General features: G+C 32.0%; 2 protein-coding genes across 2 annotated transcripts; one reads left to right on the top strand and one right to left on the bottom strand.

The window, feature by feature from the left end:
- The first annotated feature begins 638 nt into the window (after positions 1–638).
- Positions 639–5463, top strand: LOC129907223 (transmembrane protein 177). Its single transcript, XM_055983324.1, has 3 exons — positions 639–890; positions 954–1410; positions 5074–5463. Exons 1-3 carry the CDS (start codon positions 721–723, stop codon positions 5407–5409), a joined length of 963 nt encoding a protein of 320 aa, XP_055839299.1. The 5' UTR covers positions 639–720; the 3' UTR covers positions 5410–5463.
- Positions 5464–5475: 12 nt separating this feature from the next.
- Positions 5476–6027, bottom strand: LOC129907227 (gamma-secretase subunit pen-2). The gene is made up of 3 exons (XM_055983328.1): positions 5861–6027; positions 5698–5802; positions 5476–5641 (listed from the first exon to the last, which is right to left on the bottom strand). The coding sequence occupies exons 1-3, from the start codon at positions 5919–5921 to the stop codon at positions 5502–5504; spliced, it is 306 nt and encodes a 101-aa protein (XP_055839303.1). The 5' UTR covers positions 5922–6027; the 3' UTR covers positions 5476–5501.
- Between the last annotated feature and the right edge of the window lie 54921 nt (positions 6028–60948).

Genomic DNA, 60948 nt, shown 5'->3' with positions numbered 1-60948 from the left:
AGAATCAAATATATTTGTGTGAGAAACGAGTAAAAAGTGCATTATCGGTTATAATTAATATTATTTATTTCTTAAAGTTAAGTGAAAATTGGTGTCTGAACCATGTAATTTGTGATATTCTTAAGTAAATTTCGAAATTTGACAATAACTTCATATCCAAACTAACTTCGTCAATTTACTCAAACTCAAATTTCCGTTCAGAAAATGACGTTGCCTATGTATATCTAGTCTCTTATATTTCCTGAACGTGTAGAATAGCCGTTTTTTACTATCCCACTTGATCCATATAGATCATTAATTAAAACGTATTATTATTCATTCAAGCATTCGTTGTACTATTTTTGTATGTAAAATTTCGATTTGCTTCAGCTGCGTAGGTATTAGGCATTGCAAATAATTTTTAAATCGTCCCTTTTATATACGTAATTTTCAGTAAAGTCTAGTTAGCCGAAGTGCTACCTATAAATTTTAATCGAACTTAAAATATTTCCGAGTTTTCAGAAATGTATTTAATGGGGACACACCTAATATGTAAAAAAAAAATTTTTGTTATCATGAACACGCCTTTCATGTGTTATACAATTCGAGTCTCGTTTTCTAAAACTGTCAAAAATTTCATCAAAAAATGTAACCTCCAGCTCAAAAACCATAACTTTCAATTGCATTTCCCGAACATTTTAAAGATTTTCTCTCTAATTTTCAATAAACATCAATAAAACAATGAATAAACAAAAGCCTCCAAAACGTACACTCGCCTACTTCACCACCCCATTTGGCCGAAAACTAGTTTTCTTTGCTGCCGGTACAACTACAGTCGGTCTGTTCCTCGGGAACTTTTTACCACACACATTCTTATTGAACAAATATCAGGAATTTGTTCAATGTTACAAGTAAATTATACTCTTTTCATAAATTAGAATTGATTAAGATGAACATTATGAATCTTTTTTTAGAGATGGCATAGTCCGTCGTGTTCCCGATGTCATCGAAGCACGACTCGAAAAAGCAATGAACATTCTTGATGTTGCACCTTACGAACGAAGAATTCTAAAGCCATTTGTTGTCTATGGATTTGATATGTTCACAGCAGGATCAACAAAATCCAAATACGGTGGCTTGATTGGCATCCCAACAAACTACTCGTACACTTCCATCGACACCATCGATCGAAGTGAGATTCGTTTCCGTAACGAACAAATCAAATGGGGCTCGGAAAGTGGCCAAATGTTGCAAGAAGCACTTGTTCTCACAGAGGACGAACAAATATTTGGAATGTGCAAGGCTATTCTGCAATTACAAACCCAAAGGGTTATGTTGAATGCGGTCTTTCCAAGTGTCTCTTTCATGGCTGTATACAGTGTGGGAAACTACCTTAATCACAAGTTGAACTTGTTGGCAAAACCACTTTCGGTAAGAAAATCGCTTTCTTTTTAGTCCGGTCAAATTAGACCTTCAACCCAGAAAAAATTCGCATAGAGATGAAAATTGGTTAAGAGCATTGAAACGTAGATTTAACATTTAAGTAAAATCGCTGGCTGGGAATTATATGGTTGCATGTCAACTCGCCTTAGTTTTGAGAAAATCGATCTCGAAGCTTTCTAAGCCTGGTTTTTGGATAATATAGTTACATAGCAGTAAAGTATTGATGGAATCTTATAAGGGACTCTAAAAAAGTCAACCATGAAAGAAACATTAATTTTATCACAAAAAAGGAGAAAATAGAACCTTTTTATGAAAAAGTTGCTTAAAAATTATGAAAAAGGTTCTATGTTCCACAAAGAACCTTATAAATGTATGTACTTACAAAGTGACTTTCATAGTGAAATAGGGTTTGGCTATATTTTTATTTAATTGAAGTTTTGCACTTAACAATGACGACTGCTTTTTTGCCAAAAAACAGTCGTCTTAAAAACAATCATCTACGATGCAAAATGTATGCTAAAAAAAAATTGAAAGTTCGTTTTATCTTTTAATTTCAATAAGAATGGACATAAAATTAATGAAAAATTATTTAAATCTTAAATTTTCTTAAGAAGAAAATTCTTGTTAGAATTAATTGAAGTTCACTTTGATTTTAATAGAGTTTAAACAGATTCTAGTGAGGCGGCTTGGCATTAAAAAAGAGTTCAATCGTGCACTTTGTGATAAAAGCATGAAATTAACATCGTTGGTAGTACTCAATGTAAGAGTTATTTTGAGATATTAGGCCACCTTGTATTCCATTCGGAAGGGTAGATACAAGACTTTTTCTGTGTTGCACTCGATTTGTTGCATATCGTAGTATAGGCAATGAAATATTGTATTAATATGATACATGATTTCGAGGTATTTTCTAACGCCCGATCGAATAAAATCAATACCAAAATGTCTCGACCATCATGTAAAAAGTTATTGCACTTTTTATAAATTGTCTTTTACTCAAACAGCAAGATTCAGAATATTACCAAGTACTCCTTGAAAAAAAGTTGTAGGTTGATAAAATTTAGTGTGGACTTTTCTAATACCATAGAAAAAAATAATAAAATATGTCCATCAAAAAATTTCAGGTCAAAGGGTGTTTTTTTTTAGCGAGAAAGAACACTTTTGAAATGGTACCATTGCAACACATGGAAAATTTATGAATTTTTTTGAACCGCATATATATTTTATACATCGTATGAGAATGAAAAATAATCAAAAAATGAATTATATTTACCATGGAACATTGAATTTTCATACAAAACTTAAATTGCTTGCTTTTATTTTTTATTGAATTTTCATACAAATTAATGTTTTGAAGGAGTGAGGTGCAAAAGTAAAAGTATGAAAAATAATTGTGCAGTTTGTAATAAAAGGATCAAATTAATAGGATTGTTAGTACAATATGTAACCCTCATTTTAAGAGGGTTAGTATGACCCGCGTAATCATCATAGTCATAGTATATCTTGCCATCGGATTTAGGTTTGTCCGAAAGTACCTTTTTAGTACTTTTGAGTTTTGACTTCTTTTGTTTTTGGTTTATTAATATGAACTTTTGGAAATTTCCAACCTCGATTATGAAAATAAAGTTTTAAAAAAATCACTTCCAATTCTTTGCACACAAGAAAACATTACTGTAATTTAATTAAGATGTAAGAATATATATGTATATATAAAATTTCATGTTAAGAAATTTTTGCAAAAAAGTTCTATGTATGTAGCCTAAATCAATGCATTTTTTTGTTTGAAAAATTCAGTAAAAGGGTTCTATGTTGCAATTGGAATAACATGGAACCTTATTATATTAATAAATTTGTGTGAAACCATGGAAGTTGTATATGTTTTTTACCAGTACCGTCGCTACAACCTTACACCGCAACCTTACAACCGCATCTTAGAGGGGCTAAAACGAAAAACTGTTATTTTTTTATTTCTGTCCAAATAAAATAAAATTGTTTTTTTTTATTATAATCATAGCTCTGAAACTATATAGAGGAGCACATAATCTATACATGCTTTGAAATATTGACAAAAATAGGCAAAAAAGAGGTATTTTTGATATATACCACTCTTTTAAGCGCACTAACTTTCAAGCCATTGACTTACCCAATCAATGTCGGTTGAAAAAATGATCTTAAAATAAAAAAGTAAATACAAACTTAAAAAAGGCATACAAAACAAACAAAATTGCCAAAATAGTCAAAAAAAAGGCATTAGCGGGTTAAAAAGGCAAAATTAAAGTTATATACATATTTGGAACCAGGGGGACATGAATCGTGTTCTTTACATACTTCCTTACGATAACGCAGAAAAAGGGGCAAAATTGGAAAAATCTGTTCCCTGGTGATAATATTTTTTTAAGAAATTACAAAACCTGGAATTCAACCATATACTTTTTACTTGCGATATAGGTACTATAGGGCAAGTTTAGGATTCGTAAAAAAAATCGAACTCGAGATAACAATTTTACATGACATTACGATGATGGAGAATGCCAAAAAAGTGGGTCCGGCAATTCTGTCTGTCTGTCTGTGTGTCTGTCTCTATCTGGAGCTGCAGCCTAAACGAGTGAAGTGATTTTCTTCAAACTTGGTAGTTAGCAGTTTTTGGTGGGAGGGGAAATTGAAATTTTTTTTTTATGACCAAAACTAACGGTACCTGCCATATAACGGAAATAGAAAAGGTAATTTTTTTCAAAAACGGCTCTAACGATTTTGATTAAAATTTTTGTGTGTAGTACTACACATAAGGGCCAACTTTTTAAATAAAAAAAATATTTTTTGTACCGTTATTAACGGTACCTGTCATAGAACGGATTTTTTCGTTTCTGAATATCTCGTACAAAATTAAGCCGATTTAAATGAAAATTTTTATACAAAAGTGTGTAAGTAAAGATAATATTAAAATTTTAGAAAATTTTCAAAAAACGCATTTTTGGTTTTTTAAAAAATATTTCAAATTTTTTTTTTGAAAAATCAATTTTTTGAAAACGGATCAATGAAAAATTTTGAAATTTAGTTTTTATGTGTAAATTAATTATTTCTTCAAAATGGCATACCAACTTTTTTTTTGAAAAATGTTAAAAAAATTTTATATATAAAAAATTATTTTTTTAAAAAACGGCTCCTACAATTTTCAAAATTTTTTTTCTAAAAATACCTTTTTATACGAGAAATAAAATGGCATATTTGTTTTTTTTTTAAGATATTTTAAAACGGAGTTTTATTAATTATAAAAACAGATTTAATTTTTTTATACTACTTATGAAATTTCTTCAAAATATCAAATTTTAAATTTCTTGAATAAAAAGCTTTAACATTATAGTTACTTTAAGCATAAGAGCAAGTACGTGCGACCCCAGTCGTGCAATTTATTTCTTATAGCTTCTTCCGTTTCGAAGTTATATATGAAAAACCTACATTTTCGACTGAATAACTTTTTATGCTAACATGGGACTTTTAGGGACTTTTGACATTTTACTTGAATCGAAGTTTCATTGCTCTGTACTAATTTTCAGCTCTATGCGAATTATTTCTCAGTTTGGACTTTTTTATGTATAATTTGTCCTGACTATTTGTCTACCCTTCTAATAAATCTGTAAACTCTTCTTTTAGCTTCGTTTAATGATGTACACGTTCTTGGGACTCTTTGGTGTCGGAAGTTGGTCATTCATGAAGGATTACAACCAAGTTCTCTACGACACATCTTCCGACAAGAAATTGAGTGCCTTGGGACCTGAATTTGTCGATGCTGGAGTTCGTTACTATGACAAACTTTTGAAGAAGAATATGGCCTTGAGGGCGCTAATTGGTGACGACACCTACACATCAAAGGGAAATGAGAATTTCTACTTGCGACAAAAGAGTCTGCCTTTGACAATTCACAAAGCATTCTTTGAGGAAGAATGGAAAAAACTGAAAGGAGAAAAACAAGAACAAGTTGCACAGTAATTTTGTTGTTGTTAGTCTTTTTTTATTAGGAATTAAATAAAATAAAAATGTTAGTTTTTTTTTTGTTGATGAAGAAGAGGAATGTGTTTATTTTATGCTTTTCCTAAAGGAATGATAAAACTTATGTAGTCGGCTGTTGCTCCCCATTCGGCACGTTTCGATTGGAATACCGAAACCCAAGCGATGATTGCAATTAGCCAGAGAATTGCTCCTAAGCCTGAGTAAATCACATCTACAAATGAAATTGATTTTATTGAGTGTGTTTTGGAACATGTTTTGAAAACTTACATCGTTTAATATCAGCTTGTTCTTTATAAGCTGGTTTACGGAATGCCTCAGAGAAGAACCAACAAAAGTTTATTGCCCAAACAAAGGGGAGTAAAGCGAAGCCAGCTGAATATAAAATGTTTTTATGAGATTGAATGCATTTTTGTTTTTTTTTAGGAATTACCTTTGAAATACCATCGGCACAAGTAGAGTTTCTTTTCGTGGGGTACTTTAGAAATATCCATGTTTTAATTTTTGTTAGAAAAATGAGTAATTTATTAAAAAACAAATAAAAATTCAACAATACGAAGTGGATGTTGAGAAGAGATAAAACAATTTTTTTTTTTTGGAACAGATGATTTTGACAGGAATTATTTTGGCTGTCAAAAATTTCGATACTCGAATAAAGTAGTAGATTGGGGTTACATTGTGTTGCATATGCTAAGGCTGAATAGTATTCGTAATAGAACACAACTCCGAAATGGTTTGAATCTTAGAAATAATGATTTTGTAACAGAACCATTTTATTTAGTGAGTTCTTAAACCAAAAAACAACAAATATTTTAGTATTGCATACTTTTTGGTATTATAAATATAAACACAGCTAATTAACAAGCAAAGGATAAGCAAAGCATACTCTTAGGATTTTTCTTGTTGATTTTCATTGCCGTTAAGTTAGAATTTTTAATTTTCATGAAGTTATTAAAATGATGTTAGGGGTAACAGTTTGATTTGCATGAGGGTACGATTTCGTAAATGAATTGTCAACATTGGTATGGAATACAATTTTGCACAAATTGGATGAAATTCCTTAGCAAATTCGCTGCGGAAACATGGTTGTGAACTTATGTCGTTTTCCATTTGCTTTGGAGATTTTCTTTTAAAATTCCTAGAGTTTTTAAGAAATTGAAATTAGGTAGTCAAATTGCAATAGAAAAACAAACAAACTTACCATGTGTAGTGCCATGTTTTATCAACGATCGCGAGAATAACGATAAAAACTACACTAACGGTTTTTGCGTTTGGTCCGAAGTGGATCGATGAGTAGTTTCAAGTTTGCGTGGCAATTGAAGTCTGAAAACAATTTTCCAGTTATTTTTTGACGTGTTAAGCAAATTTTGAGTAGCTCCCAGAACCTCAAGCTCAAGAACATGAAGCGTAAATTAATGTTGTCAGCCGATAATATTGAAGGCCTCAAAAAATTAGTATTGTGTCCAGTGGCGTATCTAGAACAAATTTTGGAGGGGGCTGGAAAATTTGTCAAACATTTGTTAGAGGGTAAATGTGCAAAAAAATGTTAATTTCTTTTTATTAATCTTTGATCGAGAGCTAAACGCTGTGCTGCGGTACTGAAAGTGGTATAGTAGCATTATACTGCTCTCGAAAGATTCGTACTACTCTGTCTCCTCCTTTCACATTCAGAGTGCCTAGTGTTTTTTCAAAGTTCTTGTGCCCCAAACATTTTACACAAACAGCAAGGAGTTGAGTCATCCTTAAAAAAAAAACTCTTTATTTTTTGGCTATACTCATCAATATTTTCATTATAATACGGCACGTGAAATGAAATATCAATATTCTTCATTTCGATCGGTTTCGAAAACTTCGAAATTGCTTCTAACTGTCAAAACTGAAGGATGTTCCATTTTTATTTTGTTTCTAAAGTGAAATTACTGCAATAATTGCAGATTCATTGAAAAAGGCCCCCAAATTCACGAACAGAAACATAGTGAATTGAATTCGATTAGAAAGTCTAAATGAGTGAAAAAATGCAGAACACCTATTTCACTCTCGGCAAGTGAAATGCAGAACGTGAAAGTCTCTAAAACTAATTTTGAATGAAATTCTTTTTGATGTTTACTCCGAAATATATATGTTTTTTTCGTAATATGTTGCTCTTTAATCCAAATCGGAAGCGCAAACTGCAATTTTCTTAAAGAAACCTGTTGACCACTTAGATTTTGAGATATCAAAAATTTCTATTTCCAATATCTTTGAAAAAAATATTATTAAAAAAAAGAAAGTAAATTAATGATCAAAAATACGGCGTTTTGAGATTGCATAAGAAGTTTTGCAAAAATTTAATGGTGATGTAATTGGACGTCAAAATACATACTATAAAAAATTATCTAAAGAATTCGGAATTGGACTAAAATCCGAAAAAAAAATTATCACAACCCTCATCGTCAGCTAAGGCTTTTACTCAAACAAACCCAAACAGCCGTTTCAGAATTTGGAGGGGGCTCTAGCATCTGTGTTGCCTCTAAATCTCTAAGATTTACGAATAAGTTTCAGTTAATCATGTACATTATGGTGAATTTAGCTAAATAAAAACATGATCTCTAAGGCTTGGGGGGGGGGGGGGGCTTGAGCCCCCTGAGCCCCCCCCCCCTCAATACGCCACTGATTGTGTCCCATCTATTGGACAACTCAATGGCGAAAAAAAATACGGTGTAACACTCAAAATATACGCGTTCGGAGTCCTATCACGTTTTGTAGAGCTAGTCGCACTGATTACTAAACGATATTTAAAAAGTCCCTAAATAATATTTATTTCCAAATCAAACGAGGTATTTTTTATGAAAATCAGTTTGAAATTGGCTTAGAAATTTTTTTTTTTTCGATTTCAACCCAGATACAGACATTTTTTTCCTTGGGAGGGGGGTCTATCTCCCCCCGTTTAGGTGGGAGGGGCAGTTTTCTAAAAAAAAAATTATTAAAAAACAAGGGCAACACTTACAGTTATAAATGATACCATTTCCGAAAGGCAAAATTGTACTTTTAATTCTAATTTTTAAATCAATATATTATAACGAATAGCTTTTGAAATAATCGATTTTAAAGTTAAAAATAGGCGAACAAAAATTTTTAAAACTCATTTTATACTATTTTTGTCCAGACTGTGAATTTTAATAAAAAAAATTACTCACACAGAAAACTGCCTCAATTGATTAATTATCGTACAGTGAAAACTATATGTTTCTATGTATTGTAGTTTGTATTGAGTACCTCTACAAAAACCCATTATCAAATCCTGGCGCCCAAGTTATCCTACTACGTGCCGAAACAACATATTTGTTCTATACCTAAAAGTTCGAATTTCTGTATCTGGGTTGAAATCGAAAAATTTTTTTTTCTTAGCCAATTTTAAACTGATTTTCATAAAAAAATACCTCGTTTGATTTGGAAATAAATATTATTTTAGAATATATTTTTAAAACAGCATGCTGTTGTGAAAATATATACTTTAATTTGATGTCGAATTTGGATAAATGACGAAAAAAATGGAATTTTTAAACTTTGACAGCTTATAAATTCTAGGTGGTTTAACCGAGTTACATGTTTTATACATTAAATATTTAATCCTATGTGGGCTTGAGGTCTTTACTTAGCTTTATCTAATTTATAAATTAGATAAAGCTAAGTAAAGACCTCAAGCCCACATAGGATTAAATATTTAATTCAACAAAGGTCACGAAGTAAGAATAATTTGTTTTATACATTGTTATAAAGGTATATTTATCTCCTATTAGAAACTGTAAAAAAATGTTTGACGAAGCTAGATTTTTTTCAATGGGTGAAGGTTAAAAAAAATCGTTTTTGCTCCTAACTCCAATATCAAGAGATAGTAAGCTCTTATTTTCCGGTTTATTCACTTTGCGAGGTGTGGCTGGCTTTGAGTAGCTTGGAATCTATATTTTCGTCAATCTTCATGCCAGAAAAACTCTGGTCGATTTCAACGTCTACCACGACGAACCATTGCATTTCATGATACCAAAGCAAGTGGACTGTGGACAAAATATTGATTATGATCATCAAAAATATATGAATTTTTGACCAGAAACAGCAAACGGTTCTAACCTTATTTCGCACTTCAACCAGTTCAAAAATGTAAAAATTAAAAAAAAAATTCAAATTGATTTTGGAAAAAAAAACCTTTTCTTATTCAAATAAAACAAAAAATAAAAACCCAATTAAATTTCATGAATTTTATTTACAGTCATTTTTTTCAATGTGGCGTAAAAGAAATATAATTTTTTCCAATACTCGCTCCGTTTGTGTACTTTTTTTTTAAGCCTTGAATGAAGCTGAAGCGAAAAGAAAATTCTTGTATAAAAATAGCACAGCGAAATTGTAAAGCAAACATTTTTTTATCATTTTCGTTTCATAGTACGCTGCTTTAAATTCTTTTTTATACTAAATTATTTGGAGAGTTTTCTCACTTTTTTCATTAATAATTTGGGAAATTTAAACAAAATAAAAATCAAATTTCTTTCAAAGTTAGTAAAACATAATTCCTTCAAATGTTTTAAATTTTTATTGAAGTAAGCTAAAGATTCATTTTTGAGTTTTTTAATTGTTTGAGCCGATCAAAAAGAAATATGAGTTATATAATACTACATGCATAATTGATAACAAAAAAATTAAAACGATATTATTTAAAGTCAAAATTATCACTTTCGTTGTGCAAAACTCATTATAAATTTGAAAGGCGTCTAATTTTAAACGAATAATATTTTAAACAAAAGAGTTGATATTCGAACTTGATTTTTTTTATAAATTCTGATTTTATGAAGAGGTGTTCAACTTTCAGTTCAAGAAATGTTAAATGTTAATAATGATCTCCCTTTTTGCACTCACATTTGTATGTCCCGATCATTTTTCTTGATCCAAAGGAGTTGACGGTTGTTTATAATTTTTATTTGTTTGTTAAAACATTTCGACAACGAGTAATTATGCAGAAATTTTTCAAAGCTCTGCAACTATGGCTAGGTATGGTAGGGTCCAAATGTTATGTGACATTTGATTGATAGTAAATCATTTGTCATAAAGTTCTTAAGCAAGCGCCTATCCACTACCTCTCGATCAATGAGCATTTGTACTTCTACAAGTTGTTTATGAATAAACACATTTTACCATTGTACAATTTTATACAACCATGAAGATCCCTCTAATTTTCGTCATCAACAAAGTTGATTGACGTTCGATTCGTTGTCTCTCTGACAACAAAAAGTTTTCTACTGATCGTGCTCACCATCTAACCTTTGGATTCGCACATTCCTATATGTTTCACATATTTTATTGTTAGCTATCAGCACGAAAATCGATTGTCAATTTAAAAATAATGCTCATTTGACTAGCGTTTGATTTGAACCGCCTCAAGAGGGCAATAAAAATAGAACCCCGGCCACCAGTGGTCATTTGCATGAAAAACAGCATAAAAACGAAGAAAAACAAAACAACTCCCTTTTGCGGCGGCAATCACGATCCTTGGGTGCAAGGCAAACAATCTCTCACATAATTTCCTCCCATCAATATTTCAATCTTAATTTGTATTCATCCTGAAGAGTCCCATCCCACCCGTTCCATCAGCTCCACCACCAACAGTCAGTCCACCACCACCGCCAAACCACCTAATTTGCCCATTCGATTCGCTCGCTATGGTCTTCTCTTCTGTGAATGGATCCCTGAATCGGAAGCACATAATGGAATATGACAAGTTGTGCGTTGTGCCAGGTTGATGGACTAGCTCCAAGCCAGTTGGATTTTTATGGCTTTTTTGTAAGTCATATAAATGAATAATGCTCGAAAGCCGTTTATTCGAATCGTACGTTTCTGGAATTCTAATTTTCGCCACCTTTATGGACTTTACAAAAAAATGAATAACAAAAAAAATAAAAATTAAAAACCAAAGAGGAGATTGATACGATCGCACGTTGACTTTTGGTGCGTGTTGTGTTTTGCCTTTATCATCCGTGTGAGTCGCTAAAAGGAGAGGTTTTTTTCATGTGCACCAAAGACAAATAAGTCGAAAAAAAAAACAAAACGAAGGACGATTTTCCTATGAAAAGTGTCAGCCGCAGAAGACTTTTGATTCCATGAATTTGGGATATGCAAAAATTGTTTATACTGAGTATTCAGTATTTTTCTAAATGCAAACATCGAGATAAGGTTTTTCCATACAGTGTATTTGTCTGTGTTTGTGTATTATGAAAGGTAGGTTCGTGCCTAAATTTTATAATTAATGTTATTATGACAGCACAGGGTGATCTAATACTATTATTTTTTTAATAAACGAGGTCAAGGGTGTTGGAAATGAACAATTCTTCAAGATTATTTGACACAGCCATGACGTGACAAAAGAGCTTGCAGCGGGTGAATACTTCAGGGATTTCGAATTTTTATTTTACGTCAAAGTGAAAAAAGTTGTTGTTAATAAATTTTCTACAACGGGAGAGTATTTCCATCGAGATATGTACTTTCCACTTCACGATACTAACCGTAGATATCCGTGATACTTACTAAGAAAGTCGTTAATACTTACCCTTATACTTTACGGAGAAATCCTCGAGGATCCGAGACATTTTCTGAAACGAAATCTGTGATACTTACCGGAGCAATCTATGATCTTTTGCGGTGATATCATTGAAAGAGTCTTTACCGGAAAAACCCGTGATATTTACAAAGAAATGTATGAAACTTTCACTGAATCAATCTTTATTATTTACTGAAAAAATTTGTGATACTTACTAAATTTAAACGGGAGTAATCTTTGTTACTTATTTAACGGAAAAATCTGTGTTATACTCCATTATACCTAGGGATAAAATCATGCATCTTACTAAAGTAACCAGTTAGACATACCACATACATCCGTGATACTTAGAAGAGAAATCCGGGCTGTTTACTTTGAGGTTGAAATACGTGACTCTTGATGATGAATTTCGTGATACAAATTCAATCAACCCATGATATTTATTCAAGAAATCTGTAATAACTACCGAAAAAAAAAAATAATGATGTTTACTGGAATAATTAATGATACTTTCTGATAAAGTCCGTAACACTTACTGATAAAATCCGTGATACTTACCGAATACATGATGTTCATCGGAGAAATCCTTGATATTTACTGATGAAACTCGTGATACTTATCAGAGCAACCCATAATTTTTATCGAACAAATCGGTGATTCTAAAAGGAATAATCTCGGAATACTTACGAGTAAAATGCGTGATAACTATCAGAAAAAATCCCTAACACATACCAAACAAATCTGTGATACTAAACGGAAAAATCTACGGTGTTTACTTGAGTGATACGTGACCTTTACAGAAGAAAATCCGTAAAACTGAATGATAAAGTTCGTGATACTAAACGTAGATGTCCGTGATACTTACTGATGAAATTCGAAACTTATCGGAACAATTCATGTTGCTCACTGAAGAAATCGGCGATACTCAGTGGATACTGTGTTACATATTGAAGAAATCCGAAAAACTAACGAGAGCAATCCATGATATTTGTGAAATCCGTAAAATGCAACCCGTGATTTTTACCGGAGTAATCTTTGATATTCACTGGAAAAATCAGTAACATTTAACGGAATAATCCATAATATTCACTGATAACATTCGTAATAAATAAACGGAGATTTTAAACATATATACCGGATCAAACCATGATATTTAATGGTGCAATCCGTTATACTTAGGTTTCCCGACCAATTTGTGATATTAAGTGGAGATACTTAAGAGAGGGATCCGTGATACTTATTGTAGCGTGTTTACACGGCAGTTTTTACCTTGCGTGTAAACACACTACATCCCTGTCTAATAATTCATTTCGAAGTGTACATAAAATGCATACACATTTTCACTTTTAACTGTACGTTAAGTTTGACATGCCGCCATGGCATTTCCTTTTTATTCATTCATTCATCGTGGATTTGGCAAGTTGGCTATCTAATTGTGCACTTAAACCTAAAAACTAAAAACTATCTTAAAACTAAATTAATATCTAATTAAAACTTAAGAACTAATTAATATGTAAATAAAGAATATTATATATATATTTAAATTAGTTCGTGTTACTTAATTATTAAAAGTATTGTGCCTATAAGAGGGCACAAATTGGTGACCCCGAAGAAAAAATTTTTTATTAAACACGCACAAGTGCACAGGAACAGCAGTCTACCTATATACATCTATATAGAAAAAACATACCAGCAGCCACAGCATTCAACTGGACGTCGTTGCTATATGCATCGGGTGTGCATTGCTTTTTTCTATTAAAAAAAAAAAAGCCACCACCTATTGCATCGCAAAAATAAGCCACCACCACCATACATACAAAGTGCCACTCCAACAACAACCACGTGTGTAGTTCACTCAGTCCATCATCGTTGTCAATCAACTCAGTGGTATACAAATTGTGGGTACTGGGTACTACATATATACATATATCAACTCATCACTCGTCCAAACAACATCATCATCATCTTCAGTTTGTGTGTCGCACAGTTCGACATTTTTGAGGGATACAAAGTTTTCATTATCCACACGCAAAACTGAACAACAACAACACAACAGCAATCGCCTCAGCAACCACCAAAAGAACGGAAGAAAAATCTAAAAAAAAGTGCATACACATATGCATACAACAGCACCAGCGCTGTCATCCACCAGTGCCGCCTACGTATTTAAATATTAAAAAAAAGTACAGTGAGTAGTATTTCATACTTTTTCATTCTTTTTATTAATTTTTCTTATTATAATATATTATATTCAAATATTTTATATAAAATTAAATAAATATATTATTACATTTAATTGTAAAAAAATCTGAAATTTTAAATTACAATTAAAAAATTTTATTTTTTTTCGACACGTGTTTGCGTAAGAAGTATTTTGTTTTTGCTGGTTGGATAAATTACGGTTATCCTTTTACGGTTATCATATATTTCATTTCATTTTACGGTTGTTTTGGAATCCCGTTTCTCTCCTCTCAAGCGTTACACATATATTTGGCAAAAATATAGTGTATTTTATAGCGGAATATTTTAACGGTTCGAGTTCAATTAATTTTCATTTTCGCTAAACGGATTTTGGATTTAAAAAAGAAAAAATGTATTCCGAACTTTTACAAAAATTAATTTTTAAAATCGAACGGCTTGAAACAAATTTTTCAAGATCCAACAACAACTTTAACAGAGCGTCCAGAAGTCTTTCTAGAGATAGGTTTGGAGGTAGACCCCGTTCGCAGAGTAGATCTAAAAGTGGAAATAGTTCGATTTGCTGGTTTCATAAAAAATTCGGGAATAACGCGAGGAATTGTTCAAAACAATCGTGCACACTTCAGTCAGAAACTAATAAATCGACAAAAAACTAATTCGCCAGATCTCAAATGCGGCTTTGAGTGAGGCAAATTTTTCACGCCGTCTATTTATTCGCGATAAAAATACAAAGTTTCAATTTCTAATCGACACTGGTGCTGAAATTTCGATAATTCCTCGCAAATTCTGCCAGCAAATCACACAGCCAAACGATTTCATTCTACTTACTGCGAACGGTGGAAAAATTCATACGTACGGTTGCAAACGATTAACAGTTGACTTGAATCTTAGACGCGCTTTTGATTTCACTTTCGTTATTGCCGACATCGATCACCCTATTATAGGAGCTGATTTTTTACACAAGTTTAATTTGATCGTCGATCTTCGAAGTCAACGAGTAGTCGATAAAAGCACTAATCTTCAAGTCAGCTGTCTTTTCAAATCCGCGAACACTAGTTCTCCAAAACTATTTTCGATTCCAAGTGAATTCGGCGCTATCCTTGATGAGTTTCCCGAGCTTAAAGCTCCACCAGACTTTACGTTACCGGTCAAACATGACGTTGTCCACCGGATACAAACAGATGGTCAACTCCCTTCAGCTAGTGCCCGAAGACTCAATCCTGAGAGGTTAGCAATCGCGAAACGTCAATTTCAGCAAATGATCGATCTTGGTATTTGTCGCGTCTCAAAATCACACGTAGCTTCACCACTTCACATGGTTCCGAAAAAGAATTCTTTGGACTTCAGACCGTGTGGTGACTACAGATGGTTAAATAAAGCGACTATACCAGACAAGCATCCGATCTCCAACGCTCAAGATTTTTCCGCTAACCTCGACGGTTGTGTAATTTTTTCAAAAATAGATTTGATTCGCGCTTACCACCAAATACCGGTCGCAGAAGAGGACGTTCATAAAACAGCGGTTATAACACCTTTCGGGCTTTTTGAATTTTTACGAATGCCTTTCGGAGTGCGCAACGGTGCGCAAACTTTCCAACGTTTTATGAATAGTGTTTTAGGTGACCTTTCGTTTGTATTCGTGTACCTAGACGACGTTCTCGTTTCAAGCAAATCAGTCGAGGAACATAAAGCGCATTTACGTGAAGTTTTTCGAAGATTGCAAGAGCACGGACTTAACGTTAATTTAGCGAAATGCGAACTAGGAGTAAGCAAACTCGATTTCTTGGGATACTGCGTTTCCGAAAACGGAATAATTCCTTCGCAAGAACGAGTAAAAGCAATCAACGAATTTCCTAGTCCCAGCTCCATAAAACAACTTCAGCGCTTCCTCGGCATGATAAACTTTTATAATCGTTTTATGCCAAATATGGCTTTCAAAGCTAAAGTTCTTTACGAACAACTAAAAAATATCAAAGTCAATAAAAAAGAAAGTAAAAAAGCAATTTTTCAGTGGTCTGACGTGTGTGAAGAAGCTTTTCAAGTTCTCAAAAGAGATTTGTCCGAGCGCACTATGCTTTTTCATCCAAAGCCTCTAGCGCACATAAGCATTATGGTAGACGCATCTAACGACGCTATCGGAGGAGTACTCCAGCAATACCATAATAGCTTTTGGGAACCTTTGGGTTTCTTTTCAACTCGTTTGAGCCCGGCCGAAAGAAAATACTCGACGTTCGATCGCGAACTTCTCGCAATTTTCAGAAGCGTTAAACATTTTCGGTATTATGTGGAAGGTAGACAATTTACCGTCTTCACCGACCACAAACCGCTCACAAACGCAATCTGTTCAAAAACTGAAAAATCACCTCGTCAAACGCGCCACTTAGAATTCATAGCAGAGTTCACTACTGACATTCGTTATATCAAAGGTATTCAAAATATCGTCGCCGATACTTTATCGAGATCGTATGTTGAATTGATCGATTTTAACAATGTCAGCATTCCAAGTCTTTTAAAAGAGCAAGAAAACGACGAAGAGCTCAAGTCAATTTTAAAACTTTCAAAAACTTCTTTTAAGCTAGAAAAAACTCACATCCCAATAAATGATGTCGAAATATGGTGTGAAACTTCGACTGGAAAAACTCGTCCGTATGTGCCTGAAATTTTTCGACGAACAATTTTTGACAATCATCACAAACTTTCACATCCAGGTTCAAAGGCAATGCGTAAAATAATTACGGCAAAATACTTTTGGCCTAAAATGAACAGTGATGTAAATAGATGGACAAAAAGTTGTATTTCTTGTCAAAAGTCAAAAATTTCAAGGCACACTACGTCAAAACACGGAAATTTTCCAGTTCCAGAAGGTCGATTTTCTCACATCCATATGGATCTCGTTGGTCCATTACCACCATCTCAAGGTTTTACTTATTTGCTTACCATCAAAGATCGATTTTCTTCTTGGCCTGAGGCCATTCCGCTAAAAAATATGAACGCTTCCACTGTTGTTTCTGCTTTTGTTCAAAACTGGGTTTCAAGATTTGGAGTACCTCAAACGATCACGACTGATCAAGGAACTCAATTCGAGTCAAGTCTTTTCAAACAAATCTCAGAAACCCTCGGAACAAAACGAATCAGAACAACAACATACCATCCTCAAGCGAACGGATCAGTAGAACGGTTTCACCGACAACTTAAAGAATCTCTTCGCGCTCATGAAGATAAACAAAATTGGTATTCCAATTTACCTTGGACTCTTCTCGGTATTCGTTCTACTATAATCGACGACATAAATGTTACTCCCGCTCAACTTTTGTACGGTCAAAATTTACGTTTGCCAGCTGAATTAATTGAACCCAAACCGTTAAATCCGATTTTGAATTCAACAACAGCTAAAGAAATTACTCAAGCCATATCGCAAACTCGGCCATATTCTAGTAGAAATCGCGAGCAAAAATACATTTTCGTTCCAAAAGATTTAAAAACTTGCAAATATGTTTTCGTTCGAGAGGAGGTGAATCGCGGAAGTCTAAACCCACCGTATAAAGGCCCATTCGAAATTATCAATCGTTTTGAAAAAACTTTTTCAGTGCTCATAGATAATAAAGAGCAAATTATATCTATTGACCGAATAAAACCAGCTTTTTACGCAAAAGACAGTGATCCTCAGCTAAAAACCAAACATGTAACTTTCAATTTGCATTAAATTTTCAAAAACAAATTATTTCAGATTTTTCAATTTTGATTAATTAATAATTTATTGTTTAATCAATTATGTAATTTTTAAACCAAAATTTAATAAATAAAGTCAAAAATATTGTAAGGCCTTCTGCCAAAAAACTCACTGTACAAACAAAATAAAAAATAAACAATGTACAAGAAATTTAAAAATACTAAAACTGTAATGAATTTAAAAAAAAAAAAAAAAAAAAAAAAAAACTTTACAATTATATAATTTAAAAAAAAAAAGTATTGTATTAGTAAAACTTTCAAATATAAATTTTACGAATATTATCAGTTATAAAACAGCCACATTTGCATTATATAAATAACTTCAATTTTAACTTAATGTAAACTTTTGTACGGCGGGGAGTGATGTAGCGTGTTTACACGGCAGTTTTTACCTTGCGTGTAAACACACTACATCCCTGTCTAATAATTCATTTCGAAGTGTACATAAAATGCATACACATTTTCACTTTTAACTGTACGTTAAGTTTGACATGCCGCCATGGCATTTCCTTTTTATTCATTCATTCATCGTGGATTTGGCAAGTTGGCTATCTAATTGTGCACTTAAACCTAAAAACTAAAAACTATCTTAAAACTAAATTAATATCTAATTAAAACTTAAGAACTAATTAATATGTAAATAAAGAATATTATATATATATTTAAATTAGTTCGTGTTACTTAATTATTAAAAGTATTGTGCCTATAAGAGGGCACACTTATCAATGCAGTGCGTGATACTTTCCCTACGTTCTACAAGGTAAAGCGACCCGTGGTACTTATTGAGGATATCCATGATATTTGCTAAAGAAATCATCAATGTTTGCCAGAATTGTACGTTGCACTTACTGAAGCAATACTTGATATTTATTGGAGAATTCCGTGAGTGTTTTAACCAAAAAAAACATACACAAAAATCCGTGATACTTACTGGAAAAATTCTTAATACTTATCAGAGCAATCCGTGATATTTCTTGGACCAATCTGTGATATTTATAGTAAAAATCCGTGATACAAAGGTGAACCAGGACCAATAAAAATGTAGGAGTTCTAAAATCAACTCATTTGCTAGGGACGTTTCCAAAATTATACGAGTAGTGTTGATTTAAAATTCGATTAAAATGTGCTAAATAACTTATGTTCCGCAATTTAGTACATTTATTTATTTTATTAACTTCTTCACCAACAGCACAATTTTCAATCAGATCATTAGCAAAGACTGGTTATAGTTAATATTCGTAAGGAATTTTGCTTGATTTGTCTACTTTTTAATTGAGCAGGATCTATTTTCAGTGCATACACTAAACATAGACAACTACCTCAAGCCAAACAAAATTCCAATAAATATCTACAACAGAGACTCTACTTGCGGAAGGGTAAAAATCCATAAATCTATTCATATCAAGTTGCACATCTTTAGAAAAATTTCCATTGGTGCCAGTGTTCTTATTTCAGTTTTGTAATATAAATGCCAATCCATACTTTGTGTGAAATTTACTTACGTGAAAATATTTCCATTAAACATTATCAACTATATAGAAACTACATACAACATCAGTCTGTATTACTAAGATGATGCCTTTTGAAAACAAAAATGTTAGCAAACATATTTCAGAGAATCATTTATTCCCAACACTAATTGCAAAACTAATTTTAGAATCATCACTTTTCCAAGAAAACATTTATAACAAACCGCATTGATTTAACAAGGATCTTTGAAAGAAGCTGCTAAAAAAATAACACATATGACGGCTAGAAATGTTTATACACAACACAAAACATCAACGAAACGACAAAAAAAAAAAACTCCCAAATAGTTCAAATGCCACACTCTATGTCGAGACTGCATCAGCATCTCCATCTTCAACGATTTAATCGATGTTTCAATCGGAATCTGAGCCGATGTCGCTGCATTGATAACACCATGCCTAGCATGGTCCTTGCTTGTACTGTAAACATAGCTGACTTGGCTTGGCTTGACTGACGAATGAAAATTCATCCGCCGCAGACGGGATCGGGAATGTTTATCCGGACCGATATGGCACTATGGAACCTCCATCAGAGCCCCCCTTGCACATTTTTATAACCTCGCACCTCTTAATGAGAAATCACTTTCATTTCTCATCGTTTATACCTCATTTCTCGACTCGATTCGAAACAAGGTTATTTCTTGTCTCTGGGTTGGAGTTTTGCCTTTTCATCTGCTCTAAATGTAACAACGCATCACATCGCTGCATTGTCAATTACTTTGCTGGATGCTTATAAAGCAGTGATGTTAATGTTGATTGAATTTTTGTTTTCAATCAAAATGATGGAATATGCTTTTATTATTGGGAACATCTGATTGAAAAAAATGTATTAACAAAATAATTAAAAAAAACTTTTATAACATCCCTGGTAAAATGTTAACAATGCAACGTTGTCCAAGGATGGACTTGCAACAGCACAAGCACAGTACGCGTATACACATCATCCGTAAATATGCTAGACTGCTAATGTAGCTAAGAGGTGATGCGTATGTTAAGCGGTATCTAGGCGAACACGCATAAACAACAACAACAAAATACCACAAAACATAAATGGGGTCGAACACTTGCTTCAGCTTTGCCACTTGCCATTGCCAATTGCCACAGCCGGACAGCCAGAAGCCATCCGTCTTTTTCTTGCAAAGTAGAGATGTTTTTTTTTTTTTTCATTCTGTTGGTTTTGCAGATTCTTTTTGTCTTCGCAAGTCAGTTTAAGAAAAAAAAAAAAGTTATCCCGGTCGGCAGACGTCAGACAGTTTCACCGCATGAATTTGCAAAATCTATGCAAGTCAAAGTGACAGCACAAGAGAGACGTGCAACCGATCGCAGGCAGGAGCACAGTAGTTATATCGAGTGTTTTCCTTGGAAAAATAACTTTTCAGAAAAACTAAAAATGGTCTCTACGGAAGCTCTGGTATTTAAGATATGGAAACGTGTTAATGATTTTAATGACATTGGACGTGTGGGTTTTTCATGTTTTCTATATAGGCAGGGGTTAGCTTTTTTTGTTGATCGCAAAATAATACTCTACTTGGCCATGAAGCTGCTGAATTTACTTTAATAAAAAGCGTTACATTTTATTGTTGCATGTGTTTTGTATGACAATAAAGGATTAAATTTAAGCAGCAAGCCTTCAAGTGATGAATGAATTATATCATGATATGGGTAATAGCATGTTTATTTTTTTTTTTATCTTTTTTGTTCTTAATGGTAAGATCTGATTTATATCATTTCGTTTGAGAGAATTTTTTCAGTTAAGAATTCAATTGACTACTTGACTGTAAATGTATTGATTTAAGATATTTTCTAAACAAAAGAGTTGACTTTGACTTGAAATTTTTCATTGGTTCTGGTTAACCTTTATTTCTCAAAAAATAATTCTAGTTTAAAGTCTTTATAAGTTTGAATTTGTTTATTTGCTTGGCTAATTTAGATGAGAATGGTTAATTTGACTTCTTAAAGTTTTACGAAATATCACGGACTGCTTCAGCTTAATGTTAGGAGTTTCTTAGGAGCGTATCAAACATTTCGGGTTTTTTCGGTCAACATCACAGGTTGCTCCGGAAAATATCACGAATTCTAGCAGCAAATATCACAGATTATTCCGTTAAATATCATTCATTTCTCTGGTAAGTATCACAGATTGTTTTAGTACGTATCATGAACTCCTCTGGTAAGCCTCAGGGTTTTTTTTTTCCAGGAAATATCACATATAAATATCCAGTAAATAAATATAGACCCTGAGTCTGAAAGTATAAGAGATACGTCCGGCGAATATAATGCTTCAGTCCGGTAAGTATCACAAATTTTATCAGTACGTATCACAGATTATATCGTTTAATATCACTGATTTTCCAGGTGAGTATCACAGATATCTAAAATAAGTAACACGGACTACTGCGGTAAGTATCACCGATTTTTTCGGTTAATATCATGGATTGCTGTGATAACTAACACGATTTTTTTTCTGATGGTATCACTAATTTCTCCGATAAATATCATGGATTGCTCTGGTAAGAATCACAGCTTATAGATTACTCCGGTAAGTATTACCGATTTCTCAGGTGAAAATTGAGGGTTTTTCCGATAAGTATCAGGAAATCCTTCAGAAAGTATCACGGATATCTTGGCTAAGTATCATGGAGTGGCCCAGTAAGTATGACAGATTTTTCCAGCAAGTATCACGTTTTTCTCAAGTAAAAACCACGGATTTGTCCTTTAATTATATTATAGATTTCTCCAAAAATTATCACGGGTTTCCCCGGTAAGGATCACAGATTTCTTTGGTAAATTTGATGAGTATCACGGATTGCTCTGATAATATTCACAGACTTCTTTCGTAAGTATCACGGATTGCTCTCTTAAGTATCATGGAGTTCTCCAGTAAGTATTGCTCCAGTAGGAATCGAGGAACAGCTAAGTTAAGTATCACAGATTTCAGATTTCTCCGACACGTATCACGAGCTCTAGAAAGTATCACAGATTTTATTTGTAAGTATCAAAACGGTTAACACCATGGGTTTTACAACTAAGCATCACGTCTAAGGAAGAAATGACGGCTTCTTACGTTTTGATAATCAAACTCCCAAAAGTATCATGAATTTCATCGGATCGTATCACGGAGTATTCCGGAAGTATCATGTACTTCCTATACAATATTTTTGAATTATTGTATTTTTCTCTTTCCTTCTTAAAGTTAGTAAAACAATTTCTTTAAGTGTTTTAAATTTCAATTGAAATAAACCATTTGATTTTAACATAATAATTCATTTTTTAGTTTTTAAATTGTTTGAGCCGATTAAAAAATTTGACGTATGTATGATTCTGCATAATTGACAACTTGCTATTGAAATAGTCTATTAAAAAAAGTCTCACCATAATTTTTGTTGAAAAACTTGTCATAAATCAGAAAAAGGGTCTAATTTTAAACGAACAAAGTTTTAAACAAAAGAGTTGATGTTCGAACTCGAAAATTATTTTATTGATTTTGATCTAACTACCCTTATTTCATAGTGGTTTTGATGAAATCGTAAGATCTTCAACTCATCTACTTTAAAGAGATTTAAAGTATTTTTAAATATCAAAACGTCAGGTTATTTTCGACGGATTAATTTTTCTTATTCCAATTTATCGGAAACACAATTATAGGCTTAATGAAGTTACTTCTAGAAAAGCTTGTAGACTTTTTTAGCATTATTAACATTTTTAACAGTTGTTAAAGTGAAGAGTTATTGCAGTTCAAATTCAAAACTGTTGAAATATTTTTACATTATTGCATTCTAAATTTAAATTAAAAACCGAATCAGAAAGAGTATAAGGAATAAATTTTAGACCTCAAATCACCAGAAACGTCACAAATTATATAAGAGCAAAATCTTGAATAAATAAAAAGTGCATTTTAAAGCGATCAATATATATTATAATCTACTTAAATACCGAGTTGGCTCTGTAGGTTTAAAAATAATGATACGCTGTATCATTATTATTAAACTCAATTTAAACCTGTCATATTTAAAAACATTCAAATAAAAAGTTAAAATTATTGAAACTAAATCAAAGCTTACATGAATTTTATCCAGAGAGACCAGATCAAATCGTTATGGTCAAAACATCACCGTCGTCGTTGTCGGCGGCCAAACTAAAGAAACAAATCGCATCATGTTTTATATAGTTTGTCACCTCTCCATTGAAATAAATTCATCCGGGAACCACCTTCGATCTCTGAAACCATCCAATCGCAAGATCTTAATTTGGTTAAACGGCTATAATAACTGAGACAGAGAGACAAGGGGTCCATCATAACTACTATCCATATGCCAGAAATGGGCCTGTCTCACTAAACAATACAAAAAAATTATGTCTATTTGGGATTTTGTTGGGGTAATTTCAATGATAATAGACTAAATGGCTGATTAATGAATCAGTCAGCTAAGCTCTTCCCCAACTCGACTCGATGTCTTAGAAGAAAAGTAGTTTTCTGGTTCTAGCTATTTGAATTGAGTTTTTTAGGTAGCCCACACGGCTTGAATCGGCTTTCCACCACAAATGCAAATATCTGGGAGATCACATTAATTTAGACATTTTATAGGAACCGACCAGAAAGATGTTGTGTTCGGTCGCGCGCTCTGCTGGCTGGCGTGATAAATACAAGTTATTCGTCAACTATTTTATTTGACTTAAACTCTGAATAAAGTGTTGGGTGTCACACAGTGTGGTCTCATCAGATATTGTATCTGTTTTACGAAGATTTGCTGTCAATTATTAGATTGTTGGCCTTTCTTTTTCTTTATATCTATACTTCTTGGTGGACAAAATGGCTCAAAAAAAGAGGCGGGATTTCATCGACCAATACAAACTTCTAACCAAAAAATAAAGCTTCAATAAATAAATATATTTATACGAGTTATTGTTAGTGATTTGTAGGGGTCTCTATTTCAAATTCACTCGTGCGTCATGTAACGAACGACCGTGGGTGATATATTTCGGTAGACAATGTTCACAATATTTGACATTTACAATTGACCGGTTGATAGAGGCCAACGTCAACAACTGTGTGGTGAATTACAATCATTTATTAAAATTTGCCTTGGCTATATGCGTTGCTTGAAAATGACTCAATTGTCGGAACCAGTTGGTGGAAGTATCTTGGGTGCCCAGTTGTAGCCTCAATCAAAAGAATGACCCCCCATTCAGCACAAATTGACTGCAAACAAGGGGGATAAAAAGCCCTGCAGCTGGAATTATTAATAAACACCAAAGAATGTTGTTTCACAAAAAAAAATCATATAACCAAGTTAAACCCCTATTTTAATCCGTCCAATATATTCGACAATGTACTAGCAATCTCAATCCGGGTGTACAAAAAAAATTGAAAAAAAAACGCCCCAAGCAAAATGAATCGGCGTCAAAGACTCATTACATTACAACGCACAGCTTTGGTTTGGTCGTAATTTACATGTGACAGCTGAATCTAGATTAGACGAAATGTACGGGCGTCATTAGCAACGCGCTTATGCTTGAGATAAAGTTTTTTTAGCCTCGCACTCATATATGGAGAGTGTAATGTGATTGGTTAGTTAAGTCTAGTAGTTTTTCGACCTAGCAGTATGTCTGTCAACTATTTAATGACTTTAAGACGAAATCATTGAATAAATCTTATGTTAAGCTGGGTAGTATTTGGGTTGCTTTTTTACCATACTAGGTTACGATTGCATGGCATTTACTTTGATATACTTGATATACATAGTTGTAAGGTAAAATTTTGGCTAAGCAAAGAGGGAGTCAAGCAGAAAATGGCATGATAATTTATGATCATTGAATTGAATATTCAAATAAAATGGCCAATAAAAGATAAGTTCATACACAATATGTCAACAAATTTAAAAGACTTGATTTCTTTCTTTTTTTTTAGTAAAAAGGATAAACTGATCCTTCAATTTCTTAACTAAAACTTAAATTCAGTTAGAAATACCTTACATTGACTTAAAAATACCTTAAATATTATTCTGTAATTTCTACTCAAAATTTCGAAACCAGTTCCGTGAGCTTTAGGCAGGAGAGTTGGTGAAAGTTTCCTATTTTGGTATTTCATAAATATTTTTTTTTAAATTTTCGTAAATACCATTTAATCAGCACGACATTAACCGTTCAATTGCAAAATAACAAGACTTCAATTTGATACTCCATAAAGGTTTCAAAGACTGGGCCCAGTACTAACCACCAAACTAAAAAGTTCTTCTTGGTCATTCTATTTCATGAGAATCAACAAGAACGAATATTTCAGCTAGAGTAATTCAAATATCGCTCTTAAACAACTTATAATAGTTTAATAAAAGTACCTACATAAGGTGATGATTTACTTAAAATAATGGATTTTGTTTAAAGCGCATTTTAATTTTGTTAGAAATATGCTTCGGAGGAAAAGTGTCGGGTCAAACGAAATGCAAAATTTGACTTCATTATACGAATCATTAAAAACTAAGTAAACAAACTCGCTGAAGTCAATATTTATAGTCGGTTATCGAAATTCATAATAACAATTAACCTCTGGGAACTGCGAAACGTGAAACTTGAATGTGAAACCTGAAGCACTTTTAATGAAGAAGTTTGCTATGGAAAGTTGTTTGTTGACGAAAATAAGTCTCTACCGAAATAAAGAAATTTTAACGAAGAAAAAAATAACAAAAATAATAAAAAATTATTAAAATTATTTTTATTTTAAGTGGAGTGATTGAATATAATTCAATATAATTCACTGTCGTACCTGGGCGAAACCCTTTATAAATTTTTGGAGTTGAGGTCACTTGAACTTATATTAAAGAAATTTTAATTAGACTACGGAAGACAATAATTTTGTTGTTCTTATTTTTCCTTGTACATACGTATTTACTATTCAATTAAAATTCGGCGATAACAGATTTTTAAGAATATATAGACTTCGAAAATACAAATGGTAATTCTGCCCCACATAAATTTTAGAACTTATCCCAAAAACCTAGTAAAACTACCAAGAAAAGAGAATGCTTGCTTAAAGTCGACAAGAGAATATTTAAATATCAGGAGTGATGGGCGATCTCGTTTAAAAAACTGTGTTTTACTTTTTTTGTGTCAAAAACAGTAAAAAAATGGTAAATAATGTGTAAAAAATGGTAAAAAAATGGTATAAAACGGTAAAAAACGGTAAAAACCTTACAAAACGCATTCATTTTGACAGGTTGTCATTCGAAATATCTATATAGATTTTGTATAGAAACGGTTATAAATTATTATTAATTAAAAAATATTTCCAAAGTCATTAATGGCCTTTTTTCTTTAGAGGCGAAATCAGATAATTTCGCAATTTTATTTCATTTATAAGAAATTTCCTTTATGATTTGACATTCGAATTGAGCTTATTTGGAAAATGTACCTCATTTGGGCTCTAGTGAAAATAGACTATAAAATTCCAGTTCCACAAACAATAATTTTTGAAGAGTGAAATATTTTGCTCCTCAAAAATCCAATACAAAATTTATTGCAAACCTTACAGAACACCGATTATGCTTTTTCTTCATATTAGCTATTTTGTATTCATTTTTCAACAGCGAAATTCTGTCAAATCTAAGAAATGTGTCATGAGAGGGCATTGAAGATTCGCATAATTTTAAGCAAAAAAGTAAATAATTTAAAAGGTGATGTTTTTTTAATACCACGGCTCAAATAAAATGAGGCAACCTTTTTAAATTAGCTTTAAGGTTATTTTATTTGTTCGCTTCTTACTTACTTACACCGAAAAAAAAAACCAATATCAATTTAACATTTTTTAAATATCAAATTAACATTTCTTAAATATCAGCCAAAAATGCCCTATAAAATGTGTTTTATGATATTTAAAATGTTAAAACAACACTTTTATTATCAGGATGATATTTAAATGTCACATTTTGGAATTTTTTTTTGATATTTTATTATCATTTTTTCATATCAATTTCTCATTCCAAATTATTGAAAAATATTAAATAAAAAATTCTTAATGTGTACTAATTTAAGGGCGCTTTGTGTTTTTTCGAAGTAAAATGTATGATTTACTGAGAAAATTTGATCGGCACTAAGATTTTACTTCACATAGTTTGGGAGAAAATAACAAAACAATTATAATAGAAAAAATAATATCACCACTATTTTGTAAAGAATATTCCCTTTCAGTAATTCAGTAATGTTTTGAAAAAAGAAAGAAAATTCTTAAAATAATAAAAATAATAAAAAAGAAAAGAAAAGAAAAGAAATAGTTTTCATTATAACAAACTAAAACGTAAAATCTAGTCAAGATTAATATTTTAATTGTCAAAGTGAAATTTTCACTATCCACTTAAATTTAAAAAAATGTCAAAATGATATTTTAAATTGTCAAAGTGAAATTTTCACTGTCCCACCTGAAATTAAAAAATGTCAAAATGATATGATAAAATATCAAAATTGATATTTTAATTGTTGGACGACTTTTGTCACTGAAAAATGTTAATTTGATAGCTGTTATTATCAAATTTTTTTTTCGGTGTACTTAGGGTGGTCAGCGCCGCACAGTGGATCGAAAAAGTGGTCATGGGGCTGTAACTTCTGATCTAATGAACGGATTTTAAAACGGTTTTCACTATATTGCTTCTTGAAATTCACAGAATTGAATTGAGTAAATAAATTACTTAATTTTTTTTTCACCTAAAATATCAGTTAGCATACTAAAATTACCAAATCCTTTTTTTACTACACAGAAAATTATGATTTTACATTGTTGTGTCATTTATTAATTTAAAAAAAGCGTTTGTTTTGTTTAACAGTCTTTTAAAACACTGATAATTTGCAAAAAAAATTCTTATGAATAAAAAATAGATAAAAAATGAATGAAATTTTACATATTTTTTAAACAAATTTTTTAACAACAAACTGGATTAGTAGTAATATAACTTAAGTTTAAATCTTTCAAAAAACAAAAAAAAAAATACATTTTATTTTCTGAAACAAGAAACAATTCAGAGAACAAATTTTAATTCGAAACCACCAATTTGTTTTTTTCTTATTTTAAGCTTACATGTTAAGGCGAAACGAAAATGTCTCCACAGTCAATGGCGAAAGTCAAAATAAAATAAAGTCAATTAGTAAATTAAAACTAGAAAATAATTTTGAAGACAAAAAACTTTAAATAAAAATTCACAAGGCGCAAAATTCTTTTGGATCAAGAAATTTGACCTAAACAAATCGCACTAGTAGTAACTCAAAATTTTTTTTTTGCTTGAGGTGACATCATATTTTACACAACAGCATTATTTTTATATATCTAAAATTTTAAATAATTGCTGAATAGTTAATTGCTTTTTTTTAATAAAGGAACTTGATAAAAAATTTATTTTTTTATAATTTGGAACAGTTTGTAAATAAACAGTTTTTCGCTGATTTTTTTTTGAGTTACTACAGTCTTCTAATACTAGCACGAAATATTAGTGAAAAATTATTGAAAACTCTGCAAGTATTCAAGTACAGATAAGAATGTCATTTGCCAAACTGTTGTGCTGTGAAACGCAAAGCATAACAAAATTTTTCTTTCTGCTGTTTTTGTATAAAAATTTGATACTGGGCTTTATAAATTGAAATTTAATATTTTTCTGTTTTGAAAAATTTAAACTTTAGTTAGATTGCTATTTTATAATCCAGTTTTTTGTTTAAAAATACATATAAGTAAAGTAGGTACATATGTACATATGTAATTAAAAAAAATTAAAATGTTCGTTCATTTGTTGATCGATCTGACAGTGCTTTACTCTTAAAAAAACTTAAACGTTAAATGTTTTACTCATTCTTTCTTGAATTTTTTGGTCAGTCTGCTTTACATTATGTATTCAGTAGTTATATTCTTGCTTTCAACTACCCCATGCCACTTTTAGCTAGCCAAATAACACCAAGCCTCCCCTTTGCAGATTGGAAAAAATACTACCTTAAGGGTTAAATTTACAAAGATGGTGCTCTAAAAAACGGGGTCGGATTAGGTCGGATCCAAAATTTGAAAAATATTACACAAAAAATATTAAGCTTTCATTCTAGACTATTTAAAAAGCTTGAATATGTAAGCATTTTTTTAAAAGCCTTTTCAAAGTTAAGTAAAATTTTCAAAAAGGGTTATAGAAAAACGTGTTTTAGAATTATTTAGAAATATGTATAATTTTGTGATTATTGTCTTAAATATGTATATATTTTAGATATCATTATCTTATAAAAAAAATTTACTTCAAGAAGATATCTTAAAAAATGGGCCAGATATAAGAGTATGAAAATTGCTAAGAAAAACATCATATTTTTTCTTGTAAAATAGCCCCCACTTGAGACTCTGTATCTTGGGAACCAAAACAGTTTGATACAAATAACTTGTGGATTATGAAAGACGGGACAATTATCTGTGCAATCCAAAAAAAGTTTTGTACCATAATTAAAAAAAAAAAAATCACCCCATGACCGGAATTTTGTACTAGAAGATCCACTGTGCGCCGTAAGGCGGCTACAATCCGCTGTGGATTTGGGCCTCAACCAACAAGCTTCGCCAGCCAGCTCTATCCTTAGCTCGCTGCTTCCAGTTGCGCACGCCAAGTTGATTGAGGCCCCCTTCGCTTCATCAACCCAAATTGCCCAACATTCAAATTTGGCGCAAGTCCATTAATATTTGAAAGGTCGAGGAAAAAAACCGTGTAAAAAACACAGCACTGAGCAAGGCGTAGGGGTCCTATATGGCTTCCTTGAGGAACTCCTGTCAACTCGTATATTTATTAAGACATTCAGTTTTTCAAAACAAAATAAAGATTTTTTGTAATGGTTTAACTGATTTAACTTTAAGAGATGGAAATTTATTGAACTATTGCTATTGATGTATATCAAAAACAATATGAATATTTGAAATTCTGTAATAAAGTTTTAATGCTTGGTTCTCAAATAAAATGTGTCTGATTGAATGGAATGTAATCTTTGTTGTTAATTTTATGTGCGCATTTTCAAACTTTCAACTGCTAATTTTAAGAAGATACTCAAAGTTAAAGCTTTTTTATCCTTCTAAAGAAAGAAAAAAGTAGTAAAAACTAAACGAGTGTCTTTTTTATTTGATGTCATATTTTTTAATAAGGCGTCATAATACTTTGCATTTATCAGTCACTCACGCAAGCAGAGGATTAACATCTCTTGTTAAAGGTATATCAGGCAGCATATCAGTATTTTGCTTAATAGGTTTTATTTTTTTAATTAAAAAACATACTTCCATCTGTTTGGATGGAAGAGAGTCCTCATTTTCTTCTCAACATTGTATGCAATGAACAATAACGACACGACAAAATGACAGATAGACGGACATCGCGAATGACTTTTGGCACTATAGAGAGAGCCTATATGAACAACGCTCACAGCAATGATTGCTAAAGACGATAAGATTCCGTCGTCGTCGTTCGGTCGTCCACCGGCCGGCCGCGGCGTGTTGTATATGATGTTGGTGTCCTAGGCTTCCTCTCACGAAACTTCAAGACAGAATAGAGTTTAACTAGAAGCAAATACTTACACCGAAAAAAAAATTTGATAATAACAGCTATCAAATTAACATTTTTCAGTGACAAAAGTCGTCCAACAATTAAAATATCAATTTTGATATTTTATCATATCATTTTGACATTTTTTAATTTCAGGTGGGACAGTGAAAATTTCACTTTGACAATTTAAAATATCATTTTGACATTTTTTTAAATTTAAGTGGATAGTGAAAATTTCACTTTGACAGTTAAAATATTAATCTTGACTAGATTTTACGTTTTAGTTTGTTATAATGAAAACTATTTCTTTTCTTTTCTTTTCTTTTTTATTATTTTTATTATTTTAAGAATTTTCTTTCTTTTTTCAAAACATTACTGAATTACTGAAAGGGAATATTCTTTACAAAATAGTGGTGATATTATTTTTTCTATTATAATTGTTTTGTTATTTTCTCCCAAACTATGTGAAGTAAAATCTTAGTGCCGATCAAATTTTCTCAGTAAATCATACATTTTACTTCGAAAAAACACAAAGCGCCCTTAAATTAGTACACATTAAGAATTTTTTATTTAATATTTTTCAATAATTTGGAATGAGAAATTGATATGAAAAAATGATAATAAAATATCAAAAAAAAATTCCAAAATGTGACATTTAAATATCATCCTGATAATAAAAGTGTTGTTTTAACATTTTAAATATCATAAAACACATTTTATAGGGCATTTTTGGCTGATATTTAAGAAATGTTAATTTGATATTTAAAAAATGTTAAATTGATATTGGTTTTTTTTTTCGGTGTAGCCTTACCCAGCGAAGCATAAAACGCGACGACCGACAACGATGACGACGACGACGCACGGACGGACGTGTTCTTCGTCGATGTTGCTTGTTGTGTCGAAGTCGTTGTTGTCGTCAGGGGAATTTCACCGCTTGTCTCTGGCATTTTTAAATAAATAATAAAAATGAGCGATAATTATCTCTCCCGCTCCTCCACGCTGGATCTTGAAGTGGTTTTAGACGGAGCACCACACGAAGGAGGTAATATGGTGGTCAACCGAGTAGCGAAACGGAAAAAATATATTAAAACAAAGTGTCGACAAAAAAGTGCGGTCCGACTTTAACTGCGCGAACTGGTGGCGATCCACAAAAAGGCCAGACCGGTGTCTATTGTGGACGCAATAGCACCATGCCATCGCCTGACTTGACCATGCCAACCATGCTGTTCCACATGATGGAAGCATTTGCTTTACACCAGCCGGCAACGAAACGACACACCACAACGACAAGGACGGAAAACATTTTCCAATTTATGAAATCTATATTTCTCAGAAGTTAATTATAATACCAACAAATGAAGTGCATACTGAGTATTTGTGGCATTTCGATCGGAATATGATGGCTGAGCGATTGTTGTCGTGGTCGAGGTTGTCGCCTTGGCTTTTGTCATTGTCGTCCTCCTCGTAGGGCTCATTTTGCGGGGACGGAAGCTCCAACTTGATGATGATTGTTGTATGTTTTCATTTTGTGGTGTGTCCTTTGGACGCACTCTGGGTTTGCCTTGTACGTGTTTTTATGTTGTCTTACTTGATTGGTTTTGTTGTTCTGTTTGTTTCCTTTCATGCGAGAGTGTTATTTCCTGAGAAATGATGTTCTGCATGAAGTGACATATTTAGAACACAAGATGGACAGTTCCATGTTTTCTTAGCATCCACAACCACAGTCAACATTATATCAAAAGGGATTTTCTTTGTGTGATTTTCCAGAGCAAACCAACGACCGAAGACGATGGAACAATGATTGACACTAAGTGTTAAAGCTAATTGGTTTATGTAGAAAATATTGACATAATGTATGAAAGTGTTTTGCGCTCTTAAAAAAAAAAATGTTATTATTACCTTTTATGAGCGGGCTTTGCCTTGTGCACGAGGTAAATATTTCCGCAACTGTCGGATTTCATTGACAAACCAACAAAACCATGTTGTTTTGAAATTCTTATCGTAACTAAAATTCATTACGCGCAATAGGATTATGAGGAAAAGACATTAATTCATGTGTATGTAAGGATTGTAGTTTAACTCTTTACATTGTTATAAGCTTGAGAATTTGTTGTTGTTGTTATCACAAGTTGATGAAAATATTTTGAAAATTTTGTGATTTAATCGGTGTAAAGTGAATTCTTCGCACAAGAATTAATTATTTTCTTGGAACAGCAACACATAATGTGAGAAAGAAAATCTATCAGATCAGACATCTTATGTTAAGTCTAAACTACATGAAAAGTATAAATTGTGATAGGAATCTTAAATGTGGATTTTATATAATTTTCTCATCAAAATATTTGGAAAGACTATTAAAAAAAATGTTACTGAATTTTTCACACCACACATGAAGTAGTTTTTCTCTGTTTGCGACAAAAATTCATACTTAAAAAAGTTACAAAAGTTATATTAAAGTGAATGTATGAAAAAACTACATGCATCACATAAATAAGAAAAGCCAAGACTAAAATGTTTTGTATGTGTTGAAACATGTAAGCCATGAGATTGCTCCGCAAATTTGTCGTTATTGGATTATATGCCGGGGAGCCTATCCAACAGTAAGACACTTTTTTAAAGTAAATGGCGCAAATTTTCAGTCAGCGCCTACTCTAGTTAGAGCACTCGTTTAGTTCTTAATCCTCGTCTAACTTTTTCTGATTTTCTAACATTTTAAACAACTCTTCAAACTAGAATGAACACGTAACGTAACGTAGTGCAAATTTTTACTTGAACACGCCTAAAATTGACAGATAAAAAAAAAAAAAATTAACAATTTGTAAAAAAATTATTTAAATTATTTTATCAAGTGAAAAGTTACTGAAATAAAATTAAAATTAAAACTTTACAAAAAAAACATTGGCCTTGGCTTCAAATGACCATAGTTTTTATTGTATGGTTCCTGATATATTTTATTCAATTATGTGTTCAAATTTATGTGAGAAGAATTTATATAAAAGAATATTTTTTACTTTTAAAACCAATTTTCTTTAATTTTGTTGCTTTCCATTGACAAACATCAAAAAATAAAAGCATACTTCAAAAAGATAAACAAGCGTTTTGCTGCTTTTAAAGTTAGACAATCTGTTTAACGATAAAGTATAGGTACTTTAAATCGTTTGAAAATATCAAAAAGTAAATTCTCGTTTTAAATTCTTTTTTTTTTAGATCTCACCTCCCTCCGTTTTAAAGTAGATTTAGAGTAGGGTTTTAATGTTTGAAAATTTGCGCTAATGTTTCAAAAAGTTCGCAGAGTTTCAAGTAATATAAATAGTAAAAGGTAGCTTCATATAAATTTAGTTTTAGAAAAAAAAAACAACATAAACATGAAAGACATATAAAAAAGGAAAAGACTAAAGAAAACTTAACAAAATTAATTAAATATATAAAATTCCATTGTTAATAATTATTTTTTCATCACCTCTTCGGTGAATTTTTTAATTCTTAAACGGATTAATGGTGCTTGCATTGAAGAAAAAAAAAATGAAAAATTGAAAAATTATGAGTTGAAATAAACTAAAAAGTAATTTTGAAAATAAAGTTGAATTATCTAATCTACCTGTTTTTGAATTCTCTTACAAACATTTTTTTGTGCTTTTTTAGGACTTTCAAGATTCGAGTTTTTTTTTAAATATGAGGTGTGATTTTTGAACGCAATTTGTTATTTTATTTTCAACAATCTTTCATTACCCAGTGTATCTATACAAGGGCGGATCCAGGATTTTTTTCTGGGGGGGCACAAGGGATGGATTGGCAAAAAAATCAGCAATAACAGTTAGAAATAAAGTGAAGTATCATACGACTGACTGACAAGCAGCGAATTTTAACGACGCACAGTGCGGTATTTTAGTCTAAAACCTGGCCAAACATATTTGGCATATTTTCCACATCAAATAGGTACCAAATTACAAAAAAAATATTCGGAAGGAAAAATTTTCATTTTCTTGGTACAGTAAAAGCCACTTAAGTGCTTACCCACTTACCTCCCGATTAGCCGGGAGAAAAAAAATATTAAAAATCATAAAATGCACGTATAACCCTGTACTATAACTTTTCTTAAAGTTCGTTATTTATTTTATTTTTTGAGTCAAGTTGTTTCATTAAGGCCCATTTGCTGAAACGAAACTTAAATAGTTAAGTAAAACCTAAAGAGCTAAGTTTCACATAACGGTTTGCTCGAATTTAAAACTAACATAACTTAGCGGGAAGAAATTTAAGAACATAAGCAGTTAGTGTTCTACTTAAGTATTTTTATTAAATAAAAAAGAAAAGAATGCGGCTTAAGAAATGGATGTATGTAGTCAAAAATTACATCATCAATTTAATAGATATTTTTTCACTTTCATTAGCATTTACCATCTACAGATGGAAAAACTTTCAACACAAATTTTTGAAACACTGTTTACTTTTTGCTATCATAATTTTCATTCTAAGTTTTGTCAAACGCACACATTTAAAAATTAAATTCTTTCAAATGAATATTTTTCAAAATTAAATTTAACATATATATTTTTGGTCACTTTCACTGTTGAATCTTTTTTTTCTGTAATAAAAAGACACACACTTTTCTTAACAACAAATTTGTTGCATTCTAACTGCATAATTTTCTCAAAAACAACTCGAATTTTTTGACTTTTCTATCGATTTGACATTTGGATTTGAAGTTCTCAGCGATTTATATCATGAAAGAAAATCATTGCTGAGTTCCATATAAATATTTTTTAGCAACGTAGAATAAAATAAGAAGAACTTAAGAACTATGTTGGACCTATGTAGTTAGGATTCAAATTTATGACCCGTATGAGCAAATGGGCCTAAATATTTTTTGAGAAATTAAGGCCCATTTGCTCATACGGATCATAAATTTGATTCATAGCTAGGTCGAACATAGCTCTTATTTTTTACTTAGTTTTTTCCAAGTTTCTAAAAAATATTATGTTCAACCTAGCAATGATTTAGTTTCATGCTAGAAATCCCTGGGAATTTTAATTCAAATGTCAAATAAATTTTAAATTCAATTATTTTTCATGTTTTCTGATTTTTTTTTGATTAAATAATAATAAATGTGGTTAAATATTGAATTGTTTGTGTGTGTCCTTTTATCTTTTTTGGAAAAATTACTAATATTTCGAAAATTTAAAAATTTTTATTTGACACAAGAATAAAATTAAAAACTTCACATAAACCTAAAATTGTGAATAAGTTGGATAAACTGTCAAATTTGTGTGCTGCAAAATCTTGTAGATATAGAAAATTTTACCCTCCACGGATGATTAATATGAAAAATATGTTTGCACGTAAGTTAAGTTCAATTTTAAGTAATCTTTTTTACTACCCGTTGCATTTTTTAAGTTATATTCCCGCGTATTTTGTGAAATAAATTTGCTTAGGTAAAACATAAACTGCTTAAGTTCTACAATTTCTTCCACCTAAGTTATGTTAAACTTAAAGGAATTTATGACACAATTTGAATTTAATGCAAACCATTATGTAGAACTTAAAGGTTTATGTTTCACATAAATATTTAAGACTCGTTTCAGCAAATGGGCCTAAGTTTTAAAGATGAAATGTAGAAAAAAAATGTTTTCGTTTTTAAATTGATTTTGTATAAAATTTTGCAATATTATGGACTTATTTATACCATTTTTTAATGACCTCGTAGTTTTTAGTCAAGAGACTTCATTCTAATAAAAAATATTAAAGTTCCTAAGATTAAAAAAAAAAAACTGAAACATAGGGAGGTACTTTTTTTCTGGGAAAAGTTTTGTTGTTTTTATTTGCAATACATTTTTTTATATCTCAAGAATATTGTGTTCAAATTGTAGGTCTATTGGAGCCAAATTGACCAAGTTATGAGTATTTTAATACTTCGCTTACGAACGTTTTAGTCCAGGGTTCAAAACTTTAAATCGTTCTCCCCACAACTAATGTTTTCAAGCCGGTGCCCTTTATAACTTCAAAACTACTGCACCGATTCTTTTGAAATTTGTGGCGGGTTGCGCTATTTTAAAAACACTAACGTAAGAAAAAAATAACGAAAAAAGTGCAAATTTTTTAAGTGTGTATTTCAACCCCTTCGTGTGGAAAAATAGAGTTGCATATACAATTAAATTTTTTTAGAATACAATTCATACCTTAATTGTCAATGTCCATATCAAAATTTTTCACCAAAATCACTTTGAAGTTAAAAAAAAAAACACTTAGAAAATTCACTTTTTTTTTAAATCGAAAAAAAATTCGTGTTTACCCAACAAATAGTGGTTTATTTATTTGTGAGGTGGATCAACAAACAATAAAATTCGCATTTTCAGCCAGAAATAGACAAGAGTTTCACTTAAGTTCTTTCTGTTATTATTCATATATTTTAACAACTCTTATAATTTGATTTGCTTTAAGTATGAACCCCCCCTGGATCCGCCGGTGTATCTATATCTAATTAATTTCTTCAATTATTCAAGAAAAACTGATCATACCTACTCCATTAAAAAAATTGTAATTCAATAATATTATGATATGTTCCATTTTCGGCCAGCACAGCGTTCCGTAAACGCAAAGTGAATTTTATATATTTATTAATCTGTTAATTGTCTAACGTTAGAACTTAAAACTATTTACATACAATTTTAATAATGAAATTTTACCTAAAAAGTAAATAATAACTATGATATGTTAAAAAAATTTTCTTTAAATGTTTTTCTTTTGACATTGTCGTCTATAGATGAGTTTAAAAAGTAATATTTATTGAAGACTGAAATCAATTGATTTAAAGGGCTATTCACACCATAGTTTGTTCTGCTGAAAATCGGACATAATGGCAACTGTCTTTTTATGCTAGTTGGACTATAGCTGAAATTTAGACGACACAGAGTTGATGGACATATTATTGAACCATTGATAAATTTGACAATAAAATAAAGCTGAAGATATTTTCTATTTTGTAAAAGTGAAGGGAGATTTATAAGTAAGAGTCTGTGAGAATAGGGTAGATGTATGGATCTTTGGAATCAAGGACAATCATTAGCTTGTCCAATCACTTTTATCACATTACTTCCAATCTTCTTTTTGCTGACATTATCAAATAAAGTTATCGTCCTTTACAGACAACCAATGTTTTTTCTTACAGAAATTTCAAATTTGAAATTATGAGATATCTTCCTCTTTATTTGGATTAATTGAGATATAAAGTAATAATTGCTTACAAACTAATCCAAATTTATTGTGATTAGATCATTTTATTTCTAGTCCATTTCATAAAAATGAGGCGGAAATTATCTCATTTAAAATTTGTACAGGAAAAAATTTAAATTGACCCAACAATAAACAGTCTTTTAGTAAACTATTATAAGTTGTTTAAAAGAGCTATATGAATTCGGCGTTCAATTGAAATACTTTAAGCTAAAATGTTCGTTTTTGGTGTTTTCTTGAAATAGTGTCAAAAAAACGAACAAGTTAGTTGATGGTACGGGTACATACTAGACTCAGTTTTTAAAACTTTTATGCAATATCATATTGAAGTCTTGCAATTTAGCAATAGAACGGTTAATTTTGTGCTGATGAAATAAATAGGCAACTTATATAAAGATACAAAAATTAAAATAGAAATATTTTTCATTGAAGCACTTCTCTGAGTTTTTTTTAAACTGCGTAAAATTATGATTTTCTTCTTTGCAGGATACACTTCATATATATATATTTTTTTTAAAGAAAACCGCAAGCACGCGTAAGAACAATTTTGCAATGCAATTTACTATAAATGAATAGACCCACGTCCACAGGTGTCCAACCAACATAAGCAAGTCTTGAAGAAAAATAACCACATAAATCGCTATTAAAGTTCTAGAGTTGTAAAACGTGCCCACTATCGTAAACTCCCAACGTGCAGTTCTATTTTAACAATCACGATATACAAATTGATTGTGGTTTTTTGTTAAAGAGTGTTGCACAACATTGAACAAATTTCTATAACTTCAAACCGATTGTTCCTTGTAAAAAAGAACTGTCATAATATCAACCACAAATACAAATCGCACTTTAGCAGAAGCACAAGTCAAACATTTACGTTTTGGTAATCCAGCTATCAATTTCTGCGGCAATGTTAATGAAGGTAAAGATTCCATTTTCTTATTGTTCAGGAAATCCAATCTACTGGGAATGGTTCTTTCATCATCATCATTTCCCAATCTCCTGATCGATATTCCTTTTGTTTAGTCGCAAGTTAACATGTGAAACTTAATACTGCATCGTTCTTGTGTCAACTACGTTTCCTTTCCCGTTGTAATACAACAAGTCACTTAACGCCTGGCAAATGGCGATTACATTTGCATTAAACTAGAGCCGACAAATAATAACGACGACTAAAGACATGGATGAGACTGATGTATCAAAAACAAGGTAGATGACTCACGAGATGAATAAACAACATCAACAATTGCTCCTTCAGTGAGCAAGCATCCCAGTGATGTGTTAATTGTTGAAATGGCATAGTTTTTTTTTTGCTACTTCTTAACCAAAAGGAGAGCTGTGAAAATGAAGCTTTGTGGCAGGCAACTGAATGCATTGAGCAGTTATAGACAAATGTGTTAATTTGTGGTTAATTAGCAGAAATGTGGTTTTGTAATGCGCCTTTTCTTCAAAAGGCGAAACGGGATGCAAAAATATTATTTACACAATGCATTACACTATAATGTGTGCAAATTCTTCGTCGGCGGTTAGTGTCAATTTACGGCAAGTATGTGTGTTTTTGGTAACAGGATTTGGTTGGCGATGGAAAGAGGTAGGTATTAACTCAAACGCAACGCATGATATACTGGACCGCTCGGAAATTATCGTTTCAGAGATATCAATTCTGACTTTAAAAAATCGAATCGACTTAGAAAGCTGTTATAAAGCTTTACAGATGCTACCGTTGCTTCTGTAAAGCTCTATAGATGCTAAATTGTTTGTAGGGAAGCCCTTCTTTTGAAGAGTATTCATTTTTTTCATCTGAAAATAGCCTTTCTTCATCTTATCTTAAAACAATATAAAACGAAGATCCTCTCGTTCATTATTTTAAGAAGAATTTTAGGACAGTTTCATCCCACATTCAAAAGTGATTTTTTTGTTTTATTTTTATTCTGTTAACAAAATAACCAAACGATGACCACCATCAAAGGACAATTGACCAACCTACTCATTTCAGATAATTGTTTGCAAGACCATTATTATTTTTTCCATGCTATACTAGACCGAAAGCCTTATAAAAAAAGGATGTAGTATCTCATAGCCATGTGCCATCAATAAAAAGTCACCAGATTCTAATTTTATTGCACGCCAGCAATTATCTCTACAAACAGCAAACTAGAGCTCTCTTTCCTATGAGAAGCAAAACGGAACGGAAAAAACCTCACGTAGGTGGCAGTGGTGGTGGCAAAAGCAATCCCAGATCTGCTAGCCTCAATCTTTTCCGTTGCTGTGCGTCTGTCCGGCGTCCGGCAAAGGCACATCCTCGAAAAGTGCTACATAAATTCACCATTAAGGTTCCTACACATCCTCTATGCCTATAATTTTCCGCCGCTGACATTTATCACCTTGTTCGTAGATCGAGATGCAAAGGGAGAAGAAAATCTATGAAAAAAAAGTCCCATATTCTGTGGTTGTTGGTTGGTTAAGTTGATGCTGTTGACCATTGCACAGTTGATTTGAAATTTAACTGCAACCAAGCTGCGTCTGTACTTCAGACACTCGCAGGCTAGTGAGTTCTAGATACATCAAAAAAAAGCCTTATTTTCGAAATCATCATCACCATCAGCTACAACCTTCATTTTTAAATATAAAAATTTTCATGTGGCACCAAAAGATATGTCCCGCCATAAATATCCTTTGTGGGATTTTCATCGGTATAAGGGTATTGGTACTTGGTAGGTTTACTATGGTGCTTTTGCTTTCTGATGGCGATTGAGTGCGTGCGCATGCGTGTGCCCATCAGGACTGCTTAGTGATAAATTTAATTTGATGTCACGTCATTTAATGGCATCAGTGTGCTGTGCGCAACTCATAAGTGAAAAGTTGAAAGCGAAGGACCAATGATATGAAAGACGGGACTGCAATAGTGCAGTGGCTTGGCGCGACAACGCGTTGATATCGTTTTCGTTTTTTGCGGGCACTCTCAGTTGTCATCGATTAAATTGGATTTGATTGCGAAGTTTAAAAATCTCAAGTGTGTGTGTTTTCTTGATAGCATAGTAGTTGTGGACGTGAGAAGATTTTATGAGGTTGTTTTCGTAATGAGACCGAGGACACAATAGATAATGATTGTATGCCAAATCTGATACGTAAGAACTATGAACTATTCCTGTCAATATTAGGTCACGCCAAACCTTCGTCAAGTTTTGATGGTCTTTAAGCTTTAAGCAGTAACAGGTAGTCCAACTGTTGAAAATTCCATAAGCTTCAAGGAATTAATGAAGTAATACATTTCCTGCAACAAGCCACCTTCCGAACTTTATCACGTTTACTAGTTGAACTGCAAGAGTGTCACAGTTTAGCATAGGAAATTACACTTCGTGTTCATACAATTCATATCCAGTTGATACACATACAAATAAACTAGATATGATCGACCAAAAACTAGTCTGGTTTCGATTTTCAACGAGACAGGTCACGAACGCGTAGATTAATAACAATTAGGGTTCCCCCACCAGCCTGTAAGAGGTAAGAGGCCTTATTGATTTCCGGGTCCGCCAGTTGATTTTTAAGGTTCACCTGTTGTTTTACCGGATTCTTCTGTTCATTTGCCAGGATCGCCTGTTGATTTGCCGGAATCGCCTGTCGATTTGGAGGGTTCGTCCATTTGCAGGGTCCACTCGTTGATTTGCCAGGTTCACCTGATAACCTGTTGAATTTTCTAGAAAGCTCTTTAAAAGCTTAAACCAACAAAGCTTAAACCAGTGGAGTCTCAAGCTTAGGAAATTTAATGAGCCATTTTTTTAAAGTAAACACAATATTAACTAGAGTTCTGCATTATTTATCAGCTTATTTTTTCTCAAAAACGACTTCTACGATTTTGATCCAAAACTTACACAGCCACACAAAAAAAAAACTTCTGACCTGGGGGTGCGACTATGTTAATCATAGATATGTTTTTTTCGTCGCTGAAACTGAATCCGAAGTCCGTTTCACTCGATCACGTCAGGTTTTCTAGATAAAGTCAAAAAGAGATCACAGACAACCTGACTCAAACATCTTTTTTGTAGTTATTTCGAAAACCTGACGTGATAGGGCAAAATAAACATCAAATCTGGTTTTAGCGAGCAGAAAACTGTATAATTAATACAGCCGCACCCTCAGATCAAACAAAACAAATTGTGTGACTGTGAAATTTTTTGAGGTTATCTCGAAAACCTGACGTGATAGGGCAAAATGAACTTCGGATTCGGTTTTAGCGACTCAAGAAACAAATGATTAACATAGTCGCACCCTCAGGTGAGAATAACTGGGGTGAATTAACGTAATGTTCCCAATGTCATAAATTTGATCGCAATAACTTATGTCCTTATGACTTTTTGTATCTCCTTATTATATTGTTTTCGAAACTTAACTATTTTTCTAAAAATATGGCACACTTAAAAAATTATCGTCACAGAATAGTCATTTACTTCTTTTATATGGATTCCTAAGTGTCACTAACGAAAATGATGATAAACTAGAAGCTCATATAAAATCAAATTGCGCCACTATGTTTTGGAATTCATAGCGTAAATTCCCCGCAATTCTTCAAAAATTCCTAACAATTTGCTCCTCATTCTGTTTCATTCTTTTTTTTTTTTTGTCTAACCTCTCTCATCTTAGCAAATAATATTGTAATCTTGTCCAGACTATGTTAACATATGCATAATGTCTTCTTTCCCTCTCTTCTTATACCAAAATGTAAAAGCATCCAAAGTTGCAGTTTCTTGCAAGAGACCATGACTCGAACACTACAACTCTTGCACGCTCTGTGCGTTCCTTTTGCGGACAATGTTCTACACTAACGAACTAGTGTCCGTTTATTCCTTCATCCGTCGCGTCCGTCCATCTTCATCTCCATCCTGGAGCGCCCGATTCGTTGGGGATTTATGTCCCCTAAATGTTGGATGGTGCAGAGTCTAGGCTCTGCGGTGCTCTTATTTGGACGCACATAGACTGGATTCAAACATTTAAATTTAGGACTAACAGACCTCTCCTGTGGGACCTCTTGTGGCCAATTTGTAATCGAGTTTGTTAAGTGATCAGGAATTCATTTGTTTCTGCAGCAATGAATATTTAAGTGCGCCACAAATTTGGTGTGGCAATATAAACCAAACGAGGAATACAGGCTCTCTGCCGATGCGATGATGGTGTTATGCATAGACTTCCCAGCTTAATGGTGGGTGCTTTGGCTTTCTCTCTGATCTACTACTAGCCTCCCATCAGAGCTATATACGTAGATAAGTTTCACAATCGTGTCTTGAAACTTAAAACCTCTTTTCTCGCCACTGGTGTTGATTGAGAGTTTGAGTTTTCACTTTCACACCGATATAAGACGCACCACCGACCAAACGAAAAAGTGCGGATTATGACTTTGTAGAGCGCAGCAGCATTGCAAGAATTACTCCAGCAAAACGCACCAGCAACATTGTAGAATTAACATAACTTTTTTACAAGCAAGAAATGGATACGCACCGCGTACTCGTTTGTGGTAATTGAAACATTACGCTGACTCTTGTGGTCCGTCGTCTCTGATGTCGGATACAATTCTGACAGTTGTTTCTTTTCATGCGAACAAGTATCTGTCTTCATAGAAAAATATAGACATGTCAGCTATGTCTGTGGTGTGCTTGAGTGTTGGATCTTATTGCGAAAAAACCATGACTGATTTGATCGTTTGCGGGTGTACATTGAGATGTAATGATTATTTATTTTTTCTTGCAACTTTCCTATGAAATTGGAGATCTTGGGAAAGACTCTTGTACTAATTGATATGAAAATGTGTTTGATACATAATGTTGATCAATATTTCACCGCTTGATTTTGTTGCTCAAGTTTCCTGCGTTACGCAACAATTTCCATTTTTTCGCAAATAATTTTGTCAGACTTAAAATTCTAAATCCAGTTCTCAGAGAAAACCTGTGCCTCTTATTAATAAGGAAATGTTCAAACTTGCAACATTGTATCTTCTTATAATCAGATTCAAACAACATGCATGTGGAAAAACAATTTCTGTGCATCTTTGAATGTCACACCGAACATGTCGCATAAACATCAAAATAATTAAACATTACGATGACAGAATTTTATATCCCATTCACTGACACTTCAAGCCTTTGGTTTAGCTTCAGATTCTGCAACAGAGTGTCCAGGTAACCTTGCAGAACAAAACAGCGCTGCGGGAAGTTTATTGAAATAAAAATAAACAACCTATTCACAGTAGTACGAGTATAGTTGGTAAGTCTACCGTCCTATAAGGAGAAGGTTCGATGAATTCAATGAAAATTCCTCAAGTCTAAATTACACGGGAAACATTGCACGTGCACTAATTTGGAGAATTTTCCTTGAGTTCATAATCGAAGTTAACTCTTTTAAGCCTTGTGTTGAATTTTTGGGGGCATTTTGTTTGTTTTTGTTCTTAGTAAAAGTAATTAACATCATACAATGTTTAGGTTGAAAATCTGCTAAGAGGATATTTCTGGAATTTGTCGTCATTGATGGTTTGTCAAACTTAAAATAACATTTTTGGTCTTTAACTATGTACATGTCAGCATACTTGAATTGAGTCTGGATGTGTTGAAGTATTCTGTTTTTTTTTTTTGTTTGTTTTTAAAATAAAGTTCATTTCTGTGACGATTACCATGTCGTGTCGTCCGATAAGATCTATGTAATGTATGGTGTATTTGTCAGACTTATTGATGACTAAAGGTTATGAAACTATTATTTTTGTCTTCTTAATAAGCAAATTATTTTTGTAGACATTATTTTTAATATTGATAAAAGAATAGTTTTCAAATTCACTATTTTAATACAAAAATTGAAAAAAAACGAAACATAATTGAACTGATTTTGTAAGGTTGTTAAGCTCTGATTTTGCTTTTATATTTAATGTATTTTTAAATTTATAGTCACATAATTATTAAAAAATAGATACATAAATGTCTTTTCATTAACCAAACATCAAAAATAACAAAAACTACTTTTCTGTTAACAAAACTTATGTTTAAGTATTTACATACTTGTAATTTCTTCTTTTATATGTTAATAAAATGGCTCATTTTACAATTTGGGAGAAAATTGGCATAAGTACAATGTTTTTATAATCATTTAGTAGAAGTAATATAAGTAACGGCTTTTACTTTTATTATACCTACAACTTTTGTTTTTAATTTTAAGTTTAAAAATATTACTCTTAGAACTAACAACTTTTTATATACAAATTAGGTAAATAATGTATAAAAAAAAAACTTAAAATTCGTTCTTCAAATATAAAAAAACAACTCTTTAAATGAAATTGAGCTCCAAAAATTATACAGTTTAATTTATTTATTATAAAGATGCATTTTTAGAAAAAAATTTTCAAAATCGTTAGAGCCGCTTTTTTAAAAAAAGTAGTTTTTTATAAATAATTTCTTGAAAAAAAAAAAATTTTACATAAATTTGGTATGCCATTCTATAAAAACTTTTAATCAAGACATAAAACCAAAATTTCAAAAAAAAAATCAATGTAGCGTTTTCAAAAATTTGATTTTTCAAGAAAAAAATTTAAAATTTTTTTTTTTTAAATCCAAAAATTATTTTTTTTCAAAATTTTGTTTTTGATTTATATTTAAACAATATAAATGTTTTTGCATACAAAAAATCGTTAAAATTGAACAAGTTATTTGGAAGATAATTTGAAATAAAAAAAAAAAAACGGTTCTATGGCAGGTACAGTTAATAGAAATTTTTGAAAAAAGACAACCCTTATTTAAAAACTTATACTCGATTTTTTTAATAAAAATCGTAGGAGCTGTTTTTGAGAAAATTAAATTAATTAATAATTTATTTATTTTTTCCGTAAAGCAAAATATACTTTTCTAATAGATTTTAATGTTATAAATTCAAATCTGAAGTTTCAACCACAACAGACATTACTATTCATAATGACTCCCACCACCCCCAAACGCAAAAAATGGCTGCATATAACTCATTTGTAAACAGATTACTAAATATTCCAATGGACCAAGCTGATTATGAAGACGAATTAAATACCATAAAATACATAGCAACACAGAATGGATTCAACCCACAAATAATAGATAAACTAATTTATAAAAGAAGAAATAAAATAAACAACACACACAAAACCAACATACAAACAGACAGAAAATTCATAGCAATAGAATACACGAATATATTATCACAAATAATTAAAAATGAATTTAATAAAATAAACATCCAGGTATCATTCACCACCAACAACAACATTCAACAAATTCTACAAAAAAGAAAAAAAGAAACAAAGTCTTGTTCGGGAGTGTATAAGATCAAGTGTAATGACTGCGACAACTATTACATTGGCCAAACAGGGAGAGCATTCTACGAACGATTTTGTGAACATAAACCTACACCTAACACTAAATCTAATTTCGCCTTGCATCTAATACAGAACAAACATAACTATACAGACTTTAATAACAATTTAACCCCATTGCACATATGCAAAAAAGGGAGACTACTCGATGCGTTGGAAGAATATGAAATATATAAAGCTAACAAAACCGAACAACACAAATTATTAAATGACAAATTGATATTTACAACGAATGGACTATATGACACCGCGTTAAAAAAGGAAAATAGACAAAACCAAATAAACAATAGTCGTCTCAATTAACACCTAGTAAATGTGCAACAATGACTCAGCCAGCTGATTTGACTTTCTTTAACCCTCTACTGCATGAATTAATATTAGCGGACGAAAAAATTAAAAAATGCTTTACATGGGTTCTTTGGGTTGTTTTAAAACGGTTTTCATTAAAAAAATTTGTTTAAATTAATTTGTTTAAAAAATTTGTTTATAAGCCAAATTTGGCTTCGTATGCATTAAGGGGTAAGAAATTCTACTAATATTACTTATTCAGATTATGTAAAGAATACAATTAAAAATATCAAAAGATACATTTTTATCATTTAAAAACAAAATAAAGTAAAATAAATACATTGCATTACAAAAGGTTAAGAATTAATTCAAATTTGGCTCATTTTAAGACATGGAACCGAGGAAAGCAATTTATTTCTGTCCGTTGTATATATTTTTTCTGGTTCACATTCTTTCCACTGTCGAAGTAAGTCAAGCTATAACATTTTTAGCCACTTCCAGATCTTACAAAAACTAAAAAGTAATAAAATGACTGAAAAATATTGCAGGTGAGCCCCTCTCCCCCTAAAATTTTTGTGGTTACGCCGCTGGAAATGGTGTTAACATGAGAAAAATGTCTCTAAAAGCGAAGGGGCTCCATTTCTGAAGTAAAACATAGCTTCCAAGCAAAATAACAATGTAAACAAATAAAATTTTCCAACAAAAAATTTAACAAATTGTGTAGATTGATAACCCCTTAATGCATACGAAGCCAAATATGGCTTCTGTACTTTTTGCCCTCCCAAGACCAGGCCAATAATTTTTTTTCAATAAAAATTGGTTCATAGCATACACAATTAGACAATCGATCAAAAATAAATTTTTAATTCCACTTAACTTTCCAAACATATGAAGTAATCAACACTTAAAGTATGAAAATATTCTACACTTTCGATTTCAATGCACACGACTGATCGACTCACCTGTGATCATAAAATACACCTTTATTTTGTGTCGGACACACGAAAAAACTATATCTATGGGTTCTCAGAAACACAAAATAGAGGATTATATTTAATCTTTACCATTTTTTTGTAACAGAGAAGAGAAACGTGCATACAAACAGACAAAACCATATTTGGCTTCGTATGCAGTAGAGGGTTAAAGCTTTCAAAGTAATTATTCGCCCGAAGATGGAACATTGTTTCCGAAACGCGTCGCATAAACAATAATTAAAATCATAAAAACTAAATAAGTTGTTAAAAATTAAATATTTTATTAAATAAAAAACATTTAAATTTAATATTAATAAAAAAATTTTTATGTTTTTTCTTTTATTTTCACTCCAATTTTGTTCAAATTATAAATAATTGCTCCGTCAGCGACATTGCAATGAATAAAATTATTCACAAAAATACATCATTATTATAAAATAAAATTAAAATCAGGTTTTTGCATCAGCTCTTTCGTTTAACCAAGAAAGTTATTATAAAAATTAAAACAAAATATAAACGAATGGTGTTTTATGAGTAAAAAGAACTTAAAACTACATGTCACCATGAACGAAATTAGCAACTTCTAGGTGTTAAGATCGAATTTACAATTAAGGAACTACCAATGCATTGGCGCCTTAAGTTTTTTTTTTCATACAAGAATATTTACTTTTTGTGTTTGTCAATTGTCAAATCAAAACTGATTGAAAAGAACATTATTCATATTTGCTCATGTCATCCAATACTATCTTACAGCCTAGAGTTTTAACAATAGCCGATAAGTGAAACTTGGAGTTCAACTTCATCCCACCATGCGAACACGTCTATCAAAGTATACATAAGCCAAGTATTCAGACAACTCCTCTGATCATCACTTATTGTGTTTCAACAAAAAAAAAAAAAAGTGAGTATAAGATCCTTACCCCTCAACTTGGCTGATTTTGTTTTTCTTTTCTTTGAATTGAACAAATATTAAGCAGTGGTAGCAAAGAATTCTGAGTCGCTAGTTCAAGTAGGTGTTCCACAGAGTTCCATATAGTGCTGATTAATGGGCGGGATTAAATCTCAGAATCACAGAATTTATGTAAATGCCCGCGCTAGCTTTAGATATAAAAATCATATTTATGATCGTCTATTTACATTTTTTAAATCATAATACCACAATGAGTGAGAGAATATAGCAATGACCACACTCGTTTTTCTTCAGCCTCCTCGTTTACTCCACAACAAGCCAGTCATAAGTTTATACAACATGTGTGTTCGTGCCCTGGTTGATGTTTTGTTTAACCATCGTCGTAATGGATATGGACTCACGCGTTCAATGAGTGTGGTCTGAGCGAGACTAGCCCGAGTTCTAAGTGGTATTGTTCGATGAGATGAGATTTCTATTCTCGTTCATCTATATGATGACATCAAGTGTGCCAGTACCGTCTCGACTCCATCGATTTTTTTCATTCTCTATAAACCCGAAATGGTCAACAATAGAAAATGAAATAATTTCCCATCGGGATGTATCAATTCAATAGACTATTCGATTATTCGATTTCTTCATTTTGTATGCTTGTATTTGGTTTGTTGTCGATGATGACAAGGCGTTGTTTTCATTTGTGCGTGTGTGTCGGCATCGTCGTCATTATAGCGGTCAGTCGGTTCTGCCCCGACACCATCACGACACCAAATGGTGTTTAATCTCTTGAATTAAAGGTGTTGGCCTATAGCTTTGGCCGGATTTGAAAAACAGGCTTTGCGACACTGAATATTAATCGTTTAATTAAATATGGGCCTCTCCAGAGGCTAATTTAAGCACTTTTCATTTTTTTTTTTTCAAGTTTCCCCCTACTTAGAGGTGAGGCATGTCAGCCACCCAAGTTGACACAATGAACTTTCTTGTTTTTTTTTTTGTTTGTTTCAGAAGCTTATATTCAAGAGAACCTAAACACAAAGCCGATGTTTCGACTTTTTTCAAATGCGATAAATCAATATTAGGTGAAAATGGTTATCGACAGTTTTAGGCGCATATTTAGCACTTAAGGTGCGTGCGTGCGGTGGGTCATTTCCATAAATTGTTAATCTCTCGCTCTCTTAGTTTTGGGACCTGATTGTTTATTGCTTAATTGAACGTGAACATGGACTATCAAAATACACACGGTACGGCCCCATCTTTATATTTTTTGTGGTCAAATGGTTGGGGCCTTGTTTAGGTGAGATAAGCTTATTTCGGTGATTTTTCTTTTTTGTTAGTTGATATTAAGCGTTTTGGTTTTAGTAATTAATTCACTTTCTAGTTATTCTTTTCCCCTCTTTCTTATTTCTCTCTCGGAGTTGGTTATTAATTTTGTATTTGTGTACGAGTATGATGGACAAATTTAACACACAAATAACAAATAATGGATTTAAATAATAAACAAATATATTTAATATTTAATGGCTAGGAATATATAGATTTTCCTTAAACGAAGATTAAAATATTCACACAGTCTAAATTATTCACAACAATACATCATTATTTTTAAATAAAACTAAAATCAGGTTTTTGCATCAGCTCTTTCGTTTAGCTAAGAAAGTTGTAATAAAAATTAAAGAAAAAATTAACAGATGTTGTTTTGTACGTAAATAAAACTAAAAGCAACAAAGCATTGTATCAGTGTTCAAAATCAAGTCATTATTAACGGAATATGACGGAATAATAGAATATGTAGGGCTTTGAAATCAAAAAAAGATCTTCTTAAATTTTTAATCAACCATAATTTCTGCATATAAAGTAAATGAATGAATTTATTGTTGATGCTTGATTGTTTGTTACAAAAATAAATTTCTAGTGGCAGTAGATCACTTTTAACCTCATAAAATACGAAATAATTTTAGGGAAGAATTGAAAAATCCTTGATATTCAAAATTTCGTGAAAGAATTGTATTTTAAAATCAGACATTAATTTGTTTTTAAATAAAAAAAAAAATTATTTAAATCAAAAAGTTAATTGTTTGCTTAAAAATAAAGTACAACGACCGCAAAAATATTTCCAATTCAAATTTAATCCAAAAATTCAGATAAGCATATCTCTTAGAGAAAGAAGAGCAGAAAAAAGAAAAACACACAAAAAAAAAATACAACAAACAGAGCAAGTTAACAAACAGGATTTCTATAGAGACAGAGAGATACATGTCATTTGCCATTAACATCCCTAATACATATACAAACAACAAAACAGGGTACACCCCCGCTCCACCGGGATCTCTAAAAGAAGGAAAAAGAGTACCAATATGTTGACACCTGTTAAGCAATCAAAACGCAATCTATTTATGTATAAACAAAACACTAATGCAAATAACCCTCATAATTCCAACAAGTCCCGCTTGTTCGAGTCATCTGTGCCGATCGTTTGGATCGAAGCGAAGTTGGGATCAGGATTGGGATCGGGTATAAGAATGCGCACACTTCTTCACACACCGGCATACAGAAAATACACACACACTGAAATCTGGTCACCTTTCCACACTTTCTTGGCTGAGGCTCAGCAAAAACTGCTTCGAAAGGTAAATATGCTCATCCTGTGGCTGTCCGGCGGAGGGGCCTAAGTGCTTGCAGAGCTGTTTTGTGGGCGACTTTCACATAAATCACTTCATTTGATTTGATTGCAAACAAATTTATTGATGTTGCACGCATTTTCTGGAATAACGTGTGCGCACAACCAACAACCGACAACCGACGATCCAAAGTCAAGACGCGCAAACGCTGCTGAGCTCAACGCAATGCGCTCTCACAGAGATTTTTCTTCTCTAGATTGTCGCCTGATCGTCGTCGTTGTTGTCGTTGTCAGTCGTCGGTCGGTTGGTTAGTTGGTCGATTTGCAGTCGAGCGGTACCTACTTGAGGAATGGCAATAAGCACACACGCAGCAATAGCTGGCTGCGTGTGCGCAGATTATATTCTTTGCGAAAAAGTTGTTGCATTTAATATGAGACCGGGCACTGGACGTCATACCATCTTAGCATGCCCTCTGGGTTAACTAAAAGGTACTACTCAACTCCATACAACGGCTATTTAAATGGGGAATTTGACTTTGGACGACATTTTGTCCGATTTCGGGTGACGGGATCATGACGATAAGACTTAAAATTAATGATTGGCACAATTTTTTGGCCTGGATTACCATTATTTTGATGAAATTTTAAATATTTTTAACACAACTTAAAAATTATAAATTGGGAAACAGGAATTTTTTTAGATTCTGTTTTTTTTTTTTTTTCTTATACTATGGACAAAAAAATATGTGTCCTAATTTTACGAAAAAATGAAGAAAAAACTTGTTACTGTCCATTTTTTTTTTTAATATTTTTCAAAACAAAAGGTGATGCAAATGGATATGTTGGTTCGACTTTAAAGACTTTGCTTTAAATCCATCGTCTACCACCTACACATTTTTCAGGCGTACTTAATAATAGCCCCCAATTATAGTATTTCACGAAAAAAAGGATTCGGTGCTAATTTGTTGGTCCATTCCACTCTTGCAAATTAATAAGGAATGATTAAGAGTTGAAAGTCACTACACAGAGAAAAATATGACCCCTAACAGACCAGACAGATTGCCTTATTGTTTTACTGTTCATACATTTCATAAGGAAATCTTATTAAAGTCAACGATTAATAAAGTTTTTTTAAGGAGATTTCTTATTATTTTTATAGAGAAAATTTTCTTAAAATTTGAGTGAAAAATTCATTTTAGTTTTCATCTTGGCACTAGAACGAAAATTGCTATCAATATTTTTATGGCAGGTTGTAAACTGCGCCGCACCACAGCTGCAGCACGACTGCACCATTTAATTTTGTTTGAAAAATTCGATGCACCATGATACATAATTTTGAATTATTGAAAAATAAAAAAAAAAAAAAATTACCGACGAGAAGGAGATTCGAACCCGAATATTCAGAGCACTTTCAATTAGAAGTCTAACGCCTTTACCACTCGACCACCATGTCATGTTTGTACGAACTGGCAATTTGTTGCTTAAGTCAAAATAACTTTAAAGACGACTTAAACATTTGTATAAGTACGAGAATACAATTTTTGATCATGGTGCAGACGTGGTGCGGGGGTGTGGCGCACCTAATCTTTCATTCAAAATGAAATAGTGCGGCAGTGGTGCAGCGAATATGTTTCATATTTGTTCATTTTTTTCAAAATGAAATGGGACGGACGTAGTGCTGCGGTGGTGTGGCGGCTTAGAAATTTTTAAAATGGTGCGGCCGTGGTACAGCGGTGTTGCGGCGGTTTAGAAATTTTTGATCATAGTGCGGAAGTGGTGCAGGTGGTGCGGCGCAATTGAAATTTCTGATAATGGTGCTGACGTGGTGCAGCGGTGGTGTGGCGGAATTCCATTTTTACTCGGATATTGTTAGGTTTATGGCTATGTCTTAGCTTTACTTCGTTAAATAAAACGGTTTTTAAAACCATTTAAAACCAACCAACAATTTAAGGATTCATTGAAAGTGGCAACATACTTCATAATGCTTGTTGTTCAAGTAAAGCAAGTATATTCTCTTCGGACAATAAAAACTTACTGTTCTACTCCATTTAATACAAATTGAGCGTAAACCAACTTCCTCTTTAAAAAGCCATAAACAACCATTCAAACTCTTGCCACTTGGCTCCAGAACTAATTTACCAAAGAATAATTTATTTAAAAAGAAGCAATTTCAACTAAAAGTAAAAAAAAATATTTCGCAGAAACCTATTATGAAAGGTTTAGTCGAAGTATTTCAATTTCCACCTAAAATAACTTGTGTAAAGACGAAGGCTCCTTATCAGGCAAATTGTGTACTGGTAGACCCTCCCCGATGAGAGGCGACTTATTGCAAAACTCCATCGGTATAATAAAAATAAAAGAATATTGCTTAGGAGAGTGTATGTGTATTGTGTACAATGTCGAAGGAAACATGGTCGTTATTTCTGCGACTTCATTACTTGCACACAACAGGTATCGCGTCAATATAGTTGCACTTCCATCTTACGCTTTATGGATTTTCCATTCTCGGTACAAGCGGAAACGCTTATTAGGTGTTAAAACCTCCCTATTCAGTTGACTGACCATCCCTTGACTCTACACATTTCTATGCATTCGACAGATGAATTCCAATTCTTACTTCTTGGTCTTGTGTGTGTGGTGTGTATAGAGGCGTTGATAATATTTTTGTTTTTGTCCAACGCACGTACCCACTGCATAGAAGTGACATTCTCATTAAGGGCCACACCGCAAACACCTTATACCTCTTTGACAGTTCATGTCTTTTTAGATTTCTTCTTGTTGTTTCCATTTTTATCGCTGTGCATTGCCAACACTAAGTTATTAATCATAAACTATCTTTGCTGACACTTTGTCAGGATTGCCAAGAAGTACCTAATGTCCAATGGCCGATGAAGCAGGAAGGTAACTTAATTGAGTCCGTAACATTCACCTCGTCTATTTCTAAATTAAAGAAGTCACCTCACGTCATGCAATCAGTCAGTGGAGTGGCTGTAAGTTCGTTCGTTCGACGATCGTCGTTGTTCATAGTTTTTTGATTTGCTTGCCATCGTCATGATAGTCCTCGTCTAGCTTAAGACGGACGAACGGACGCACGCACTCGCACGCACTCTTCACACTGACAGTTTGGGTGTGAATCGGATTCGGTTATCGGTTTTGTGTTATCTGCTTACATGTTGTACGACATAATGTTATACGCCTAGTGGGGTGCTTCAGAGTGTTGGTTACGGTTGAGACTTCAGGCGGGTTCATAACTGCGGGAGTATCAAGTGATGGGTAATTGTTTGTTAAGAATATTTATATATTTTTTTATATTAATAACGTTTGTCGAATCCTTTATCTTTTCATAAATAAAACTGACACTATCTATTTGTTTGCATCGCAACTTGCTACATGGAGAAAGAAGTTTATTTATAGACGAACTACGCATTAGGTTTTAGTAGAGTCAAGTTGAATTTTTTAATTTATTGAAGAACATTAAAGTGGTTGGTATTTGAAGATGATGACATCGGATAAGATATCAGGTGTCAAAATAAGATATAAATTGTGGATTTTTTTTTGTCCTCTCGATTATATTTGTATTGTCCTCAAGGGTGGTTACCTTTTTTGGAGAAACTGAATTATTTATTAGAAATGTAAAAGGTTTAACAATTTAAAAAAAAGACAAATGCCAAAATTATTCAAATTAGAAGTGGCATCATTTTTGAGATTTATGGAATGCCATGTTTTTTTTTTAGAATGTCAAATTTCTTTTTTTTTTTTCATAGACTTGAAATAAAGCCTTGGGGGAAATTGTTTAACATTAGCAATTTGAAATATAAGTGAAAGACTGAGTTGAAGATGAATTAACTATGACATTTAAATTTTATGTTATAATAACAGACTAAAATAACAAATGAGGATAATGGTAAAATTATTTTTCATTTTTTTTTTTTTTCAAATTAAGTATGAGTTCTTTACTTAATTTAATCAGCCAAAGGTAAATGTAAACAGCAAATTGATTACACAATCGGACTTTAAAAAACGGTAAAAACTGAAAATCGTATGAAAAATCACAATTTTGCTGTTAGTATTTTCGATTTTCTGAAAAAATGACAACAAAGTGTTTTATTTCTATTTGTACCCATGATTATGAAAGTGGACTAAGTCACTTTTTGCATTGTTTAAAGAAAAACTTACATAATAATTTTCTTATAACGATTTAATTATATTTCTTTAATGAAATCACTAGAGGAGCAATAAAGAAGTTTATTTACTGCAATTTCGCTTTCAAATAAACTTTACCTCTTAAATTATAATTATTTTAAGGCTAGAATTGAGGCCATTTTTAGGAGTGACTTAGTCCACTTTCATAATTAAGGGCACATTTGAAAAGTCAATCAAAAATCGAAAGTAGTGGTTTTAGGTTCATTTTCTTCACTCGGAGTTGAACATAACTTGAGAATTTTTAATATAAAAATTCTCAAGTTTTGTTCAACTCCGAGTGAAGAAAATGGACCTAAGTATGCTGCTTTAAAAGTTAAAAGTTATAAACAAATGAAATTTTGTACGTTTTTTTTTTTTGTTAAAATGACTGTATCTCAGTAATAAAAAAATAGAAATGAATGAAATTTGGTACACATATTACCAATTTTCAAAAAAAAACAACAAATTATTTATAAAGAATTGATTATGTTATAAAGGATTGCATTTTTTACCAACTTTTTGGAGTGTGTAGAAAAACCATTTTTCTTGTATTCGATTCGAAATTTTATAAGCTTCCATTATCTGAAAGAAAATTTTAGTTTAAACCATAATAAATAAATTGCACGACTGGGGTCGCACGTACTTACTCTTATGGTAAAAGTTACTCTAATGTTAAAGCTTTTCATTGAACAAAATAAGGTATATGATATTTTCACGGAATTTCATAAGTGGAAAAATAAAATAAAATCTTTTTTTATAAATAATTTATTTATAATTTATTTATAAGTAACTAAATACCGTTTTAAATGATCTTTTACAAAAAACTAAGTATGCCATTTTATTTCTTGTATAAAAAGGAATTTTTTAACATTTTTAACATTTTTCAAAAAAAAAGTTGGTATGCCATTAGAAATAAATAATTTACACATAAAAATTTTTTACCAACCCGTTTCCAAAAAATTGATTTTTCAAAAAAAAATTTTGAAATATTTTTTAAAAATTCAAAAACGTGTTTTTTGAAAAATTTAAAAATTTTTTAAATAACGATAGTTTAAAAGTTTCTGTGCAAAAATTTTGGTCGAAATATGTCTTGTCGTTTACGAGAAATTCATAAATCTAAAAAACCATTCTATGGCAGGTACAGTTAATAACGGTTATAAAAATATTTTTTTTTATTTCCGAAGGAAGCTTTTATGTGTTACATTACTCACAAAAATTTTAGTCAAAATCCTTAGAGCCGTTTTTGAAAAAAATTTACTTTTCTATTTAAGTTATATGAAAGGTACCGTTAGTTTTGGTCCTAAATTTCAATTTGTCCTCTAGGGAATCACCCAAAACTGTTAACTACTAAGTTTGAAGGAAATCGCTCCATTAGTTTAGGTGGTAGCTCGAAGTACACACAGACAGACAGACAGACAGAATTGCCGGACCCAATTTTTTGGCATTCTCCATTATCGTAATGTCATGTAAAATTGTTATCTCGAGTTCGATTTTTTTTACGAATCCTAAACTTGCCGTGACGTTTAAACGTTGCAAAATATCATTTTTTTTTTACAATGGTACGTTTAAATGGTTTGAAACTAAAATTATACGAGGTAAATTTAGCCTATTACGTTTTGTAGAGGTTGTTACACCGATTGTAAAATGGCATTTATAAATTCCGTAACACCTAAAAAATTATAACTTGAAAAAAAAAAACTGTTTATTTACACTTGTATACCTTGCAAAAAATCTAGCTTCGTTAAATTTTCACCAATTTAATTTTCTTGACTGTTTTAGAAAGAACACATTTAGATCTTTTCAATAATGTATGAAACAAGAAAACTTAAATTGGTGAAAATATGACGAAGCTTGATTTTTTGCAATGGATGGAAGCCAAAAAAAACGGCCGTAGTCTTATTTCTATGAGATAACAGCTCTGGTAAATCAGGAAGACATTAATGAGGCTTCACATGTTTTGATGAAACTAGTTACCGAAATAGAAAGCATGGTTTTTACTGGACAAATAAGGTAAAAATCACTATCACTGATTGAAGATGCTTATAGCAATAAATTGCTGAATTTAACATTATTTTTCCTGAAACAAGTTAACGTTGTGTGAGTAAAGTCTCACATATAAAAATTACAACTTATTCGGTACCTGGCTCATACTATTTAAAATAGTGAGCAATATAGCTATACCAGTTAATTATCTACTTCAATATTATATTCGAACATAAAATATGTTATATTCAGGGGAAATTGACCACATTTTAATAAAATTTAAGCGGTTTCCATTTATTTTTATAAGATATCTTATTATTTTAAGAAGATAAATTTAAGGAAAGCATAATCTTGATTATTTTTCATTGTGTACCTAATTGTGTATGGAACTAGGTTTCCTATTATCAGGCTAATTAAATCGAGTAAGAATATTTTTTACTAATGTTCAATTCAAGATAAAGTTAACTCACGTGATCAGATATATCCTTTTAATTCTGAAAGAAAAACAGTCCTATTCTTTGCAGATTTACAAAATCTCGAGGAGTTCTTCTGAACATTTGCGGCTTCAATTTATACTTGTTATTCAACTAAGAGCAATGTCATGGTACAAAATCCTAGGAATTTACATTGTCCTTAGAATTTTGAAGCATAGGTTTATCAGGTAACGTACCGCACAGGCAATTTTCCGAGACCATGCCCATTAATGCCATGTCCAATGTCCAATGGTTAGAGGTCAGATTTTGGGCTCATGTAGCTACTTTGATACGACCAACCAATACGATTTATTGGAACCCACAATTTTACTTGATACATTTTGCTCTTCGCTGGCCTGAATTGTAAGTATGTAGCGCTTAGTCACTTTCCACTTCAGAACGTTTAAAAGTCTTTTAATGTTGTCAAGTTATGTAAATTGTCCTCGAGTTGGTTTATTTTAACCATTGCACTTTCGTTTTCGGAATACTCAATAACTGATTTAACCTGGTAAATGGCAGGCTTATGTTCGGTACATTATAGTATAAAGCTGAAAACTTAATCCATATATTCAATCATCATCAATCAAATCGATACATATGCTCTAACTACTAAATGAAATATTTTTTTATGTATGCATAAAATACTCCTTACATTGACAATTTTTCAAATAAGTATAATTTTTCAAATAATCATCAAATAAATTCATTAAAACTCTGCACATAAAACACAAAACCCACAAATCCATATCTCCATAAAGCACAAATTTTAACTGCTTCATAAATTATAACTTAATTTGTTTGGCAAACCTATGAGTCTCAAAATCATAAATGGGAAACAATGTATAAACTCTACAACTCACCAATGCCAATCCTTTTTGATGGTTGATTGGTATGTCTGAGTGACTGTTACCTACAGTGGGTGGCTGGCTTTATATACACATGATAGAGTATTTTGTTTGGTTTTTTAATTTCAAACCCAAACTCGATGTTGTGTTGTATTAATTTCCCATAACCGTTAACGATCACCATACCGACATAAACATGCCGTACGAATTAATTGAAAAATTTACTTTTAACTCCTTCTGGCATCTAATTTCCTCACATGGCGGAGCGGCGGCCGGCAGCGGCATGCATTCAGCATAAGCCCAAACCTATAACCGTATGTCCATATTCGATTGTTAAATTAATTTTTATCGTCGGGCAATTATCGTACGACATTTTCTGTTTGTCGTGTCGGTTCGGTTCGTTCTAGCCACCATACCAGTACCGTGAGCACTACCACTTGAGGTCGATTTATGTGCCAGTTTGGTTAGCAGCAGCTTGTGAATGTGCCATGGAGAACGATGGAATTCCTATAAGCCTCAAAATTAGTTTCCATTTAATTATATTTCGATGCCAAATGGTTCCAACCAGCTAGAACCCTAGAATGGGGCTATTAGACAAAATGTCGTCACCATAATTCATCAAGTATCTCAGAGAGACGCATTGTAAAGAGTCGATGACGGACGAAGGCAGCAGCAGTGCAAAACACCTTCTATATAGAATAAAAAAGTGGTACAATTAGCATGGAGATTTATTGGCTGACTCTTTCTTGGTTGGCATGGACATGGCATAATATGAAGCTCATAAAACGTTGTTCTGACATTTGCTACTACCTTGAGGCGTTTTAAGCCAATTTGGAGCAAAGTCAGTGCAACCAGGCCTAAAGATGGACTGATCTATCAATAATCACAAATTACTTTTAATTGTTGTTGTTGATTCTATCTGCTCTGTTTGTGTGTGCCATCAGTGTAAACATAGGTACTCTTGTTACTGAATGAGTGGAAATGATGGTGGTGGCGGCGACAACGCGTAACTATCAACGAGAAAACTAGAAAATGTTTTAAGTTGGTTAATCATTGTTATGGTTTGATGAGTTCGTTCTCTGGTTCGGTCTGTCGGTAGCTTGGGTGCACTAACAAGTTTATCGAGTCAACACGATAGCCATAGGTAATGGTTAAGGAATGATAATTGGACCCCTGCTTGGGATATCAGTTTAAATTGAAAGAATCATCGTTGATAGTTTTGTTTCAGTTCAAAAAAAAAAAAATAGAGCAAATATTTATATTGACAACCGGACTATGTAAAAGGGTTCTAGACCCATCAGAAAATCTCAAATTAAAGATTTTTAATTGTTCTTTCTATTTTCAAGGTCGAATTAAACTTTATTTCATGGTTATCTATAAATTTCTAAGGAAAAACTAAAATCGAGTTTGCTTATCAGCTCTTTTGTTTTAATATAGTTGATTTGATATTGTTTGATTTGGTTCATATTTTCATATTTTTTTAATGCAAATATTATTAAAATTAGGTTATATTTTAACACATATAGTTGGTAATCCAGAAAATTGATACTCAGCTTCAAAAAATGCAGTTTAACATGATTACTTGTTTCCGAGGAAAAAAAAAAATATTGATCTGACGATGTAAAAGGGTTCTATATGAAGACCTGACCCATCTGAAGCTACCCCAACATATACATTTTTAATTGTTCTTTCAATTTTCAAGATCAAACCTAACTTTATTTCATGGTTATCTATTAATTTCTAAGGAAAAACTAAAATCGAGTTTGCTTATCAGCTCTTTTGTTTTAACATAGATGATTTGATATTGTTTGATTTGGCTCATGTTTTCATATTTTTTTAAAATGCAAATATTATTTAAATTAGGTTATATATTACCAAACATAGTTGCTAATCCAGAAATTTGATACTCAGCTTCAAAAAATGCTGTTTAAATCAGCATATTTGTTTTCAAGGAGGAAACTAATTTTTTAGAGAAAAATTATAAAGTCTTTCCAACATTTTTTATTATTATTAATTGAAATTCATGGCTCAGAACTATTGATCCAAATTCACTGAAAATTTGTCACTAAACAGCAGCTTTATAGATCTTCTTCTACAAACGTGTTACAAT

Source organism: Episyrphus balteatus, chromosome 1 (genome assembly GCF_945859705.1).
Source record: "Episyrphus balteatus chromosome 1, idEpiBalt1.1, whole genome shotgun sequence".
NCBI lineage: Eukaryota > Metazoa > Arthropoda > Insecta > Diptera > Syrphidae > Episyrphus > Episyrphus balteatus.
Note: the sequence above shows the minus strand (reverse complement) of the source record. Positions and strands in the feature narration are given on the sequence as shown.

Coding starts and splice junctions, on each gene's coding strand:
- LOC129907223 (XM_055983324.1), top strand. CDS start 721: ATGAATAAACAAAAGCCTCCAAAACGTACACTCGCCTACTTCACCACC. Junction 891..953: donor GAATTTGTTCAATGTTACAA/GTAAATTATACT, acceptor ATCTTTTTTTAG/AGATGGCATAGTCCGTCGTG. Junction 1,411..5,073: donor TGTTGGCAAAACCACTTTCG/GTAAGAAAATCG, acceptor CTCTTCTTTTAG/CTTCGTTTAATGATGTACAC.
- LOC129907227 (XM_055983328.1), bottom strand. CDS start 5,921: ATGGATATTTCTAAAGTACCCCACGAAAAGAAACTCTACTTGTGCCGA. Junction 5,803..5,860: donor GTGCCGATGGTATTTCAAAG/GTAATTCCTAAA, acceptor TTTTATATTCAG/CTGGCTTCGCTTTACTCCCC. Junction 5,642..5,697: donor ACAAGCTGATATTAAACGAT/GTAAGTTTTCAA, acceptor TTTCATTTGTAG/ATGTGATTTACTCAGGCTTA.